We start from the raw sequence: 68,337 nt of genomic DNA, 5'->3' as shown, positions 1-68,337 counted from the left end.
CCCAGTGCATCCATCAGCAAACTTTGCTGCTTCTGGGGACAGGAAGGCACCTCTGATCTCTGCACTATTAAGCTGTCTTTACACTCTTTCAATACTTCCAGCACCCGAATCTCGCAGGCCAGCATGGCAGCATCTAGCAGTGCCTGATAACCACCTGCGTGTGGCAACACTCGAGTCTCCTGAACATAAGCTCCTGAAATCTGAGCAGATTTTCCACTGAAAGGCTCCAAGAAGCTGTCCCCAACTATCAGGGGACTGTTTGAAGACTCCAGAACGCCTCCAAGAGGCACCACCATTCCTGAAAGAAAATTACACTATTACACTACTTTTTCTCAACAACAAATTATCACGCTAAAGGCGCTATATAAATATAAAACATCCAAGGCACTTCACAGGAGTGTTGTAAAACAAAATATAACAGCTAGCCGTATAAGGAGGCATTAGGTCAGATAGCAAAGAGGTGTGTTTTAAGGAGAGTTTTAAAGGAGGCAAGTGAGGTGGAGAGTTGGAGAGGTGCGGAGAGACAATTCCAGAGCTCAGAGCCTAGGCAGCTGCATCATCATATGGGGTGCGATTAAAATCGGTGAGGTGCGAGACCAGAATTAGATGGGCCCAGATATCTCAGAGAGCTGTGAGGCTGGAGGAGCTTACAGAGATATGGAGGGGCAAGTCATGACAGATTTGAGAAGGCTGAGGATTTTAAAATCAAGAGGTTTCTTGACTGGGAACCGATGACCCAACGGAGGTCAGTGAGTTCAGGGGGTGATAAGGAGACTGGAGAGTTAAGACATGAGCAGCAGAGTTTTGGATGGCCTCAAGTTTACGGATGGACAATGTGAGAGACCAACCAGGAGTGCATTGGAATAGTCAAGTCTAGAGGTAACGAAGGCATGAATGGGGTTTTCAGCAGCTGATGAGCTGAGACAGTCAGAAAGCAAAACTGTCTATGGCCAGGATTTTAAGCTCCCTCACCAGCAGGTTTTCAGGTGGTGGGAGCCTGAAATTGAAAGGACGGGACTATATAGAGGAGGGTACTGACGCAGACGTGAGAGGAGAAACCATTTTTGGAAATGTTCTGTCGATGATTAGAACATAGCAAAGGCGGTTCCACTGAGCTGGAAGATGAAAAAGAGGCACTGGAGGAAGATGGTCCAATAATCAATGTCAAAGGTTACAGAGGCGTCAAGATAGTTCATCTTGATCAAGGATAATGCACCATGGTTATAGTCACTGGGAATGTCATTTGTGACTTAGAAAGAGCCATTTTTGTGATTATGATATTTTCTATCCACCAATATGTTTTCGAAATTCCTAGATATTAATTAATCTCTTCAGTATATTCTTAATCTCATTCAATACGCATCTCCTTGTTCACCCAAACTCCACCTCAATTCTCCTGACATAAACCCTACTAAGGTTTATTATACCCTGTATTTTGGAATGAGGTTGCAGTACTTTATTTACTCATTATTATTCACATCTCATTAGATCATCACTGTTACCTGTACCGGAGTCCAGGCCAATGCCTATGATGGGTACCACCTGGCCAGTCTTCTCGTGGACCGTAGGAGCTCCAATTTCAATCGGTGCTAACATGTTTGTGGCTGGGCTAATATACGTTCCTCCCAATGGATAGACCAGCCCTGTCTGCAGATGAATGGTCACAGCCAAGATGGGCACCTCAATTCCTGTCTTTGCATCTTCAATTGGTCCTCCCAGTTTCAACTCACTCTGATGATGCAGGCTTCTTAGCTGAAGCGTCACTGGGAGGCCAGTTTCTGGACACTGTGGGTGTGGCACGTATGGAATCAAATGCTCCCCACTTTGGCAGACTATTCCTAGGATTTGAAAATAAGAAGTAAAACGAGATGTACTTGGTATGCAGAGCTCTAAAATCTCATCATTATTTCAATAATACTTCAGCACCAACTATTCAAACAGCAATAATAAATGTCACACGTTTTTGGTTTTTTTGCCCTTAAAGCAGAATGAGGCGCTCAAAGCAACCCAGGAATTTCTTGTGTTGTTGCTGGCTTTTAATGACCAATATTGACAAATTTCTGCGTTCTTCACCTACTAATTCTCACTGGTTATTTCGCTCAGGTGTTTAAATCCTGTGTGTGTTTTAACTCATTTACCCGATGGTTTATGCATTGAAGTATGATGGTTGAAGTTGGCTTTTTGCTTCAGGGAACTGACCTGTTGTCGAGTCCGTGACCGGGAGAAGCCGGGATCTCATGGAGTCATAACACACGTTGCCAGCAACAGGGAGCACCCGCCCGGTTTGAGGGTGAAGGAAGAAGCCTTGGAGCACAGGCATGGTGCACTTGTTGGCCAGAAGCATAACAGCATCAGTACTTGGCGTAAGCAGTCCCGTTAACTGATTCACCTGGAGGAGATCGCAGGCTCTGATGGTTCCATCAGCTCCTGTCATGTGAGGGTAAAGTTAGTTTTAAAAATACAATTTTCTGACATTTCATAATTGAGGTATCTTTCATTACCTGCTGCCCGGGGAGGGGAGTGTGGAGAGCAGGAGGTGAGGGGAGGGTGGGATTGGAGGGGGCCACTGTGCTTCAGGAATTATGAGCGTTGTAGACTCATCATAGTCTTCAACAAAATTTAAAGGAGTAATTCTGTTTCATTGGTGCCATGATCTGCTTTTTAACAAGATAGTTTTTCTCCTTAATATTAACTCATAACTATTGGAATGTCATTTCATCCAGTTCATGAACTTTCCTTTGTGTAAGAACCATTCTTCACCAAAGGGGTGTCAGACAGGAGTCAGGAGTGTGATGGAATACTCCCCACCTGCCTGGACGAAGCACAGCTGCAACAACACTCAAGAAGCTCAACACCACCCAGGACAAAGCAGACACCTTGATCAACACCCTCTCCACCAACTTAAACACCTCTCCCTCCACCAGCGCACAGTGGCTACGGTGTGTATCTGGGTGCCCTACAGAAATACGCCAAGGTTGTTGAGTTTCAATGAGCTATACCAGCAACTGTTCAGATGTGCATATTGAGATTTTAACCTATCATAATTCATCCAGCAACAAGTAACCTTTCAGTAGGTATAACTGGGAAGTCATAGCAACATAGAAGTTTTCTTACCAATTAGTTCCTCCTTGGTGAGACCTTTTGAAGGTGCCTTGCTTACAAGTTGGGCACCTGTTCCCTCCCCCAGCAGAGCCCAGGCATTTAATCTCTGACACTCGCTTGTGAGGGTGTCTGACATTTGTAATAGCAATGCCTCGATCTGACCAACAACTCTGAAAAAGAACAAAGTAAAGTGGAACTGAAAAATAAATACATTTTTGATGTCTTTTTCACGTTCTTTGGGTGCTCGTGCTGGAAAATGGAATGGTTCCATTTCAGATGTCCCACGTAGGACTTCTCTAGATACAATGAAATATTCCCAGCTTTAGAGTAAAGCTTCAAAAACTCTGCCCTAAACAATCTCAGAACAGCACCAACTTAAGTTATTCATTTCTTACAAACATTCTTTGGTCTGTCTGTGTGCCATTGCCAATTAGTGCTGAATTAAATAAACAGGTACACACGCACACACACACGCACACACGCACGCACACACACGCACGAGGAACTCAATTGAAACTGCTCATCCTCCTTCCACCCAGGACTCTTGTAGAGACACCTTCAAGCTTTCAGTCTGGGTTGCTTTTGAACTCAGGTCCCAGAGGTGAAAGACCAATGTTTAACCCGGAGCACCAGCTGCCCCTTGAATATTTTTAATTTTTTTACAGAAAATAAATTGTTGCTCTCTGTTTATTTTTAAATCATTGTGGAACAGAAAAGTTGTTCAACCTCCAGCAGATTAATCTAAAATTAGAAAAATACAGCAGATTCTAATTGGTTGCAGTCACATCACCATCGTCCACACACATATCATCTGTCACACAGATAACTCTCCCCATCTTCAGCAGACACATTTTCTTCTATCTTCCTCACTCCTTGGGTGGAATTGTCCCAGATTTGCACTAAGTGCGGTAGCGGGTGGGTAAAACCTTGAATTTGGACTTCCAACTCATCCTGGAGAATCAGCAGAAGGCATGGGAATATCACGCAGAGCTGTTGGAAGCCCTCAACAGACTGGCATGCGAGTCAGAGGAGTGCGTCCACCTACTCTTTGATAAAGTGGTGCCCAAATTTGCACATATGGAGGCCTCCATGGGGGCAATGGCAGATGCCATGGAGACCCTGGTCCAGCAGAAGGAGGGACACGGGTGAGTTCCTGCAGTGGCAAGTCGAGAGGGAAACGAGGCACCTCGACGCCCCTCCAGGTGCTCCTACCCCTCAAGGAGTCAGGCCGGGGGCCCCAGGCATCTGAAGGGAGGAGGAGTGACAGCTGTATACCCCTGGGCCACCCACTCAGGAATCTGAGAGGCTGCCCTCTCTCTCTGAGTCCCCTTTGCCTATGAGCCCCTCAGCCTCGTCCTCTCTCAGTGCAGGAGGAGCAGTTGGCCCATGAGTGATTCTGGAGGGTGAAGCGTGAGAGTGGCAGAGCCTTTCAAAGCCTCGTGCAAGCACTCTTCTCCCACACGCGGAGCCTTCACAAACCATACATCAATGTCCTGAGCATTTTGAATGCTGCCTGCTGTGGTTTGTTTTCATTTGCCCATCTGAGCTGACCTGCATCTCCACTCACCCAATGATCACATCCCTATGCAGCACCTGATCTCGCCCACTCTTGTTTCACTTTTGATTTAGATAGCATGGTCTAGATTCGCTTTTTTCAGAAGCTCCCCCGTCTTTTCCCCTCCCCCAGGCACCCATTTCCTTTCCCCCATCAAAGTTGACCCCCTGGCACCACCTCCCCTATGTGATCTACCAACCTCAACCCTTTTCCTTTGGGGATGTCCAGGTGAACGTGCACACTCCCGTCCTCCAGAAAATCCCACCCCCATCCACATTCACCTCCCTGACCTCCTTCTTCCCACCCCCAGGGTCCGTGTCTGCCTCTGAGTCCCCACCAACTACCCTCGCCGTCCCTTCTACTGCTACCATCGAACCCTCACCCTCACACCTCACTCTGCCCTCAGTCATTCTCACCACTCCCTCATACGATGCCCACCCTCAGTTCGCTCCCCAGGAGGGAGTCATGGACCCATCAGACACCGCCCTTGCACATTCACCTGGACATCTCCCCTCCAGACCTCTTCTGCCCCCGCAACCCCTTGCCTCCCGGAACCTCTTCCCCCCCCGGACTCCTTCCTCCCTCCAGATCCCTTGACCTCCAGATGCCCTTGCCCCCTCTGGACCCCTTCCCCACCCCCAGAACCCCTTTCCCCCACTTAGTCCTTCTGCATCCTTCCCCAGACTCCCCCCCCTCCACTTAGTCCCTCCCCCTTCTTGACCCTCAGACATCCTTACCTCTTCCACCACCCTTAGCCTTTCCCCCCTCCTGACTCCTTGCTCCAGCCTTATCTCTTCCTCCAGCCTTATTCTTTCCCTTCTCCCTCAGACATCCTCATTTCTTCCTCCAACTTTACTCCTCCCCCCTTCCCGACTCGTTCCTCTACCCTTACTCCCTCCCCTCTCTGCGCTACTTCCTCCCCCCAGACTCCCTCCCCTCTCCGCACACCTTCCTACCCCGGACTCCTTCCCCCCTCTGCACTCCTTCCACCCTCTGAACTCCTTCCCTTACACCTCCCCCCCTCCCCCACCTTATACCTAACTCCCTAGTTGCCATCTTCTCTCCATTACACCCCCCTCCCAACCTCACCCTTCTGACACCTTAATTCCCTCCCTGCCAACCTTGCACTCCCTGACACCTTCATTTCCCCCTCCCAACCTCACCCCCCAACATGTTCATTTTCCCTTCCCAACCTCAGCCTCCCCCCACCCCCCGACACCCCTCCCTCTCCCAGTCGACCTAGACCTCCCTCCCCCACCCCTTCAACCATCAACCGTTGAGAGCATCAACGGTGACTTTCCAACTTCTATGCGCCACTTCACAGCAGAGACATGTCTATGAGAATCCACCCAGCATGCCATGGATGTTTCTCCCATTGCTGTTGGGCTCCAGCATCTTCTGCTCCTCGGATGTCCACAACGCGAGCAAGGCCATGGCGCCAAGTCCCAACTGCTGCACCTCACAGTTGTCAAGATGTGTTCTGCGCCGGTGTGTATCCCTGCCCACATGGATGGACGCTCCAGCAGTGGGAGTGAATGAGTCCAACGGGCTGGCTTTATAATGATATGCTGACGTATTACAATGAGGTTCCCGATGTCCGATGGCAAGGAACGCAGCCCGCCATCAATGGGCTGAGGGGACCATCGTAAGCTGGTTCCACAACGTCATGAAACTGATTTTTGGCCTTCGTGCCATTTTGTCCACTCACGCCACCGAACACGCCTGACGCCAACACCCCTTGTCACTCCTATCAGCATATTGCTGTCACTGTCTCATTCACTCACACAAACAATTGCACATATTTCAGATGGAGATAGCAGAGTCCTTTTATATTAATTCGCTCAGGGATGTGGGCAAGGCCAGCAGTTATTGCTCATTCCCAATTTCTATTGAGAAGATGGTGGTGAGTCGCCTTCTTGAACCTCGTGTGGTTCACACACAAGTGCTGTCGGGGAGGGAGTTCCAGGATTTGATCCAGTGCTGTTGAAGGAAGAGGGATGTCCAAATCAGTATGTGTGACTTAGTGGGGAACATGATCTAATGTGCCTGCTGCCCTTGTTCTTCTGGATAGTAGTGTTTGTGGGTTTACAAGATGCTGTTATCTTATTTATCATAAGCTAGCACAAACTGAGGATACCATCCATCATACTTTACATCCAAATATATGTTTTTTTCCCTTGGCTAAGAATACATTTCTTACATGTGAACTAGGAGCAGGAGTAGGCCACTTGGCCCTTCAATTCATTCAATAAGATCATGGCTGATCTGATTATACCTTTCTGCCTACCCCCAATAACCTTTCACCCTCTTGTTTATCAAGAATCTGTCTATTTCTGCCTTAAAAATATTCAAAGACTCTGCTCCCATTGCCTTTTGAGGAAGAGAGTTCCAAAGACCCTCAGAGAGAAAAAAATTCTCCTCACATCTGTGTTAAATGAACGACCCCTTATTTTGAAACCATGCCTCCTAGTTCTAGACTCTCCGACAAGAGGAAAAATCCTCTTCACATCAGTTCTGTCAAGACTCCTAAGGATTTAAAGGTTTTGATCAAGTCACCTCTTACTTATCTAAACTCCAAGCCTGACCTTTCCCCATAAGACAACATGCCCATTCCTGGTATTAGTCTAGTAAACCTTCTCTGAACTGCTTCTAACACATTTACATCTTTCCTTAAATAAGGAGACCAATAGTGTACACAGTACTCCAGATGTGGTCTCAGCAGTACCCTGCACGACTGAAGCATAACCTCACTACTTTTGTATTCAATTCCCCTCACAATAAATGATAACATTCTATTAGCTTTCATAAATACTTGCTGTATCTGCATTCTAGCCTTTTGTGATTCATGTACTCGGACACCCAGATCCCTCTGAACCTCAGAACTCTGCAATCTCTCAACATTTAACTAATAGGATTTTTAAATTCTTCCTGCCAAAGTGGACAATTTCACATTTTGCCACATGATACTCCATTTGCCAGGTCTTTTCCCACTCACTTAACCTATCTATGTCACCTTGTAGCCTCCTTATGTCTCTTCACAACATACTTTCCTACCTATCTTTATGTTGTCAGCAAATTTAGCAACCCTGTCATCTGTCCCTTCATCCAAGTCATTTATATGAATTGTAAGAAACTGATATGCCAGCACTGATCCCTGTGGCACACCACTAATTACATCCCGCCAACCAGGAAAAAACCCTTCTATGCCTACGCTCTGCTTCCTGTTAGCTAGCCAATCTTCTATCCATGCCAATATGTTACACCCTATACCATGAGCTTTTATTTTCTGCAATAACCTTTGCTGTGGTGCCTTATCAAATGCCTTCTGGAAATCTAAATGCAGTATGTCCACCGGTTCCCTTTCATCCACAGCACATGTGACTCTTTCAAAGAACTCCAATAAATTGGTTAATCATGATTTCCCTTACACAAAACTATGTTGACTCTGCCTGATTGCCTTAAACTTTTCTAAGTGCCCTTCTATAACATCTTTAATAATAGCTTCTAACATTTTTCCAATGTCAGATGATAGGCTAACTGGCCTTTAGTTTTCTGCTTTCTGTCTCCCTCCCTTTTTGAATAAAGGAGTTACATTTGCTGTTTTCCAATCTAATGGAACTTTCCCTGAATCAAGGGAATTTTGGAAAATTAAAAGCAATGCATCAACTATCTCACTAGCCACTTCTTTCAAGACCCCAGGATGAAGTCCATCAGGACCTTGGGATTTATCAGCCCGCAGCTCTAACAATTTACTCAATACCACTTATCTGGTGACTGTAATTTTCTTGAGTTCCTCCCCCCTTCCATTTCCTGATTTACAGCTATTTCCGGGATGTTACTTCTATCCTCTATAGTGAAGACTGATGCAAAATACCTGTTCAATTCATCTTCCATCTTCTTACTTTCCATTATTGATTCCTCAGACTCACTTTCTATAGGACCAACACTCACTTTGTTAAATCTTTTCTTATTTAAATGTCTATAGAAACTTTTACTATCCGTCTTTATATTTCCAGCTGGCTTTCTCTCGCGCTTTCATTTTTCCCTTCTGATTAATCTTTTTGTCATTCTTTGTTGTTCTTTATATTCTGTCCAATCTTTTGATACCGCCCATCTTGGCGCAATTCTATACTTTTTCTTTAAGTCTGATATTGTCTCTAACTTTTTTAGTTAACCACGGATGTTGGGCTGTCCCCTTGGTAGTTTTCTTTCTCATTGGAATGTATATCAGTTTTGAAATGATTTGTATTTAGCAGCTGCTGCCTGATCTGAGTATTTCAAGCATTTACTGTTTTTGATTCAGATTTCCATCATCTGCAATATTTTGCTTATGTGCTGTGGTTCAATGGGATTGTTGTTCTAAAACCTGATCCTTACCTCCAGAACACTCTTACATGTCCGATATCTATCTTCTCCATGTTTCACTCTTTCTCCTTCAGGTCTTGGAGGTCACTGTCCCTCAAAATGACCCCTCCTTCTATATTGCTAACCCCTCTCCTCTCATGTCTCACCTCTCTTTGATATGAATTTTAAAAGGTCTCTCTTATTCCAAGCCTACATCTACTATTTCCTCCATCATTACAATCTCCCTAGACCAGGTTTCCAAGCAATGATGGGAATTGATCTATTTTAAAATGGGTTACCAGTGGTGTTACAATCCAGGAATCTCAGCCACTGTTGCTGAGTAACACAAAAAGCGATATGGCAGCAAAGTATCCCTGAATCCTCAACTCTACTGCAAGGGGTCTATTCCTTCCAGTGGCAGCTGGTGAGACCAGGACAATTCTCTTGCATCATCATAATGCTTCCTGTTGCTGCAAGAGTAAGGCCCAGAGTGAGCATCAAGGAGGGGGCATGAAGGATAAAGTAGCAGAAGGGGGGGATAGGAAGGTAGTTTGAGATCTCAGTCAGGCAGGGAAATGGAACGCACCTTTGAATTTAACAGAAGATGATGGGACATTGGTAACTTGCATCATAAAATGTGTGACATTTTCAACCACAGTTTCAGAGCATCCATGACCTGCAAAATTCCCACACAAGCCAAATTTCAATTTAGTGAGAGATGGCTGCTCCATGATTGAGTTTACACAGGAAAGATATGTCAATTTGAAAAGGTACATTGCTGATTCGCCAGAATCATACCAGGGTTAAATTGAAAACAGATAGCATAAACTTGGCTTGTAGCCCCTTGACTTCAGAGGGTTGCGGGGGTGAGTTAATTGAGGCATTTAAAATGATTAAGGGATTCATTAAGGTGGGTACAGAACTGGAACCTTCTGCCATCACAGGAGGTGAGGAAGGAGGCAGGTGGGCCTGATCATCGTGTGGGTTAGTGTCAGGACCGATAACATACGCCCACGTCCATTGGAAGTGAGCACAGCTGGGAAGGCCAATGGTCGACCTTCCCACCTCGCCTCCACTTAAGTCCCTGAAGTGGCCAATTAACAACCACTTAAGGGGCTCTACCCACCTCCGCTGCAATCTTCCCAGCTCCAGGCCAGCATGCATGACTGGTAAAACTCTGCGGGCCACAGGTCAGCCAACGAGGAAGGGGGAGGTCCCATGATCTGCACTAATCTGTGCATGATCGAGCGCATGAACATGGGGCAGGGAGCTGGCTGCTGACAGCCACCTCCCTGCCCTGGCTGCCAACCCCCATGGTTCCACTCTCCCCATGACCCCCACCCCACGAGACCTTCCCAAAAGCACTTACCTTTTTCCTGGATGGCTCTGTGATCCTGGGACTCTGGGATCTGATGTTTCGGCAGCAGTCATGGCTTCCTCCGTGGTGGTGCCAAGCGCAAGAGCTGCTGGCCTCTGATTGACTGGCAGCTCTTGGCAGGCGGGAGGATGTCCTCCAGGCTCCTCAGTCTGGGGCAAGTTCCACCACTGTCCACTTAACTGTTTGATGGGCAGAAGATACAGTGGACCTTCCTCTTCAGAGTCAGTGTAGGGGTCTCACCATATGGGAGAGACACCTGCCAAGAATGGAAGATTCCACCCGGAGAACTATGTCCTCTAGTGGGGGAATCAAGAGCAAGGAGGCATAATCTTAAAACTGGAGCTAGATCGTTCAGTGTCTTGATGTGTGGTTGGGGCCTGGATGGGGGTGAGGGGGTTTGGAGATTTCTTTTCTCCCAAAGTAAGCTGCTCGATTCTATCATTTCTCAAAATCATTACTCTTTATTTATAGCAAGCATTTACACATTTGGATCTCTATACAAGGTTGGAGCTTCTCCTTCTAGATCTCGCTTACTTCTCAGTCTTGTGATCTGACATTATTATTACATCACCATCATGTAGGCTTCTGATGTTAACCCTTTACTCTACATTCAGCCTTCCCACACAGAGGAAAGTGGAAATTTGGAATTTGTTCCCCTAAAAAGGCCATGGAAGTCTTCAGGACTGAGTGAGATTGGTTTTGTTGGGGAAGGGCATTAAGAGATATGTAACAAAGGCACTTCAATGGAGCTGAGGTACAGATCAACCCTGATTTGCACCTTAGGGTGTTTTACTACTATAGGAAATATATAAATGCAAGTTGTTATTGATCTAGTTGAATGGTGGAACAGGTCTGAGGGATGGTGTGGTCCACTCCTGTTCCTCTGTTCCTACTAGATATAAGTGACTTAGCACACAGTGAAAAAAAAACACTCCTGGAAATGCCAAGTTGAATTATCATAGATTAAAACGTTGACATATGGTGTACTTAAAAAAGAAAATTACAATAAATGCTTTTAACCCAACCACCCCTCCGGCTCTTTTCTTTTACAGTGGTACAAGATAACTACCGCTGATGGTCTCTGGTGCTCAGCAGTGTCTTTTCATCCTCATTGTTGTCGATGTATTGCTCCAGTAACCGGACAGCCTCTCTCAGGGCTGTGTTGAAGGTGATTTGATGTTCTTCTCGGAAGCTCCAGTCACTGTGGAGTAGTTGCTGCTGTTTGTTGAGAATCTCTTCAAGCTCTACCCCAATATGCTTTCGCCTCTCAATCTCTAACCTTATCTGAAAAAAACAACGAGGCATGGATCCGTCAGTAATGTCTTCAATTCTGACTCATTGAGGGGAACTGAAGATAAGAGTAAGGACGTTAGGCTTCAGTTGTGCAGGGCATTGGTGAGACTACATCTCGAATACTGTGTGCAGTTTTGGTCTCCTCACTTAAGGAAGGATGTAAATGCATTGGAGGCAGTTCAGAGGAGGTTTGAAGGTTTACTAGATTGACACCTGGAATGAGTGGACGGTCTTCTGAGGCTAGGTTTGACAGGCTGGGCTTGTTTCCCCTGGAGTTTAGAAGAGTGAGGGGTGACTTGATTGAAATATAAAAGATCATGAATGGTCCTAACAAGGTGGGCACGGAAATGATGTTTATGGATGAATCCAGAACTAGGGAGCACTGTTTTGAAATTAGGGGTCATCCTTATAGGACAGAGATGAGGAGAATTTTTTTTCTCTCAGAGGGTTGTGCAAGTTTGGAACTCCCTGCCTCAGAAGGATAGTGGAGGCGGGATCATTGAATATCTTTAAGGCGGAGGTAGATAGATTCTTATTAGGCAAAAGAATCAAGGGTTATTGGGGACAGATAGGACCGTGGAATTAGAAATACAAACAGATCATCCATGATCTTATTGAATGGCAGTGCAGGCTCAAGAGACCATAAGATGTAGGAGCAGAAGTAGGCCATTTGGCCCATCGAGTCTGCTTCACCATTCAATGAGCTCATGGCTGATCTAATAATCCTCAACTCCACTTTCCTGCCTTTTCCCCATAACCCTTGATCTCTTACTGATTAAAAGTCTGTCTATCTCAGCCTTGAATATACTTAATGACCCAGCCTCTACAGCCCTCTGCGGTAAAAAATTCCACAGATTGACTACCCTCCGAGAGAAGAAATTCCTCCTCATCTCTGTTTTAAATAAGTGACCCCTTTCTCTGAGATTATGCCCTCTGGTCCTAGACTCCCCCACAAGGGGAAACAACCTCTCAGCATCTACCCTGTCAAGCCCCTAAGAGTCTTATATATTTTAATAAGGTCACCTTCTTCTAAACTCCAATGAGTTCAGGCCCAATCTACTCAACCTCTTCTCAAATGAAAATCCCTCCATACCCTGGATCAATCCAATGCCAGTATTTCTTTCCTTCGATAAAGGGACCAAAACTGTTCACAGTATTCTAGGTGTGGTCTAACTAGTGCCTTGTATAGTTTTAGCAAGGCTTCCCTATTTTTATATTACATTCCCTTTGAAATAAAGGCCAACATTCCATTTGCCTTCCCTGTTACCTGTTGAACTTGTATGTTAGCTATTAGGGATTCATACACAAGGATTCCCAAATCTCTCTGTGCTGCAGCTTTCTGCAGTCTTTCTCCATTTAAATAATATTCAGCTCCTCTATGCTTCCTGCCAATGTGCATAATCTCACATTTTCCCACATTATATTCCATCTGCCAAGTTTTTGCCCACTCACTTAACCTGTCTATATCCCTCTGTAGACTCCTTATGTCACCCTCACCACTTGCCTTCTCACCTATTTTTGTGTCATCTGCAAACTTGGTGATAGTACATTCACTTCCCTCATCTAAGTCATTAATATATATTGTGAATAATCGAGGCCCCAGCACTGATCCACTCCACTAGTTACAGGCTGCCATCCTGAAATTGCCCCCTTATCTCAACTCTCTGTCTTATATTAGTTAGCCAATCCTCTATCCATGCTAATATACTACCTCCAACATCATGGCTCTTATCTTTTTAAGTAGCCTTATGTGTGGCATCTTATCAAATGCCTTTTGGAAATCCAAAGATATTATATCTACTGGGGTTCCCCTTTATCTATCCTGCCTGTTACCTCTCAAAGAATCCTAATAAATTTGTTGGGCATGATTTCCCCTTCATGAAACCATGCTGACTCTGCTTGATTAGGTTATGTATTTCTAAATGCTCTGTTATTACATCCTTTATAATAGATTCCAACATTTTCCCAATGACAGAGGTTAAGCTAACTGGCCTATAGTTACTTGTTTTTTTGTCTCCCTCCCTTTTTGAATAAGGATGTTACGTTGGCTATTCTCCAATCCTCTGGGACTTTTCCAGAATTTAAGGATTCTTGGAAGATTACTACCAGTGCATTCACCACCTCTGTAGCTACTTCCTTTAATATCCTAGGAAGCAACCCATCAGGTCCAGAGCATTTATCGGCCTTTAGCCGCATTGTTTCCCTAGTACTTTTTCTCTAGTGATAGTTATTATATTTATTTCCTAGCCCCTTTTGCCCCTTGATTAATTAGTATTTTTGGAATGCAATTAGTATCTTCTACTGTGAAGACTGAAACAAAGTATTAATTCAACCCTGCTGCCATTTCCTGGTTCCCCATTAATATTTCCACAGCCTCATTCTCTAAGGGGCCTATGTTCTCTTCTGTTTTATATATTTAAAGAAGCTCTTACTGTCCATTTTTATATTACTTCCTAGTTTACTCTCAAAGTTTATTTTCTCCCTCTTTATTTTTTTTTTGGTCATCTTTTGTTGCTTTTTTAAAAACTTTCTCAATCCTTTGGCTTACCACTAATCTTTGCCACACTGTATGTTTTTTCTTTCAATTTGAGACTATCCTTAATTTTCTTGGTTAACCATGGTTAGTTTATCTCCTTCCTTGAATCCTTCTTCCTCACTGGGATATATCTTTGTTGAGAGTCTACTGAACTATTTTCTTAAACATCTGCCATTGTTCATCAACCATCTTTTCTGCTAAACTGCTTTCCCAGTCCACTCCAGCCAACTCTCCCCTCATTCCATTGTAATTACCCTTATTTAAGTTATTTCCCAAGTTTCTCACTCTCAAACTGAATGCTAAATCCTACCATGTTATGGGCACTGTTTCCTAGGGGATCTTTTACTCTGAGATCATTTATTAAACCTGCCCCATTACACATTACCAGATCCAAAACAGCCTCATCCCTGCTTGGATTCACAACATATTGTTGTAAGAATCTGTCCCGAATACACTCTATGAATTCTTGCTCGTGGCTACCTCTGCCAATTTGATTTTCCCAATCTACATGACAATTAAAGTCACCCATGATTAATGTACTCCCTTTTTTACATGCCCTCATTATCTCCTGATTTATTCTCTGTTCTACAGTGTAGCTACTGTCAGAGGGCCTTTGGACTACTCCCACCAGTGTCTTCTTCCCCTTGTTATTTCTTACCTCCACCCATATGGATTTTACATCTTCTGATGCAAGATCCTTTCTTGCTATCGTACTTATTCCATCTCGTACTAACAAGGCTACCCCACCACCCTTTCCTTCCTGCCTGTTCTTTCAAAAAGTCACATACCCCTGAATATTTAGTTCTCTACTTTGATCTCCTTGTAACCATGTCTTTGTAATTGCTGTAAGATCAGACCCATTAACCTCTATTTGTGTCGTTAATTTATTTATTTTGTTCCGAATACTATAAGCATTTAAGTAAAGGGCCATTAATCTTACCTTTTTACCATTTTTTCCTCTTTTGACCCTATTTGCTGCTTTTTTTTTATGTTTGTACACTCTGTCCCTTCCTGTCACACTCTGGGTATCATTACCTAAATAGCTGCCCTGCAAGGCTGCCATATCCTTTTGTTTTGTTGGCCTACGTATCCCCTCTCCAGAACCCTCCCCACTCTGCCTCCCCTCTATTTAGCTTAAAGCCATTTCTATTCAATTCACCAGGACCCTAGTCCCAGCACGGTCCAAGTGAAGCCCATCCCACCAGAACAGATCCCTTCTACCCGAGTACTGGTGCCAGTGCCCCATGAACTGAAACCCATTCCTCCCACACCAATCTCTGAGCCACATATATAACTCCTTAACTTTATTTACCACATGCCCAAGGCTCAGGCAATAATCCCAAGATTATTACCTTGGAGGTTCTGCTTTTTAATTTAGCTCCTAAGTGTTCAAATTCTTCAGCAAAACCTCCTTTCTAGTCCTATCAATGTCGTTGGTACCAACATGGATGAAGACAACTGGATCCCTCCCCTCCCATTCCAAGTTCCTCTCCAGCCCTGAGGAGATGACCTTAACCCTGGCACTGGGCAGAAAACACAGCCTTCGGGACTCACGCTCATGGCTGCAGAAAACAGCATCTATCCCCCTAATTATACTATCCCCTACCTCTACCATGTTCCAATTTTGTCCCTCCACTGCCGTGGTCAGTTCACTCATCCTCCTTGCAGTTCCCGCTCTCATCTACGTACACTTGCAAGAACCTTGTAACTGTTGGATAGTTGCTGGAGCTGAGGTTCCTCGAATACTACCCCTTGGGTCCCCAAACCTGCTTCACCTGCAATTACACCCTCCTGTTCCTGATCACAGACCAAATTTGAATTACCTAATCTGAGAGGTATGACCACCTCGTAGAGCAAAGCGTCCAGGTAGCTTTCCCCCTTCCTGATGTGGTGCAATGTCTGCAGCTTGGATTCTTGCTCCTTAACTCAGATCCAAACTTTCTTGAGCTGCAAACACTTGGTTCAGATATGTTTACTGTGGATCACCTTGATGTTCAGCAGCTCCCACATGCTGCAGCAGCAACACATCACCTGTCGTACCATTGCTATCATTTTTTTACTCAATTAATTAATTATTCCAGTATCCCCACTCTTTATGCTTTATTATAATTTTTTTTTTATACACACCAGTATTGATCTTATACTTAACAAGTTATCTTTAAGAAAAAGAGAGGAAAAAGGCTAGAGATCTAAAAACAAACTAAACACCTTACTTTAATTTAAAAACTAGAAATACTCACCAATTGGCTGCTCCCTCTCACACTCTTTAATGTTTGCACTCTCTTCCCTCACTCTCTCACTGTTAAAGGCCCTGCTCCTCTCGCCCTTGCTCCCTGTGGACCACACTGTTTCCCTCACATTCTCTCACTGTAAATGGCCATGCTGTTTTTCTCTCTCACTCTCTTGCTGTAAACAACCACGCTGTTTCTCTCACACTCTCTCACTGTAAATGACCACACTGTTTCTCTCACACTCTCTCACTGTAAATGACCACACTGTTTCTCTCACACTATCTCGCTATAAATGGCCCCGCTGTTTCTCTCTCACTCTGTCACTGTAAATGACCCCGCTGTTTCTCTCACACTCTCTCACTGTAAATGACCATGCTGTCTCTCTCACACTCTCACCGTAAATGGCCACACTGTTTCTCTCACACTCTCTTGCTGTAAATGACCATGCTGCCTCTCTCACACTCTCTCACTGTAAATGACCACGCTGTTTCTCTCACACTCTCTCACTGTAAATGATCATGCTGTTTCTCTCAGTGAATGGCCTACTTTTGCTCCTATTTCATGTGTTCATTCAGGCATGTGAATTCAAGATACAGATTTTCAATTTTTAGAGAGTTTTCAGCTGGGTCCTTATTCCATAGTGAGTGGCAATCCATTCTGTAAGTCAACAACACTGTGGGTGTAGCTACCCAACAGGGACTACAGCGGTTCATGCTGGCAGCTTATCACCCCTTTCTCAAGGGCAATTAGGGATAGGCAATAAATGCTGGCCTAGCCAGCGACGCCCAAAGCAAGAAAAAAAATCCAGAATCATAGTTAGTTGAAGGTTTCCTCAATAATCATCAGCAATTTTAAAAGTGGATATATTATTTGTCTAAAGGGGTCTGGGGTATTGTTCCTTCTGCCAAGTTTCAGTTGGACATTTTTAAAAATATCTTATACCAGAATTTATTATATTCATATGCAAAACCAGAATCCACTGAGCAGAACGGAAAACCACAATCATAAATATTCACCTGGCTTGTTCCAAAAGTTTAAGACTCATCTTCTGGTTTTAATGCTTAAAAGTCCAGGTGCAAATAAAAAATTTTAAAAGTACATCGACCTGTAGAATATGAAACCTAGGAACTTAAAGTTTGTGGCAGGAGTTTAAGAGTCTAGAGAAATCCTGAATAGAGCTTGTGCACCGGATGAGAGCTAGAGGTCTGAAGGACAACTCAGGACCTGGACGAAGTCCCGTAAGATCTTACCTCCATGTTCAATAAACATAAGTTTTCCACCCCTTTCAGATCTATTCATCTCAAACCTATTTGTGCCCTCAACTTAGGGCCTTGCCTCCATTTTTGCATGTGCAATATTTTTTGATGGTGCCCATTTTGAACTTTTATTGCAGATATTGTGATTAATATGCCTAAGAAATGATAGACAAGGCATTTGATACTAACTTCCAATTGCCACATACATTATTAATGCAAAGACAGTGTTGAAAATCAACATATTCACCTTATGGCACATTTTTTCATAGATTTCCATGTCTTTCTTGTTGATAACCAAACGCCTTCCAGCAAAGTTCATTCTCTCCATCCAAAGTTCCCTGAGTGAATCTGTCTCCTTAGCTATTTTTTGATACAATATCTTCACCTATATGGAAAAGATTTGGAATACATTTTTATACATTGCTTATTAATGGACTCTAAGTATACCTCATTTGAAGATTACATTTGGTCCTGGTTCCTTATGTGCAGAGACCGAGTGGATGTATTATATTTTACTAGGTTGAAAACTTAACTTTTAAAAAGCAAAACTATGGTTCTATTGGGCTTGTCACGCTCTAGCATCAGCAGGAGCGACTTTATTTGAATCTGGAATATCAAAGAGTCAAGTTAGTGCATCACAGATGTGACAAACCTCAGTGGCAAACTATACTCTTATTGAGCAACAAAAAACTGCTTAAGAGATAATTCCCGGTGATGGAAAAGGCAATGGAAATGTATTTGAGGGATTCATTTAGTTAAAAGCTCTTTCGGAGGCTACACCAAGGTACGTAGCTCTTTTTAATGTCTTACCTCGTTCTTATGTTGACTTAATCTGACTGACACAGCAAGTGACTGCTTCAACAATATTTGATAGAATGTGTTCGTGTTAAAGAATTCCAGATCAATTTGTTGCTCATAATCCCAAAATTCATCATTTTTCAGGATAGAATCTAAAATAAAATCATTTTATTTATCTTTTTTTAAAGAAAATTTCAAGACATTAGAAATGCAGCAGCCAGTTTGTGCACAGAAAGCTCCCACAAATAGCAATATGATAAGGACCAGGTAATCTGATTTTATGATGTTGATTGAAGGATAAATATTGGCCAAGCCACCATGGAGAACTCCCCTGCTCTCCTTTGAAATAGCACTATAGGATCTTTTACGTTCACCTGAGGGGGGCAGACAGTGGCTCAGTTCAAAGTCTCATCCGGGAATATGGGTGTACCTACACCACAGGGACTGCAATGATTCAAGAAGGCAGCTCATCACCACCTTCTCAAGGGCAACTATGGAGGGGCAATAAATGCTAGCCCAGCCAACGAAGCCCACATCTTGTGAATCAATAAAAAAAGACAGCACCTCCAACACTGCTGCACTCCCTCTGTCTTGCACTGGATGTCAAACTTGAGATCAAAAGACAACTTCATCCTGTTGCTGTTTGCGGGATCTTGCTGTGCACCATTTGGATGCTAGGCATCCTGCCTAATGATTATTCTACTTTCCACCAACTCATTATAGGTTAAATGCTTCAGAACATTGAGAAATGTAAGCCAGCATTCTATAAATGCAAGTGTTTCTCTTATAATTAAGCTCATGAACTTTTCTAAATTGAACCTCTCGGTCCAACATGGGATGTTGTGCAATCCTTGCAGCTAAATGTTGCTCCAAAGAATAGGTAGCGTTCTATCAATCATCTGGGATAAAGACTTGATAGACAAGCTACATTACAGTGTAGTTATACTGTTGTCATACCTGATTGTGTTCGACTTGGAATAAAATGCCTAAACACTCACCTTCTCCGCCTTCTCCATCCTCTTCATTTTCCTCAGTCTGTTCCTTGAAGCGCAGGCTCCGATGGAATTTTTTTACAGCAATGACAGCAGCTCCTTTAGACGAGTAATCATCAAAGTTGTAGGCCTTGTGTAGAGTCCGGTAAATTGGAGCAATAGGTGCTTTCTCAGGCCAATTGCAGTTTCTAAAGAGAAGCTGAAGATTTGAACGTAAATGAATTTTTCCACCCAGTACAAATTCACCTTGTATGGTATGGCCATCCGTTATATTCCATGCCATATTCAGTCTGATGTCTTCAATAGAATTGAATATCAGATGGGACATACAACTGGCGACTGATACAACTGCATCATTTAATGCCACAACCCAAAACAAATTTCCCCCCTTTTAACTCACACTGAGATACTTCTCCACATAGGCAAGCGACCCTCCAATATCTCACCCTGGTGGCCATTATTTGTACGTCAGCTGAGACTCCAGTAGAGGTTGCTGGAAAGCAGCGATGTGATAGGAACCTTGGTTCACTTTTCTACTCATGGTCCCAGGAATTGCAACACCCCATTCCTTCCCCCACTAATGATTTGGATAAGATCAGGTAATTTGGCACCAATCTGGGATTAAAGTAAAATACTTTCATTTATCTTACGCCTTTCGTGACTACAGGACACCTCAAAACACTTGAAGTACTTTGGAAGTGTAGTTGCTATTGCAATGTGGGAAACACAGCAGCCAATTTGTGCACAGAAAGCTCCCACAAACAGCAATGTGTTAAGGACCAGGTAATCTGATTTTCTGATGTTGGTTGAAGGATAAATATTGGCCAAGCCACAATGGAGAACTCCCCTGCTCTTCTTTGAAATAGCATATGGGATCTTTTACATTCACCTGAGGGGGGCAGACAATGACTCAGTTTAAAGTCTCACCCAAAAGGCAGCACCTCCAACAATGCTGCACTCCCTCTGCCTTTACTGGATTGTTGTGCTCAAATTCTGGAGTGAACTTGAATCCAAAACTCTCTGAGCCACAGCTGACACACTAACATCAAGGATATCAAGGGATAAGTGTAGGACCTTCTTGCTCCATGCATCTCGGTATCAAATCACATAGTGCACTTACCCAGTGGAAATGAGCTTTCACTAAAATTAAGCATGAACTGCTCTTATACAATGTGTTTTTGTAAATTATCATTTAATTTAGTCATAAGGAAATATAGGGAGTGGTTGGACCCATTTATGCACAGTTACAGTAAATGTGGAGGATTCAGTCTGTTGCTTTCTTTAGTCCCAATGGTCCTGTTTTGAGCAGAAAGCATTTTCTTAAATTTGGGCCATACAAAATGTAACTAAATTCCTCTTACAGTGCATGTTCAGATTCTACTTCAGAATATATTATGCAACAATACCATGACACCATGCATATCAATGTTAGAGACATCTAGTGGTAAGTAGCCTAAAAATACAATTGTACTCCAGCCATGTTCTGGGCAAACCGGCTGAGAAATAACACCCCCCAAATATTGGAATAAGTTAAAACTGGACTCCTTGCTTACCAGCAATCCTGCGCAGACACCGGCCACTATTACTGATGTTATCAGCAAGCTGGAAATGAGGAGCCAGTCTGGTTTGAGCCACAAATCTTGGGCCCTGCCGATACCCGTACGGATAACGTTTCTGGGTGTGGTGGGGAAGAAGGGACCCTCCTCATAGCACTGACCCCCGACGGGCATCACTTGGATATACTGGAAAAGAAATTGACGTGAATATATTTCTCATCAAAAAGTTGACGTAATCAGTATTGTTGCCAAGTTCACCAGGAAGGGAATGATAACTTTGGAGTCATGTTGGTTAATGGCTGAAAAGCTAACTCAGAAATGTGGACTACTTGTGACGACCTTGTGTCATTAAGGGTTTAAGAGACACACCATCAGAGCAGTAAATGGGACACACACCATCTTCTTGTTGGGATTGCTGTTCAGTTGGAAGACGTGTACCCCAGGTTGACTGAAGCGATATGAGAACAGCCAGGATGTGCTCGAGTTGAGTCCTATCTCCTCAGCAAGGCCACGGAACGCTCCCCAGTCAAACTCATTGTTAGTGTTGTAAAGATTTTCACTAAAAAGAAAGAACAATTCAGTTTATCTCTTGTCAATTTTCCTTATTAATTTTCTGCCCCACCCACCCAAAGACACTGGGATGTTACTAATGCCTCTTTTCCTCATGTACCCTGTCCAAATGGATGGTGGTCCTTGAAACCTTGACATCCAGTGTTGATGGGCTATTCAATCTTGATGTATTCGGTCCACAAATGTGGCAACAAGACATTTATCTCAACCAGTGTTGGCTCATATTCACAAACAAGCAGTTCTATAGACATTTACCCAACCTGTTTCTAGATTCCTTTAATCCTGTTTCCTTTATCCGCCTATTGAATCTAATTTTAAATGTTAGCATAGTTTCTGCCTCAACCACTAAATCAGGAAGTGAATTTCATAACGTTACAACTCTGTATAAAGCGTTTCCTCAGGCTCCATGTTCTAAATTTCTTAATTTAATCTTGTACTCTCATTTTTGTTCCACGGTCTGTTTCTAACCACCCTAACGTGTCCCATCATTTCATAATAAAAACACTTTTTTCATATTACCCCATAACTTGTGTTGTTCTAATGATAAAAACCCCAAATTTTCAAAGTGTTGTTCTTATCTGTATCTCCTTACACTAGGTTATGCAGAAAATTAACCATAAATGTTTGTGTTCAGTATTAAATCAATTATAAACCCATAACCATCCACATAGGAAGCCAATTACACTGGAGGCAGGTTTTTCCTGTCCGTGAGTGGGGGCAGAGCCCGTTCACCATTGCATCAAATGACTCGGGGATATGTCGGGCGTGCATCCCAACGTCACCCTGCATCATTTAGACTTTCAGTTTGGCTAGCGCGCAGCTGAATCGGCAGCCCACCCGCTGAACTGTCAACGGCCTATGAAGGTCATTAAAAAACGAATTAACTTGATTGGTGGACCTGCCCGTCCAACCTTAGGGTCGGCGGGCAGGCTGGGAGCCCAGGCGGGCCTCAGAGAAAGCACGAAACATCACCCACGGGCGGGATGAGGTTTCATGAGGGCTTTTAACATTTATTTAAACATTTGATAAACATTTAAGGACACGTCCCAACTGGGAACGCCGATCGGAATGTCGGCCACCCGCGTCCGTTCCCACACTTCCCCAACGATGGGAGGAAAATGTTCCCCTAAGAATACACAATCAACATCATGCAGTTAGAGTTAAATGACTGCATTTTCCTTCCTTCAATTGCATGTTTCTGTTGTGAGAATATACTCAATGTGTGTGCAGTCACTTCACTATATACAGCTAATCAAAAGCCAGTTAGACCAGGGCACTGTCCTTTCATGTTTAGATGACTCCATCTGACTCCAGCTCAGTTTGTTGGGTGGGTTTCTTATTCTACTGGCTGCAAGAGCTCTTATCTGAAATGCCCTTGGATGGTTTTTATCCCATTCCCATGGGTATAAATCCACAGCCTGTTATTAAACACAAAGTGATGATATTGTTCAGAAAAGTCACAAAATTGGTTTGTGCAAAAATTTACATATATGTAGAGAGTGATTGGTGCTAAGGGTGCAGAAGAGGAAGCATTAACCTATATCTAACTGTGCCATACCTGACCCAAGAATGGTCAATGCCAATATTGGGGTCAATATCATAGGACTCATGGAATTTTATAGGTCAGAAGGAGGCCATTTGACTCATTATGCTTGTACTAGTTCTCTGAAATAGGTATCCACTTAGTCACATTCCCTTTTTCTCTTGCCAGACCCTATTATGTCATTCCTCTAGATCTGAAGGCCATAAAACATTGTAAGACAATGACTCTGGATATTAAAACAAATAATATTCTCATATACAATATATATATGTTCTCAGGTAATAATTTTCATGAAATCAAGTGCATTTGTGAAAGACCATAATGAGATGTAACACAATACATACATATCATACACTGGATAATCTCCACTGGACACAATAAATATGATGATGCTCCCAATGTTGATGCAGGTGGTGGGGTTGAAGATCCCTGAAAACGAGGTGCCATTTATAGAAGAATCAGCAAACTGGCGGATTCTTGACCAATGAGCTTCAAGATCATCAGAACTTAGAGATTTCACAGGCAAGGTCACGTTGTCTAAAAAATAGACACACACAGTCTGAGAATAAACTCAAAACGGAATCTCACACCAACTAAGAAGGGGTGTGCTTCAGAAAATTTCATTATTTGTGATACAACACAGATTAGCTCAAGTTAAATGGGAGATACCAGTAGAGTTTAATGAGGTTACAGCAGGAGATGTACAAATAGAGTCAAGACAGTAATGGGAAACAAGTAATGTTTAAGTAATGTATCAGTACCTGGAGACTCATTTAACAATGGATGCTGATCCAAGTTCATTTCCAGCAAGCTCTTTAACTTCTTGGGATCTGGATCATATACTCCTAGGAAACCTTTTTCTATAAAACATGATTAAGTACTGATATAATTTCCTATCTCCCTGTGTGTCTTGACTCATAAGCTTGTTAAATGCATGATTGACAAAGTTAAGCATCACCAATACATTTAGGCCTTAAGTATATTTGTAATCAGTAAAGGACTGAAGGGCTGTTTCTCATTTAAACAGTGATCAAATCATCAGTGAGAAAACAGGAAAGTGACTGAATGAAATGGAAGGAAGCATCATAAAGCATGTAAAACATTGGGGTAGCTCTTGGATAGTGCCAGACTGCCTGGGCACAGGAAACGATCCCTGAATTGCAGAAATTGTAGGCCCAAAGCCTGATCAAAATTGGGCCTCTGGCCTCATTTAAATTAAATGTCCACAGTAAAGCGGGTATCCATCTGTAGCAGTGGAAGATCCTGAGGGTTGGCCATCTGGGAGAAGCTGAGTGAGGGCTGACAATGGTTTTGGGAGTGCTATAGATTCAGGAGAAGCACTCCTTTTCCTCCAGGCTCTACATTCAGTTAAGATATTTTAAAGGAACTTACTTTTTTGGTAGCAGCCTCCAGTGGTCTTTTAAGGATCAGCGGTTTGGTTATATGTCAATCTTATTACAGATAGCCTAATTTTGGAAAGAGGTCCCAAAGCAAGCATTAGGTCCCTTGTATATGTTAATAAGGGGCGAACTGTCTGTTTTAGGCATCCATGAGGGATGCCTGAAAAATTGTGCAACTCAATATGATGTTGGATCTCTTTCAACCACTTTTATAGTTGAAAGAGCTCATAAAATTGGCCATTTTCCCACTCAGAAAATATGCGCAGCATGGTCCAGTTTCTAAGCCATCGTGGACGACACAAAGATTGGCCAGGTGGTTAACAGTGAGGTTGAATGTCTTGGGCTACAGGAAGATATAGACAGGATGGTCAAATGGGCAGATAAGTGGCAGATGGAATTTAATCCTGAAACGTGTGAGGTGATATAATTTGGAAAAAGTAATTTGACAAGGAAGTATTCAATGAATGGCATGACACTAGGAAGTTCTGAGGAACTTGGCGTGTGTGTCCATAGATCTCTAAAGGTGGAGGGGTATGTTAGCGGGGTGTTGAAAAAGGCATATGGGACACTTGCTTTTATCAATCGAGGCATAGATTACAAAAGTGGGGAGGTCCTGTTGGAGTTGTATAGAACCTTGGTGAGGCCACAGCTGGAGTACTGTGTGCAGTTCTGGTCGCCACATTATAGGAAGGATGTGATTGCACTGGAGGGGGTACAGAGGAGATTCACCAGGATGTTGCCTGGGATGAAACATTTAAGTTATGAAGAGAGGTTGGATAGATTTGGGTTGTTTTCATTGGAGCAGAGAAGACTGGAGGGGCAACCTGATTGAGGTGTGCAAGATTATGAGGGGAATGGACAGGGTGGATAGGGAGCAGCTATTCCCCTTAGTTGTAGGGTCAGTCATGAGGGGACACAAGTTCAAGGTGAGGGGCAGGAGGTTTAGGGGGATGTGAGGAAAAACCTTTTTACCCAGAGGGTGGAATGCTCTGCCTGGGAGGGTGGTGGAGGCAGGTTGCCTCACATCCTTTACAAAGTACCTGGATGAGCACTTGGCATGTCATAACATTCAAGACTATGGGCCAAGTGCTGGTAAATGGGATTACGTAGGTAGGTCAGGTGTTTCTCACGTGTCGGTGCAGATTCGATGGGCCGAAGAGCCTCTTCTGCACTCTGTGATTCTGCGTCTAACTTCTGCCCTGCCACTCTTTCATAACAAACTTCTCTTTTGTAAGTTTTTAAAAAATTAACTTTAGTAGAGGAGTGTTACCTGAACACAGGCCATGTGTTCTCAACCCAACACAAAATAGATACAAACCCTAAGTTCAGCTCATTATCATTATATTAAACATTAATTTCCTCCCTCAGTAATAAAGACAACAGCATTTTTGCTCACTAAAGCTCAGAGCTTTGTTCATGTGTTTGTGTCCATGGGAATAAATGGACCGTTTAGTGTACAATAAAGAGAATCAGATTTATTCACATCTTCATCTTGGAAGCCAAGATTTGAAAGAGTTACGGTGGCTTTTCTTCTACAATGAGCTGCAAGAACACACAATAAAATCTCACCAGATGTTTCCACTAAATGCACTGGCTGAGTGAAGCCATATTGTGGGGGGCTCTGGCTTTCCTCAATAGCATTTCTGCTGTTCAGAACTCTTCCAACATGGCTCAAAGGCACATCAACCTGCAGAGACAAATTTAGTTTAGTATTAAAGTAACTGAGCTTCAGTTCACCACAAAACCCTTCTTCAACCGGTAAGCCTTGTACTGAAATAGTTCCAAGTTTTTAAACTCTCACCATACTCACATTGCTGACAGGGCTAAGGAGGGCAAATTTAGCTCAATGCCAATTCTCCTATTATATGCAGTGGGGCTGGTAACTGCAGCAGGTGGGAACATCAGAACTGAACTCAACCCTACCCTTGATTAATGTCCATTTAGGTTGACCATGTAGCAGGATTTCAATCGATGGAGATTAAACACGATTTTAACTCCGCCCAAGTGAACGCGTTTTGAGTAAATAAAATCTCACCCTTTGAAATAAATGGAGTTAAAATCTTGCGTGTTCTACAGCAGGTGAGGCAATGTGCTGGACCAGATTGCTGCCAAGGAAGTGAAGAGGACAATCTTCGCTGGTTGACTTTTCCCCTCCCTTGTACAGAGGCGCTGAAACTAATTTTAGCCCCTGCAACTCCCCATTGGTTAACTCAACATGGACCACAGCAAAAACTGGTCATCTTCCTGCTCTAACTTAGTGAGTGTAGTTACCAGATGAGCCATGAAGGAAACTGTTTTCTTTTCAGTTGCCCCTGTTATTACCTTCAAGCCATTTCTGTCAGTAATGCGAAAGTGTGCTCCTCCTTTGTGGGCTATCTGCAGCCTGCTCCACTGTAACCATCTGCACTTCCGATTGCACACAGAGTCCAAACTTTCTGTCCGACAAAGGCAAAGGCCAAGAACTTCGTCAAAACCCTGGTAATCCACGGGGGAAGCGCAAACCTGCAACGCAACCAAAAATGCAGTTACCAACATCCTCAGAACGATTGAAACAGCATGGCATCTGTTATACAAACAGCCCGACTGGAAGTGTTCAATAATGAAATATTTTTGGAGCCATGATTCAGATGTAGGAACTGTCCAGGTCACATGTAACACTGTGCAAAATAGAAGCAAAATGCAGATGCCAGAAATCTGAAATGAAAACAGAAAATGCTGGAAATACTCGGCAGGTCCGGCAGCATCTGTGGAAAGAGAAACAGGGTTTTAATGGACGGAATTTTACAGCCCTGTCATGACGGGGGCAGGGCTGGAAAATCCGATGAGCCGTTCAAAACTCCACTGACTTTGGCGGGGCCATAAAATTCCGGCCAATGTTTCAAGTCGAACATGACTCTTCTTCAGAACATTAAAAGTTAACTCTGCTTCCCTCTCTCATTTCATTGTCCAAAACAGACTCTATACAGTGCTTTAAACAGCAGCTCACCATGACTTAAAACCATCTCCATGTGGTGCTATTAATGTTATGTAAACATGCTGTGCTTGAGTGTCCCATGCCTTAAGATACAAGCTACACTGCCAATGGGAGCTTTTATCTTCCTTATGATTTTGCTGGAATTTTTTAACATATTTTAACATACAAGAGGGTTGCATTAATGGATGTGCTGCGGATAACGTAAAGAAAGTTAAACATGAAAAAAGTGGAGACAACATTGACACCAGGGGGCGGTAATCACTGGACTGCCCTCATTGGCTCAGTCAGACCAAGCATTGAAAGAAGGTTACAAGGTCAGCTCCCAAAGACCCCATTAGACCCAAACTGCTGGGTAATTCCACCAATTATTATCGTAAAATCCAGCTGGCAGCCTTCTTGCTTCCTAATCACCTGCCCCGACCTGTCTGAAATTTTACATGGGCTGGGGGAGGTGTTGTTACAAGCAAAGCTCGTGGGGGTTGAATTTTGCAGAGCATTGTGGTCTCCCACCCTGGCCAAAAAGTTGGGGTGGGGTGGGGTGGGGTGGGGTGGGGTGGGGGAAGGGACCCACCCACCATTGCAACAGCCATCAAGACACAGATGCAATTTATTTGGTATTTAGCTGTTAACAAATTGGCTTCCGCATTTCCTTATGGTAGAACAGTGATGACATTTCTAAAACTGTGAAATGCTTTGTGATATCCTGTGACTATGAAAGGAGCTAAACGAAAGGTCTTTTTTTGATACACACCTTCAGAGAACAATATTCCTTCCACTCATCAATGGCAAGACAGGTTCCATCCTGATTTCTGCTGGTCCCCTCTCGGCAGATATCATACTGTTGTCTGACACACGCTCTTGTTCCTTTAGATACCACTCGATGTCTCAAAGCACATGTACAATGAGAATCACTGGGCTAAGAAAGATTTGATAATTAAATTATATGCACATAAAACATACTATCTCTGTATAACAACGCTAACTTTAATATGGGAAGGTGTCTCAGAGCTCTTCAGAGAGGGTAACACACAAACATACGAATTAGGAGCAGGAGTAGGGCCACTCGAGCCTGCTCTGCCATTCAATAAGATCATGGCTGATCTGATTTTAACCTTAACCTCACATTCCTTCCTACCCTCGATAACCTTTCATCCACTTGCTGATCAAGAATCCATCTTCCTCTGCCTTAAAAATATTCGAGGACTCTGCCTCAACCACCTTTTGAGGAAGAGAATTCCAAAGTCCAACAACCCTATGGGAGAAAACTTTTCTCCTCATCTCTGTCCTAAATGGGCGACCCCTCATTTTGAAACAGCCCCCCCCGAATTCTAGATTCTCCCACAAGAGGAGCAGAGACTGAGCCAGGGTGGGAGGGGTGGAAGAAAAACCAGTGAAACTTGGGAGATGACCAGTACTGGCTTGAACTTGTCTTGTGTATCTTAAAATAGAACTCCAGTTCAGACCAGTACCAATTATTTCCAAGTTTTACTGCTTCTTTTTCCCCTATTGGGGCGTCAAAAAGACTGGTTTTAACAAGATTTTAAAGGAGAAGAGATAAGGAGAGAAGGATTGGGGCAAGGCAGCTGATGGCTCCTCAGTCAATGATGGAGTGCTTGGATAAGGCGGGTGTATAAAAGACCAGAGCCAAAGGAGCAATAGATGCAAGGGTGCGTCATCGGCAAGTATATGATGGGGCAGGGGTGAGCCAGAGTGTCCTACTCGTGTATCTCTTTTATAAATTTAAAATATTCCCATAGTCATCCTGTGGCCTGAATCTTTGCTTCTGCCAGCATGGCTGAAGCCTCTGAAGGCCTTAGTCAGGCCTAGGGTTAAAACTAACTGCTCGCCTCCCTTTCGCGCACAACCTGCACCATCTCCACTGCCTGACCTGATGTCACTGGGGTGTGACACTTTAAATTAGACACCCCCACCCCCAGCCTCAATTCCTTTGTGGCAGGTGGCCTCTCTATGCTTGAATTCAGTGAAGTATAAAAGGGGGTGGGGAGGGGGTGGGCTATTGCACATGGGCAACATGGTGTAAACTGGGAATGGGGTGGGTGATGGGAGTTAAAATCGGACATTAATGTTCTAAATGAAGCTTGATAGCTTGACCTCGCCACGTAAATGGCACTAGTTGGAAACGGCTAAATGTTCGCAACATCAAACTGCAGCGCCTGCAATGCCAAATGGTTTAGAATAAGCACACTGATATTCTCACCTGGAAGATCTCCCCATTCTGAAGGCAAATGCAGATATCCTGTCCTTCTTCAGGCTGCACAGCCTGGGGACCGCAGGAGAAGCAGGCTATCTGTCCTGTTAAATGGTCGAAGTAGTTTGTGGGACATTTCAGGCAGTTGTCAGCACTCACTGCCCTTTCACTTGGATTGTAAGTACCTTTCAGACAAGGGATTGGCTTGGGGCTCGCTTTAAGGCAGTAGTGACCTGCAAACAATTGTGAAGGAAGTGAATTCTTTCAACGAATTATCCATTCTTTGTGCGTCTCGTTCTGTAGCAGACCCTAGTCTGTTCCAAGCAAACTGCATCTAAAGTGGCTCCTTAAAGAACTCATTCTATCCATAAGGGTTTTAGATATGGTGGAGGAAGTGGGTTGGGGGGGGTGGGGTGGGAAGGAACCAATATAGAGAGGAGTAAGAAGTAGCAGGTCAGCAGAAATTAAAGTCACCCATGAGGATGTTCACAAATTGTGAAGTCACTAAATCTGCGTGTCTCAGCACTCTCAACTCTGAGTCAGTAGGTTGGTGATTCTAGTCCCACTCCAGAGACGTCAGCACATAATCCATGCTGACACTCCAGTGCAGTACTGCAGGAGGTGGCGTTCAGGTGAGATGTTAAACTGAGGCCCTGTCTGCCCTCTCAGGTAGACGTAACAGATCCCGTGAAATTATTTCGAAGAGGAGCAGGGGAGTTTTCACGTGTTCTGGCCAATATTTATCCCTTGATTAACACCACTAAAAGCAGATTACCTGATTATGATCACATTGCTGTCTGTGGGAGTTGCTCCATGAAAATTGGCTACCGCATTTCCTTCATTACAACAGTAGCTGCATTTCAAAAGTACTTAATTGGCTGGAAAGTGCTTTGGGACATCCTGAGATCAAGAAAGGTGCTCTATAAATGGAAAGTGCTTTGGGACATCCTGAGATCAAGAAAGGTGCTCTATAAATGGAAAGTGCTTTGGGACATCCTGAGATCAAGAAAGGTGCTCTATAAATGGAAAGTGCTTTGGGACATCCTGAGATCAAGAAAGGTGCTATATAAATGGAAAGTGCTTTGGGACATCCTGAGATCAAGAAAGGTGCTCTATAAATGGAAAGTGCTTTGGGACATCCTGAGATCAAGAAAGGTGCTCTATAAATGGAAAGTGCTTTGGGACATCCTGAGATCAAGAAAGGTGCTCTATAAATGGAAAGTGCTTTGGGACATCCTGAGATCAAGAAAGGTGCTCTATAAATGGAAAGTGCTTTGGGACATCCTGAGATCAAGAAAGGTGCTCTATAAATGGAAAGTGCTTTGGGACATCCTGAGATCAAGAAAGGTGCTCTATAAATGGAAAGTGCTTTGGGACATCCTGAGATCAAGAAAGGTGCTATATAAATGCTAGCCTTACTTCCTGCAAATGATTAATTTCTGCAATTAATTGCGTAGTCAATTTGCAGGAAAGAATCCCTCAGGAGACAGTGGAAATACCAAATCCACAAGGCAACAGGAAAGATTACCAGACGGACAATATGGTTGAGGATCATGAGGGATTGAGCTAGGTAGGGTATTTTTCAAACTTTGGGGCCAGTAGAATGGGGAGTAACTGTAACTCTCTGTTCTGTATAGTCCCTAGCTCATCACTGAAATGACAGGAACTAAAGTTGCACAATTACCTTAAATCTATAAATAGCTCAAATGTGTAAGTATAATCAAAGTGGCTACATTTGCATTGTGACCTGACCCGAGGCCAGGTGTTCAGTTGAAAGAACAATATTGCTCTCCAAGCACACATACCTTTTGGACAGACGTAAGATCTGATTGCTGCAATCCCTTGGTCAGCGACGTCAGATGGTGGGTCAGTGGTCGTGGCTCCTTGAAGACAGACTACCCCTGCCTGGCATTCTAGACAGACCTGGCGATCAGTGTGGTTCCCATAGTAACCAGCAGGGCATGGCTCACAAGTGCTGTTGAAGGTGCTTCTGTTGGATCCAACGTACTCCCTGTATCCCAGTGGACATTTCACTGGCTTAATAGCACCAATGACTGATAAAAATAAGTTAGAGGTAGGTTTGTGTTATGTAGCCCTAGGTTAAACTGCCATTCCATTTTTCACCAGTCGTTTACATGGGCCTATTCTTCCAGAAGGAAAATCCAGTCCAAACTTGTACACCTTTAAAATGAACTCGAGTTTGGACCAGTACCAGATATTTCCAAGTTTTAGTGGTTTTTCCTCCTGGGCTACTGAAGCCATTTTGATAAGATATGGAATGAATAGACCTTTTCAGAGGCTACCATTCTATTCTCTTGGAGTCATAGAATCATAAAAGCAGAGGAGGAGTCTATTTTGTCCATCGAGCCCGTGCTGGCTTTCTGTAGAGCAACCCAGTCAGTCCCATTCCACCACTCTATCCATGTAGCCCTGTAAGTTTATTTTCCTCAAGTGTCTACCCAACTTCCTTTTAAAAACATTGATCGTCTCCGCTTCCTCCACCCTTGTGAGTAGCGACTTCCAGGTCATTACCAGTCGCTGCATAAAAATGTTTCTCTTCGCATCCCTCTGTATCTCTTTCCCAACACCGCAAATCTGTGTCCCCTAGACCTTTTACTGTCAGGTCAAGAGAACAGCCTTTTAACTGATCATGGACTCCAGGCGAGCATTTAATCTCCTGAGTTTCTTTTTAAGTTTAATTTAAAATAGCTCATAAAGTGAAATAGGCTTAATGTCTGACAATAGTTATTTTAATATTCTTACCCCATCTGGAGCCTTCACGACTGACAACAATGTCCTGAGGACAATAATGGCCAACTGGGCACTCAACTGGGGCCCCTGACCCCTCTGGGCAGTAATAACCAGCAGGACAGGGTAAACGAGGCATGGATGCGGTGCAGTAGTAACCTTAAACACAGAACAGAGTTTGGAAATTCTTTTCCCATCATGACCTTCAGAATTATTTCATAGGAATACATTGCTTAAGGTTACGTGTGTGAACTCCTCAGACCAAAGGCATGTGTCAATGTAAACATCACAGGACAAGAGGAGGGGATGGGGGAAAAGCTGGGGTAAATTTTCATCTTCTGTGGAATAGAAAAGGGGGGTAGGGGCAGGTGGAGCAAAATTAAAGGTCAGGGGTTTTTCTCTGCCTGTCTTCTCGCCCTTTTCAACGGCACAAAACCCATCACATCCCCACCTCTCTTCAGTTATGAAGAAGAGTCATATTGGACCCGAAACATTAACTTTGTTTTTCTCTTCACTGATGCTGCCAGACCTGCAGGGATTTTCAAGCACTTTCTGTTGTTATCTCAGATCTCCAGCATCTGCAGTGTTTGATTTTATTTTAGAGGAGATATATTGATCTCGGAGGTTGTGCAGCAAAAGGTTAAATTACAAGGGGAGATTTCACAATCTTTTTTATTCATTCGCGAGATGTGGGTTTCGCTGGCTGGGCCAGCATTTGTTGCCCATCCCTAGTTTCCCTGGAGAAGGTGGTGGTGAGCTGCCTTCTTCAACTGCTGCAGCCCATGTGGTGTAGGTACACCCACAGTGTTGATAGGGAGCGTGTTCCAGGATTTTAACCCAGCGACAGTGAAAGAATAGCAATATATTTCCAATTTAGGATGGATGGTGAGGTTCTTGGGTTTGGAAGGTGCTGTCGAAGGATCCTTGGTGAATTCCTGCAGTGCATCTTGTAGATGGCACACACTCCTGCTACTGTACGTTGGTGTGGAGGGAGTGAATGTTTGTGGATGTGGTGCCAATCAAGTGCGCTGCTTTATCCTGGATGGTGTCAAGCTTCTTGAGTGTTGTGGGAACTGCACTCATCCAGACAAGTGGGGAGTATTCCATCACAGTCCTGACATGTGCCTTGTAGATAGTGGGCAGGCTTTGGGGAGTCAGGAGGTGAGTTACTCGTTTCAGGGGTAAATGATATCCTCCTGTTTCCATGGCTAATTATTAACTTGGTATAAGAGGTCAAAAATGTAGTTCAAACTATAGGCACAGTCAGTCCAAAATTGTAAAAATAATTGTTAAATATTGAGTTACTAAATGTTTTGTTTCTACTTTGCATAAACTTGGCTTGTGATTTCCTTGAATATATGTGTTTTGAGGGGTAATTTGTTCAAGGTATTTAAAATGTTGGAAGTATTTGATAGCGTAGATATGGAGCTGGAAGACATTTTAAGCATTGCTTAAAACTCTGTAAATAAAATTCCTGCACACTTAGAAACCAGCGTCATCTCTGCATTGCCCTGAGGGAAATCAAAGATACCAAATATACAACAGAAACTATTTTGTCTGGGGGGGAATCGAGAACAAGGGGCAATGATCTTATCATTTGGGCTAAAGCCTCTACCTTTGACCTCTTCAGCAGAGCTAGAGCTCTTTCTGTATGCCATCTCCAGCTCTGCCCTTTCCACTATCACCAACTCAAGCTCAGTGGAGTTGAGTGACACTCTATTAACCCCACTAAATCGTTCATTGTCACTGGATCAAAGCCCTGGAACTTCCTATCTAACAGCACTGTGGGGACACCTTCACCACATCGACTTCAGCAGTTGAAGTGGAAGTGCATTACCACCTTCCTAAAGACAATGAGGGATGGGCAATAAATGCCAATGATGCCCAGATGCTGAAGAATGACGAAAAGGAAAACCCTCTCTCCATCCATGATGCCGATTTCTGTGCTGGCACTCAATATGCGATAAGTGAGTGAGATGCCATTGAACAGGAGCATTTTCATAGATGCGTTTTCCCAGGTTTGATGTGCCGAATAATTTGTGTCTGCAGATTGCAGATGAGTCTAAGCAGTTAACAGTTCTTAATGCTTTTAGCACATTCCATAACAGAAACATGTAAAAGTAATTAAAGGCCTTAACTATCACTGAGGCATATCTTAAACATAAAATGTATAAATTTACCTGATGTGTTGCCAAAGGTGTCAGGAGGACAGGTTTCTTCAGGGCAGAAATGCATGACGCACGTTAGAGAATCAGTATAGCAGTAATAGCCAGGTTCACAAGGCTGGCCGTGTTTTTGCCCACTTGCATCTTGGTTGCTTCCTGCAGGATAACATATGGGCAGTGCTGGACCTACAGGGCAGTAATGACCTGGTGGACAGATTTCTCCAATTCCAGCGTGACAGCCTGCAACTGCAGAAACAACAACACAATCTCAATATAAATGGTTTCCTTCTGCAACTAATGTTTTTTAACGCTTTGTTCAGTGGTATGCAAAGTTCTGATATGTTTCCGTATTACCCATTCAGGGAATGGCTCCCTCATTTTTTCCAAGTGCACATTGAATAACAGAGGAAAGAAATAAATTTGTATAGCACCTTTCACGACCTCAGGATGTCCTAAAGCACTTCATTGCCAACAAAGTACTTTTGAAGTAGTCACTGATATAATGTAGAAAATGCAACAACCAATTTGCACACAGCAGCATCCCAAAAACAACAAAGTGATACTGACCAGTGATGTTGGTTTAGGGATTGATATTGTCCAGGACATCAAGCAGATCTCCCCTCCCTCTCTTCTTCAAAGTAGTGCCAGGGAAATCTTTGCACCCACCTGCAAGGACACATAGGGCCATCTGAAAGACAGCACAGTGCTGAGGGAGCACTGCACTGGGAGTGTTAGTCTAGATTTGTGCTCAAGCTTCTGGAGCAGGACTTGAAGCCACAAATCAGAGGTGAGAGCGTTACCTACTGAGTCACAGCTGACACGATAAGTGTCAGGAAAAATTTTGAGTCAGGCCTTGAGAGTTTCAACCTTGACTTTGCTGTTGTGCAAAGCTCACCCAATTGCTTTCTGGTAGTCACTGGTCCGCTTAATACTAGGCAATGCAGACTAGAAGGTTTCAGTCATGTGTCCTTGTCTTTTCTGAGTCATTTGGTCTCAGCAATTGCTGAGAGAAAGAAAGGAAACAAAAAGGGGAAAAAAGGAAGGAATAATTGATTTGCATTTTTACCTTAACAAATGTTCCAGCAATATCTGAAAAGGCTTCAAACATGTACAGTAAATTTGAAATGTAGAGATTGTAGGCAAAGAACTGTCAGCTAGGAGGAGTAATCAGCTGCTCCTAAACTTAGTTATTGATGTTATATTCCTGATGGCCAGTTGGTGAGGGATGAAACAGTAGCTAATCTTTACTCAATTTAGATTTATTCACAGAGTGAAACATTACAAGTATATATCTCATCACTCAGCCACACCACAATGTCAGTATTTCTTTATATGTGCTTGAGTAACAACCCAATCAATGCCCTCCAACTACATATAGTTAACCACAATTGATATACAATTAAGACCTCTGCAAGAGTGCACATGTGTATGAGTGAATCATATTTATGATAGTCTTAGCCTCACAACCCTCTGAGATCTCTGTGTTCCTCTAGGTAGGCCACTTGAGCATCCCCAGTTTTAGTCACTCCATCATTGGTGGATGTGATGTTTTTGTTTAATGTTTATGCTTTTTTGTGAAAGGACATTTTAGTTAAAAAGAAGTGCAATATAAAATGTGACAGTAGGGTGTGCTAAGTGCTGGATGTATTGCCCTCTGGTGGAGAATAAGGAATAAAGGAACCTTCTATTTCTTTACACAGGAAGCTGGGGTTTCGAAGCAGATAGCTGTGCATGTGTGTGTGTGTGTGTGTGTGTGTGTGTGTGTGAGTGTGTGTGTGTTCATAATTGCTAAGAAGCGACAAAACACTTCAGTGGCCATGCCTTCAGCTGCTTGGCCCAAGCTCTGGAATTCTCTCCCTAAGCCACCCTACCTCTCCTTCCTGCTTTACAATGCGCCTTAAAACCTACCTCTTTGACAAAGCTTTTTTCTAGCTCCTTATGTGGCTTGGTGTCAATTTTTTCTTTAAGATGCCTTGAGATGTTACATTATATTAAAGGCACTATATAAATGCAAGTTGTTGTGGTCGTGGTCAACTCCCCTGTCGACTGTTAATCCTAAATTTGTGCTAATGCTGACATTGACCTGTTTCAAATGCATGAGTGTCGAACTGATACTGATCAGAAATTCGAGGCTTCACTATCAAGTTTCAGATGTGAAGAATGGTCTCTCGGGCAGAGGTATCAGAGGGGCTACCACCTGTGGAACCAAACTCCTGGAGGAAATCAGGAGAAGAAGCTGGATTCAAAATTGAAAAAAAAACATAAAAATAATTAGCCATCAACAAATAATATTTCCACATCACCAGACAGAGGCAGGAATTGTGCACATTAAAATTACACAGTGGGATGGAAGGGCATAAAATCCTTGAAATTAAGCTAACCTAACATCTTTTTGATACAGTGTGAGAGAATCTCCATCTAAACTGATTAGCTGTTCACTTGTTACTATCCCATATGTCATTATTAATGCCTTTTGTTGAATAACTTTTTGTTTTAAGATATGGGTTTATACATTAGAAATTTCCATTTAGTCATTTGAAATTATAAAAAGGACATTGAGGCACTGGGGAGAAGGTTTACAAGGCTGACACCAGAAATGAGTGGGTATACATGTCAGGGAAAGATTGACAGACTGGGTCTCTTTTTGCTTGAGAAAGTCTAAGGTGACCTAATCGAGGCCTTTAAAAACTGAAAAGTTTTTGACAGAGTGGATATGGAGAGAGTGTTTCCTCTTATGGGGAAGAGCGCAACTAAAGGCTGTCAGTATAAGATAGTCACCAGGAACTCAGAAGGGAATTCAGAAGAAACTTCTTAGCATAAAGAGTGGGGAGAATGTGGAACTCGCTACCACAAGGAGAGGCTGAAGCGAATAATACAGATGCATTTAGGGGGAGGCTAGAAGCACATGAGGGAGAAGGAAATGGAGAGTCACAAACTTAGGTGAGGAAAGATGGGAGGAGATCCAAGTGGAGCATAAACACAGACATGGACTGGTTGGGGCAAATGGCCCGTTTCTGGAATCCCTGTGTAAAATTCTACTCTTAATCCAGAGACTATGTTCTGTGTATAAGACTCAGAAATAAAATCTCAGTGTCAATATACAGGTGGTCACATGGCATTAGAATCCTTGCAGAGCCCTATCAGTGTGGCAGAAGGAATGGTACAGAGTGACTGAGGTTTTCCTTTTCTCTGAAGAATGTAAGATCATCTCCTTTGTGTTACTCTGGTATTTAAGCATCTCATCTCACTTGGTGCAAGTTTGTTGGGTGGTGTTGGGGGGTGGGGATTCATTTCAAAGATGCAATAATATCCTGCAGAGCAGTTGCCATCTGGTTCAGCTGGTTTTTCATCTGCATGGAACTTTCCGACTCCATGTAATTCCCAGCGAGTTTCAAAAATTTTAACATAAACAACATTTAAATAATTTCTGGGCTGCTTCTAAAGTGTAAATGGCACTGTCAGCGATACTTACTGCTCCCCGCATCATTAACGTAATGCAGTCAGCACCCATCTTACTGCCTGCCTCTCTGACTCTTTCAAGCCCCAGCTCTCCCTTCTCTCCTCAGTCTTTCCCACAAAAAAAACAACTTAGGCTCAAAAATCAAGACTCGATTGCAGTCACCCAATCACTGTCTCCTGATTTAAAAAACATTTTCTCCTCAAGCGTAGGTTTTAGCCCTTTGCTAAAAGTCTCTCAAGTTGCAACAGGCTCTTTGTGAACTATGTATCTGAACTTGTAAGTTAGCACAGAGATTGACTGGTACTGGTAAAGTCATGCCCTCCAAGCCACACACCATCCTGACTTGGAAATATATTGTCATCCCTTCATCGTCGCTGGGTCAAAATCCTACAATTCGCTCCCTAACCGCACTGTGGGGGTAGCGACACCACATGGACTGCAGCGGTTAAAGAAGGCAGCTCACCATCTTCTCCAAGTAATTAGGCAATATTTGCTGGCCTTTCCAGTGATGCTCACATCCCATGAATGAATATAAAGAAATAATTTGCTTTTGTTTATTTTTTTTTACTCATTCGCGGAATGTGGGCATCGCTGCCTGGGCCAGCATTTATTGCCCATCCCTAGTTACCCTTGAGAAGGTGATGGTGAGCTGCCTTCTTGAACTGCTGCAGTCCATGTGGTGTAGGTGCAACCACAGTGCTGTTAGGGAGGGAGTTCCAGATGGTAGAGGTCGTGAATTTGAAAGGTGCTGCCTAAGGAGCTTTGGTGAATTCCTGCAGTGCACCTTGTAGATGGTACCATTGCTACTACTGTGCGCCAGTTGTGGAGGGAGTGAATGTTTGTGGATGTGGTGCCAATCAAGCGGCTTTGTCCTGGATGGTGTCAAGCTTCTTGAGTGTTGTGGGAGCTGCACTCATCCAGGCAAGTGGGGACTATTCCATCACACTCCTGACTTGTGCCCTTGTAGATGGTGGACAGGCTTTGGGGAGTCAGGAGGTGAGTTACTTGTTGCAGGATTCCTAGCCTCTGACCTGCTCTTGTAGCCATAGTATTTATATGGCTAGTCCAGTTTAATTTCTAGTCAATGATAACCCCCAGGAAGTTGATAATGGGTAATTCAGTGATGGCAATGCCATTGAACATCAAGGGATGATGGTTAGATTCTCTCTTGTTGGAGATGGTCATTGCCTGGCATTGAGTGGCGAGAATGTTACTTGTCACTTGTCAGCCCAAACCTGGATATTGTCCAGGTCTTGCTGCATTTGGTCATGGACTGCTTCAGTATCTGAGGAGTCGTGAATGGAGCTGAACATTGTGCAACCATCAGCGAACATGCTGAATTGGAAGATTAAAAAAAAGCATTGTTGCTCTTCTCCACCTAATTCAAAAGTTGCTTTAGAAAGTGTTACAGTACCCCCTGATAGCTGCAGCCAGCCCTGAAATCCAATTGGCTTGAGCCAATCTGGAGTGCCTGAAAGGTTTTTAATTCTTGTGGGTTAAGTACCTATTATGGAGGCCTTGGGTATAAGTGAATGTTCCCACTACTTGTATTGATATACCTCAAATTGTGACCGGTGACAGATCTTAAACTTCTGATTTAGAATTTCCCCTCCAAAGAACCAATAGCTCTGAAGAGAAGAATGAAAGGAGGTGGGTGGGGTGGGGGAGGGGGTGGTGGTGGGGGAGGGGGTAGGGCAGGGGAGGGGGTGGTGGTGGGGGATGGGTGGAGGGGGTGGGGGACGGCATAGTGGTGGGGGGGGGTGGTGGAGGGGGGTGGTGTGGGGAAGGAGGGAAAGAAAGAAAGACAGAACGAGTTACAAAACTCAAGCTGTACAAAGCCATATATCATCAAAAATGGAACTCAACTGGGGTGAATTTTCAGTTTTTAGTTTCATCGCAAGGCATAAAACAAGGCGATATTGTTGCCCCATTACACTCCGCCCCCATTACATTTCCACTGACGTCAACAGAAACGGAAATCTAACAGTGCATAAAACAGGCAGCTGACCCACTATCGCTCACTTTCCGCTTGGGGGTCAAAGGGTAAACTCCGCCCTATGTATTTATAGTCTGGCTAAAAATGACTGCGTTGTCTCTTAAATATGAAAAAGAAAGACTGTTCGGAGAATAAAATTGAGACCCTTGCTCAAAAAACAAGAATAATCACAGATGTGCTGGCACCTCAGACAGGCCCAGTGACACCTGCAGGTCATATCAGCCCAGGAGTGAAATAATGACAAAAAAAAGTAGTACAAAAGCAAAATATTGCAGATGCTGGAAATCTGAAATAAAAATGGAAAATGCTGGAAGTACTCAGCAGGACAGGCAGCATCTGTGGAGAAAAACAGAACTGATGTTTCAAGTCGATGACCTTTCATCAGAACTAAGGAAAGACAGAAATGTAATTGTCACATCTCAAGCTGAAAGAACCACACTTGAAGTCAGGGAGTTAACTGCAAGAACAGCATCATTTAATCTGCCATGCTGGCTATCTCCCTATCATTTGCTATCTGACCTTCAACCCCCAGGTCAGGTGACCCCACATGTATTACAGAGTGCAACTTAGGGTATCTCATCAGATTCCGTACAGTATCTAATACCCATCCATGCACACATGACAGTAATAAGTTTTGAGCACCTGAAAGAGGGCCGGGGTGTGTTGGGGGTGGGGTGGTGGTTGCAAGAAAGAGCAAAAGGGAAGGTCTGTGATAGTTTGGAGGGCAGGAGAGATCAAATGACAAAAGTTTATGTGGTACAGGAACCAAAGGGAGTGGTAGTGAGCATTGCAAAGAAAGGGAAGATATGTCCAGATATGGTGTGAATGATTGGATTGGAGTTGTCTGAATGCAAAGCAAAGGATTAAAGAAAGAAACAAGAAAAAGATGAAGCAGCAAAAACATAAGAAACAAAATAGAAGCAGGCGTTATGATCTAAAATTGCTGAACTCAACATTGAGCCCAGAAGGCTATAGAGTGCTGAATTGGAAGATTTAAATAATGTATTGTTGCTCTTCAGCTAATTACACAGAATTTACCGCACCTGTGATAATCTGCAAACAAAAGAGAGAAAATAACAATATAAAGGTGATCTGGTACACCAGCCTAAATTTTTTGGGATTTAAATTTTAAAAATACATAAGAAACATAAGAACAGAAATAGGTCACTCAGCCCCTTGGACCCATTCCACCACTCAGGTAGATTAAGGCAGACCTGTATCCCAAATTATTCCACCCACCTTGGTTCCATAGCTGTTGGTATCCTTAACTAACATAAATTCTGTGAGAACCTGTTGTACATGTCAGAGTGTTAGATTTGACACTTGCATTGCATGTCTTATAGTTCCTTATCTGTTCCTTACCATATCCTTATTGGTGGTTCTAAGTTTCTGATTTTCTAATTATCCAATTAAATCCCTGCCAGCAGCTTCTTTCTGCTTCCGAGGAAAACAGTAGAATCCCTCAGACAGATGAGGCATTCACTCATTTGGGTCTGATTGTTAAAAATGCCTGGCTCACAAGGCACTAGGTGAATACTAGTGCAGACCAATGGGCCCAATTTGTGCTGGAGAACGTGGAGACCAACTGCCACCCAGACAGTAGAAGCCAATGTCCCAAGAACATATTAGGAACAGCAGTCCTGCATGAAGAGACAAAACAGAGAAGAACAGGCAGGCTAATCTCATTCTCAAAGCAACAATAAAAACTTGCACTCATATAATGCCTTTAATGTAGTAAAAGATGCCATGGTATTTCAGGAGCATCAACAAACACAATTTGACACCAAGCTACATAAAGAGAGATTAGGGCAGGTAACCAAAAACTTTGTCAAAGTGGTAGATCTTAAGGAGCACCTTAAAGGGAAAAAAGGTAAAGAGATTTAGGGAGGGATTCCAGGAGTCGTAAGTAAAGCAAGAATGCCAAGAACTCGCTGAATGACTGCTGACAGGTCACCCGATAATACAAAGAGGGAAAAGAGAGGAAGAAAGAGAGCGAGAAAGAGAGGTGTGGAAGGAAAGAAAGGAGCAAGAAGGAGAGAGAGAAAGGGAGAAAAGGAAAGATAGAAAGAACTTGCATTCACACAGCACTTTTCACTACGTCAGGACCACACATAGCATTTCAGAGGCAATGAACTACTTTAAAGTATAATTACTGTTGTAATATTGAGAAATGTGGGAGTTAATTCGTGCACAGCAAATTTTCACAAACAGCACTGAGATAAATGACTAGATAATTAGTTTTGTGTTGGCTGAGGAATAAGTGTTCCACTATTTTGTCTCTTGAGGGAACATTCCTTACGAAATCCTTCTTATCTTTAAAGGTGCACAGGCAAAGCTCCATTCTGATGTCTTAATGTTGCAACCCTGATCCTTGTTTCTCACTTCAGCTCCTCAACACAGTGTGCCAAAAGTAAATGAGCTCCTCTCATTCCATCTATCTCTGCGACTGTAGTAGCATTGATAAAGCAGATATAGATAAAAAAGCTCGAGACGGAGAGAATTCAGAGGCCAGAGGAGAAAAAACAGATGATAAATTTCCTCCCTCATTTTGGACTAGGTGCACTGCACCAAACAATATTTGCTAGTAGCTAATTATTCATTGCGGGTTAGTTACAAACCCATCAAGGAATGAAACCTAAAAAAAACAAAATTAATCCTGAGCTTGGTCTTTAACAAGCCCTAATATTCACCTTGCAATTCCCAATGGTGTTGAGTAGCACATCATCTTATATCAGCTCCTTAAATCTTCTCCTCTGAACATGAATGGGCTGGGACAAGTGGTGTACCATTCCATGCCGCTGAAACAGGGGGAATAAGGATTGAATCAAACATGACCAAGTCCTTGAGCATGATGGATGATGTAGGATTAAGAGTGCGCTCAAGATAGGGGGAAGGGTTCAACTAGCATTGGGGAGGCACACTAAATGGACTGAAATCTAACCCAATTCTTTATAAAACCGTTTACAAGTTCACCACACCCAGTGCAAGAAAGAAGTTCCCTCCCCTCCCCTCCCCTAATATTTTCTTTCTTTTTCTCCCCCTTTTCCACTCCCATAGGCTGTTGACATACGGTTCCAGAAGCAATCAGCCTCCGGTTTCTCCCACAAGTGACCATTTCTATACTCCAGATAGTGAGTGTTAGAAGGTTATCTGACTGTGGCTGCAGCATCAGCTCAACTTGACCTCACCCAATATTCACACTCTCGCACTTCAAGCAGGGCCTAGCATACATTGATCAAGAGCAGGAACCCAGGCTGATCATTCCATTCCTATCTCATGGACGTTGAGGGTTGATGAAATCTGGTCAGGAAAGGGTTGAATTGATAGGGATAATTCCTGGCAGCTGTGATTGTTTTAAAATTTCTGTTCTTTCGTGGGATGTGGGTGTCGCTGGTTAGGCCAGCATTTGTTCCTTATCCCGATTTGCCCTTTAAGCAGGTGACTAGAGCACTATGTGTCTAGATGTCTGGTGCCATAGGAATGCTGTCTGTGGAATTCAACAGTTTAAAGTTGCCTAAGATACAGAATGATGTAATCTGCTTGACTGCGTTTGAATTCTTTCCTTAAAAGGGTAGCTGTCATCTTAAGTATGTTGTGCCCACAGGCTCAGACCACAAGTCACTCTCAATAGAGCTGAGATCAACTCAATTGTGCATACATACTCACTTAAGTGTTTCAATTTCAAATGAAACAGGGATCCTTGGTAATAAATTAAGAGTTTTTAAACAACAACAATTTGTTATACATAAAGGACCTTTAATATAATAAAAGGTCGCAAGGAACTTCACAGAAAGTTGTCAAACAAAATTTGACACTGAGCCACGAAAGTTATATTGCAGCAGAGAGCCAAAAACTTGGTCAAACAGGTAGGTTTTAAGGAGTGCCTCAAAGAGAAGAGAGAAATTGAGAGGCGGAGAGGCTTAGGGAGGGAATTCTAGAGCTTGGAGACTTGGCAGCTGAAGGCACGGCCACCAATAATATTCTCTTTTTACAGGGTAAACAAGAGGATTAGTATTGAATACAAATGGGTTGGTGACTGTCAAAGAGCAGAAAAAAGAGTTCTGTGCAAACAAGTTACCGCACCTTTTACTAGTTTTACGTCTAGTGGCGGAGCAATTAAAACTGGGGATTGCAGATTTGGAGCAGCGCAGATATCTCAGAGGATTGTGGGGCTGAAGGAGATTACAGAGTGGGGGGGGGGGCGGTGGAATGGGGAGAAGGGCAAGGAGGGATTCAAAAATATGAAAATTTTAAAATTGAGGTGCTGCTTAGCCAGGACCAATGTAAGTCAGCGAGCACAGGAGCGATGGTGAACAAGATTTAATGTGGGCAGGGACTGTGCCTGCAGAGCAATTTCCTGTTGCCTTTTCCAATTGGTTCATCAAGTAGAATGACTCACGGCTGCACTCAAAAGGCTGACTTGATCATTCTGGACAATTAGTGCCTGGCAGGCAAACTCCATAATTCATGGGAGTGCTGGCTTGAGTTGTGATTGCTCTGCTAGCACAGAACCAGCCTAAACATGTGAGAGAGAAAGAGAGAGAGAGAGAAAGAGAAACAAAAGAGAAACATGTCAACAGTTGTAAATCTCATTACTGGCTGAAGCATTGCAGAGTAAAGGAAAAAGGCAATTCTATACCTTTATGGGTCAATTTACAAGTTTGTATAATTATATCTTTTGCACCTCATCATGTAAAACTAGTTGACTACAGCTCCTCACACCCCGCTTCCTGTAAGGACCCCATCCCATTCTCTTAGTTCCTTCGCCTCCGTCGCATCTGTTCTGATGATGCTACCTTCAAAAACAGTTCCTCTGACATGTCCTCCTTCTTCCTTAACCGAGGTTTTCCACCCACTGTCGTTGACAGGGCCCTCAACCGTGTCCGGCCCATCTCCCGCGCATCCGCCCTCACGCCTTCTCCTCCCTCCCAGAAACATGATAGGGTCCCCCTTGTCCTCACTTATCACCCCACCAGCCTCCGCATTCAAAGGATCATCCTCCGCCATTTCCGCCAACTCCAGCATGATGCCACTACCAAACACATCTTCCCTTCACCCCTACTGTCGGCATTCCGTAGGGATCGTTCCCTCCGGGACACCCTGGTCCACTCCTCCATCACCCCCTACTCCCCAACCCCCACCTATGGCACCACCCTATGCCCACGCAAAATATGTAACACCTGCCCCTTCACTTCCTCTCTCCTTACCGTCCAAGGGCCCAAACACTCCTTTCAAGTGAAGCAACATTTCACTTGCATTTCCCCCAACTTAGTCTACTGCATTCATTGCTCCCAATGCGGTCTCCTCTACATTGGAGAGACCAAACGTAAACTGGGCAACCGCTTTGCAGAACACCTGCGGTCTGTCTGCAAGAATGACCCAAACCTCCCTGTCACTTGCCATTTCAACACTCCACCCTGCTCTCTTGCCCACATGTCTGTCCTTGGCTTGCTGCATTGTTCCAGTGAAGCCCAACGCAAACTGGAGGAACAACACCTCATCTTCCGACTAGACACTTTACAGCCTTCCGGACTGAATATTGAATTCAACAACTTTAGGTCTTGACCTCCCTCCTCCATCCCCACCCCCCTTCTGTTTCTTCCCCCTTCCTTTTGTTTTTTTCCAATAACTTATATAGATTTTTCTTTTTCCCTCCTATTTCCATTATTTTTAAATATTTTTAAATTTTTTATGCTCCCCCCACCCCCACTAGAGCTATACCTTGAGTGCCCTGCCATCCATTCTTAATTAGCACATTCGTTTAGATAATATCACCAACTTTGACACCTATGTGTTCTTTTGTTCTGCCGTCTGTGACATCTTTTGATGATCTGCTTCTATCACTGCTTTTGCCTACAACCACACCACCCCCCTCCACTTCTCTCCCCCAACCCAACCACCACACACACACACACACACACACACACCCCCCCCCCCCCACCCCCTCCACCCACCACCTTAAACCAGCTTATATTTCAACCCTTCCTGAGTTCCGTCGAAGGGTCATGAGGACTCAAAACGTCAACTCTTTTCTTCTCCGCCGATGCTGCCAGAGCTGCTGAGTTTTTCCAGGTAATTGTGTTTTTGTTTTGGATTTCTAGCATCCGCAGTTTTTTGTTTTTATGACTTACTTTGAAGCGCTGCGTAAATAAATGCAAACTTTTAGAATTTAGTAAGATCCTGTGAAAAAGAACACATGAACAACCCAATTAAATCGATTTTCTTGGTGTTGGCTTGAGCACTCCACTCTTCTTTGAATTGTGCTATGGGCCCCTTAACATCCACCTGAAACATTGGAACAGGCAGATGGATCATTGGTTTAACGTCTCATCTGAAGGGTAGCATCTCTGACAATGCGGTGCACTGAAATGCAGACCATCAAGTTCTGGGATGGGGCACAGTGAGAATTCTATACATGCATTTGTTGTTAATGCCGCACAGTTTCAATCCCAACAAGGGCAGGTGACCCCAAACAATAAAAGTAAATAATACATCCTACTTAAGGAAATTACAACTATGGTTCAAATTTTCCAGTCAGGGTCGAAATCCAGGGGGGCCAGAACTTTAGGCAGGTTGTACGGGGGCGCACCTGACCCGACGGTGCTTGAGTTTGTGTGAGAAGGCGTTGGGCGAGCGTCCCAATGTCATTGCGCACTCACACAGTATTTCAATCAGCGGGCACGTGCAGCATTTGGGAGCGCGCCCGCTGACAATTAAGCGGACAATTAAGCCCATTAAGGAAGCGAATGAAATTGAGTTTACACGTTTTTACGGTTGGCGGACAGGCCAATCGGCCAGGCGGCCTTTACCTTTTCGCTGAAACCTCGATTCAGGGCGGGAGGGGAATGTCTGGGGTGAAATATAATAAGAAAGGATATCTGGGGACTGATGGTTTTTGAGTTCTGCTGTCAGGTGCTTGAATGTGCTGAATAGACACAGTTTGGTGCACTTTTTTCTTGTCACTTAACCTGTCCAGGTGGGCTCCGCAGCAGCTGTCTGCCTTCAGGGAGCTCGCTAGAAGTGCCCACCCGCACCCTCACTTTTCTCGGTACCCGCTCCCTCCCACTGCCAGCGCTGAGGTAAGATTCAGGCCCCTATTGTGGACCCTGATCAGACAAAAAAAAAATACCCACTTACCTTCCTTTGATTTTCCTTGGAAATCTTTTGATGGAGGCTCCTTCAGGACTGGCTCAATGCAATAAATCTCAGAGGGAGCAGCAGAAAGAACCAATGCCCCTTTTTTAATGGCACTAGCTGCTGTATTCTGGTAACTAAAGAGTTTAAATTTCCCAAAGCTTCTATGGAAAGCTACGGGGAGAAGGTAAGTGTGTAAGGGGGTATGGTAGGTGAAGTAAAGGAATAAGGTGGGTGGGGGGGGGGTGGGGGGTGGGTGAAGGGGGTAGGTTGGGTGAGGGGATAAGTGAGTAGGGTGCGTAACATGGTAGGGTGGGTAAGGTAAGTGGGTGAGGGGGTACAGTGGGTAAGGTGGCAGCTGGCTAGGCTGGTGAGGTTGGATCAGGTTGGGTTATGGTGGGGGGAGGTGGAATCAGCAGACAGGGAGGGAGCTGGATGGTAAGGTCAGGTCGGAGGGTAGTCAGGGGGTCAGGGGCGCAGACGAGGTGGAGTGTCATTGGTGAAGTCGGGTCAGGGTGTCAGGGCAAGTTCAAGTCAGGTTGGGTCGGTGGGGAGACAGGAGGGCGGGAGGGTCAGGTTAGGGAGTCGAGTGATGAGGTCAGGTCAGGTTGGGTCGAGCTGGGGGCACAATCAGTGTGGTTGGGGAATATTTGGGTGGTGGAGGCTGGTCAGACCGGGTCAGGGGAAGTCGAGTAGTCAGGGGGGTAGTTGGGGGTTCATGGTGGTAGTTAGGTGGGGTTTGAAGTGAGACTGATTAGAGGGTCAGTTGTATAGCTACCCAGGAGTTGACTAGGATTTTCCTGTCTAACATCTCCTGGGTAACTATTCAGGTAAGTACTGTCCGAAGTCTCTGACTCTAACGCAGAGCTGGAGAATTATTTGACTCAAATTTGACTCAAAGATTGATTGGAGAAAATGGGTTTTGATTCATGGGGAACTGGCACCAGTACGGGGAGACCAGAAATCTGCTGAGTCTAGGTTAATGACGAGCCTAAGGACTTGGTCATGTCTCAGATGCTGGAGCTGCAAAGGCAAAGGCAAGCTCGGGAACATCAAGAAGTGATGACCGCTGCACTCCTCAGATTGCAAGACAGGTTGGAGGAGTCCGTCCGCCTTCAGTGAGGTGATAGCGCTGGCATGAAAATGCACTGAGGTCAACACTAGCAGGATGGCAGCCACCATGGAGAGCAGGACATCGGTTCTGCACCGCTGCATGGCTGAACACCATCACTGTACCCACAGGTGGCCTCCAACAGCGTGTATGCGAGAGAGGTACGGGACAGATTGATCGCACTCCAGGTATTCCTTCTCCTCAAGGAGGCAGCCAGGGGCCCTCAGGCACCCATAGGAAGCAGGATCAGTAGATGCACATCCCAGGGCCATCCACCAAGGTGACTCCAGGAGTGTCCGGCCCATCCGAATCCCCTCTTCCTGTGACCCCAGCAGCTCCAGCTGTACAGGACGAGGAGTGTGCATTTGTGGGTGGAGGTTTGTGATATTCCACAGAGGTTACCTGTGGTGTCCTGAAAGGAGACACCGGCATAAAGATTGAGCTCCACAGCCAGTTTCACAGTGGATGCCCTCCATGTCCCAGTGGCACCAAATCCTGCAGTAACTGGCAGATGTGACCAACCAGGTCCTTAGACATGCGCAGTCTTTGGCGACACTGGTTTTCGGTCATCTGCAGGAACGAAGGGCGGCATTTACAGACCCTGGGTCTAGCTAGGCCCCAACCAGCAATGGCTCACTGTGGCTCTTCAGCAGTATGTGTGTGTGTGTGTGTGTGTGGGATCCTCAGCTGCCCCTCCTTCCAGGAGGTGCTGCTTCTCCCCCTGCACAGCCAGCTGCCCCCGTCGCTCTCTTCTTCTTCACCTCTGCTCTCTGTGCATCACTAGGCATATGGCTAGTTCACCAGGGTCCATGCTCCTGATGTACTCCTCCTGCAGGACGAAAGAGAGAGACATGTGCATTAGCATGGATGTTCTAAGAACCTCTCTTGGTTAAGCCTGAAGGCCCCTTAACACATCCTGGAGAGTGCAGGCCAACACTTAGATGGCCAGAGTTTAGTATGCTCTACAGCTGCCCGAGGCCCCACCCACATCTGCCTCACTCCACCTGACTGATTGGCGGCAGCTTCACCCATTGGACTGTGCTGTCAGCTCAGGTGCAGACATTCTCCTAACCCGCACTGCAAGACTGCTCTGTTAGCTTGAACCATGTGGGAGACTGGTCCAAACCGGGATGCTAACCTTGCAAGGGGCTGTGAGCACCTCCAGCAGTGACTGCTCCATAGCCAGCTTTAGTGAGAAGACTGTATAACATGCGCAGTCATGCAACTCTTCTGCAGTTTACTAAAATACTCATTAGTTTACAGTTTGTGCCTGAAGGGTGAAAAGCTCTGGAGCACTTGGTGGCAATTTAATGCCTCTGCGTTACTCGAGAGGGTAAATAAGCTAGAAGCCCAACACCAAGTCACTGTCACTTGTGGTTGCGTCTGAACTGTCTCAGCTGTGGAGGAGTAGTCACTTTATACAAGGTTTCACTAACGCATGGCTGCTTCCCTCCCCCACCCCCGCACATGCTTGTGCATTACCATCAACCACAGTGCAACCTTTGCTCCTCTCAACAGTCACCTCAACTCTTGCCTCGGCACTACACTGTCAGCCAGCTGGGAAGAAAACGACTTGCCTGTGCCCTCGCCTGAATGTGCAGTGACCTTCTCACCAGACTGTTTGCTCACACTGTCAAACTCCAGCGGGCACAGTAAATTCCACCCAAATCCTCTAGGGAAAGGATGTACCATCCAAATGAACTAAGGAAGTTAAAGACAAGACAAGAGAGAAGACAAAAACAAGAGAGCAAGGTAACAATAAGAGAAACGATAATCAGAGCATGTCATGAATGGACAGGGTGTACAAACTTAAGAGTGTACCTGCAGATAAGGCCGGAGATTGCAAAAAGACAGAATTAAAAGCTCTGCATCTGAATGCACATAGCATTCATAACAAAACAGATGAACTACAGTCAAATCAAAATAAATATTTATGATCTGATAGCCATTACAGAGACAAGGCTGCAGGATGACAAAGACTTGGACCTGAATTTTCAAGGGTACATGACATCTTGGAAGGACAGGAAGCTCGGAAATGATGGAGGGGTAGTACTGTTACTTAAGGACGACATTGGTAGAACAGAGAAAGATGACCTTAACTCTAAAGATCAAGATGTAGAATCAGTTTGATAGAGATAAGAAATAGCAAAGGTAAGAAGTCGCTTGTGGGAGTAGTTTATAGACCCCCTAAAAGTAGGACAGAGTATACAGGAAGGAATAATGGAGGCTTGAGAGAAAGGTATAGCGATAATCATGGGTTATTTTAATCCAAATATAGATTGGGCTAATCAGATTGCCAAAGGTCTCCTGGAAGATGAGTTCATAGTGTGTTTCCAGGACAATTTCTTAGAGTAGCAAGTACTACAGTCAACCAGAAAGCAGGCTATAATAGATCTGGTAATTTGCAATGAGGCAAGATTAATTAATGACCTGATAGTAAAGGTGCCCCTAAGTAGCAATGATCATAACATGATTGAATTTTGTATTCAGTTTGAGGAAGAGAAGGGTGGATCTAAGCCCAGTGTTTTGAACTTAAATAAGGGCAATTTTGAGGGTATGAAGACAGAGCTGGCTAAAGTGAACTGGGAAATTAGGTGAAAGAACAAGTCAGTGGAGATGCAGTGACATTTAAGAATATATTCTATAACACTCAGCAAAGATACATTCCAATGAGAAAGAAAGACTGTAGGAGAAGGATGCACCATCCGTGGGCTAACTAAGGAAGTTAAAGATAGTATCAAATTGAAAGAAGAAAGGTACAATTCCACAAGATTAGTGGTAAGTTAGAAGATTGGACAGAATTTAAAAAACAGCTAAGAATGACTAAAATATTAATAAGGAGGGAGAAATTAGATAATGAGAGAAAGCTAGCTAGAAATATAAAAACAGATAGTAAGGGTTTCTACAGGTATTTAAGAAAGAAAAATGTAAGTAAACTGAACGTTGGTCCTCTACATAGTGAGTATGGGTAATTAATAATGGAAAATAAGGAAATGGTGGATGAATTGAACAGATATATTTTGCATCTGTCTTCACTATAGAGGATACAAATAACATCCCAGGAATAAGTGTACAACAAGAGGTGAAAGGGATGGAGGAACTTAATACAATTACAATCACCAGGGAATGAATGCTGAGAAAATTATTAGAACTAAAGGCTGACAAGTCCCCAGGCCCTGATGGACTTCATCCTAGGGACTTAAAAGAAGTAGCTGTTGAAATAGTGGGTGCATTGATTTTAATTTTCTAAAATTCCTTGGATTCTTGGAGGAGAGTGCGAGAGGAGGACCTGTTTCTACCTGTCAGAGCCAAAGTGTGACATCAAGGAAAACAGGTAGGTGCTTGGTGGGTATCTTTTCCGTGTGTCTTTTGATTGGCCAAGTAGTTTAAATCAGGAGACCTAATTATAGCTGAAGAGTACAGTTAAGAAATACACTTTTAAAATATTTAACATCCAAATTACTGAATTAAATAGAATAGAGATGGCTGGCCAGGCGGTGTGTTGCAGCTGTAGTATGGTGGGAGCTTTTGGATGCTGGTGTGATCCATGGTGACCACATCTGCAGCAAGTGTTGGCTGCTCAAGGAGCTTTGGCTCAGAGTTGATGATCTGGAGTCCAAGCTGTGGACACTGTGACACATCAGGGAGGGGGAGGTTTACCTGGACATTGTGGGCAAAAACTTGGCAGATGGAGTTTAATGTAGGGAAATGTGAAGCCATGCACTTTGGTCGGAAGCTTTGTTATGCCAGATTTTCTGGAGAAGAGGAAATTGAGAGCAGTTGTCACCCAGATATTTAAAACATTGGTAGAAGCTGATTGATGAATATCTGGTTAAAATGGGAATTGAAGTTATAGGGATTGTTATTAACTCATCCACTAAAGAGCACCATGCCTCCAGCTATCTGACAACAGAAGAATGTCATGTGTGGAATGCTGCTGGTTAGGGTTGCCTAACATATGATGGGTGTTTTGCTGTCTTTCTCTGGTTGCTTTGAAACCATGAAAGAACGTCAAGGTTCATTGTTCCCGCCTACTTTAAGGGCGGAGTCTTTAGCTCGGTGTGTGGGCGTGCACCTGAACCGCTCAAGCGTAAAATGGCACATCATGAAGTCAGGCGAGTGTCCCGATGTCATCTTGCGCTCACGCAATATTTCGGTCGGCGGGCGCATGTAAAAGTTGGAAAAGCACCTGCCAACAATTAAGAGGGCAATTAAGCCCATTAAAGTTCCAATTGTCCCCGATTTTTCAGGGTCCGTCCAACCTTACGGTTGACTTTGCATGTTTGATGAAATCTCATCCAAGGGCAGGATGAGATTCCTGTTATTAAATAAAAACGTATGGACAGAATTTCCATCATTTATACATTCAGGTGATTGATTCTGATGCATGGACATTTTTTTTCCGGATTTTAAAATCTTTCTCCATTGCTTTTTAATTCTTCGGCTCCCTGAGGCAGCACTCTGTCTTCAGGGAGCTTCATCCCGTGCCAGCACGTGCCCTCTACCTGCCCCCACCCAGCAGCGCTGAGCATTGCGGTGCGCGTTTTACGCTGGCTGGCCGGTCGCGAGTGGCAGTCCATTTTCCGGCTGATCACAGGCCCACCCATCATGCCCGCACGCCAACCTGAAAATCCGGCCCTAAGTATATTACATCCATGGACATGGCCAACAGCACAGACCACATGTGACTCAATTACTCTTTCTTCTGATTTATAGGTGTGGATTTTATTTGTATTGCAATCAATTAGCAGAGCGTGACAGTCAACCACTGAATAGTGCTCACTGGCTTCAGGCCACGGCCACAGTCGGATGAACTGGAAGTCACGGTATGTCATGGGACATGGGGTGATCTTGTTCCTAATTACAGACTAAGGAGTGCGACACCTGAACATATATTATTTTGGCGGCTTTACTTTTACCATTGTCGATTATAGATCTTGGCTGTATTATTGGCATCCACACAATACAAAACTCACATGATTGCCCCAACCGACAGAGGGAGATAGAAGCAAGTGCTGCATCTGATGACATCCTGAATAAACACACCTCCTGGACAGTGCTGACACTGTGATATCTCCTGTAACCTGTTGTTACATTGGTTAGCCTAGCTTCAAAATGATTACTGAGCCATTGGTAAGTCTAAACAATAACTGGTTTATTATATACAACTGAACTATGTACAGCCACCCATGACTGCTGAAGCCATGAACATTCTCTCCCTCTACTCATCGTCATGCGTTCTCTTGCATCATCATGGGAGATGCTATTTACACAGTCCCACATGTTAACCCTTACAAACCCCATGACTACACAGTTACTAAATGTTTTTGATGGATTTGGGCACCAAGCAATTCCTGTACCAGTTGGTATGCAGAGGAAATAGAATTATCATTACTCTTTGGATAACTTTTTATCACATTTCTATCCATGGAGCCTTTTCACATTGTCCATTTAAGGGAACTATTTTCTGGAACTTCTCAATGACATTTTACTAAATTGCAAATTAGATGAATTTCTTTCAGAAGATAACATTTCACAATACAGTATCCAGGTAAGACATGACGTGCTGTGAGTGTAACATGTTTTGGGGGAACAGATGATTTTGGACCTCTGCTGGGAGAAATTTATTCATGCAGTACCGCCTACAGCATCACTAACCAGACTCCTGATGATTCACAGAGGCAGGCAGTGTTGTGGGCCTGTGCTGTGTTCTTCACTGATATAAATGAAGCCACTGCACAGGTTGTGCAGGTAAATGTCCATTCACCACCTGGGTATGGCCCAGGAAAGATATGATTAGTTTTTGGCCATTATGTGGTTCCGGACACAGATATGGATCCTGAAATTCACCCAATGTTAAAAAACAGTGTGAGTTGTTTTACTTAGAAAGTTGTTGATACAATCAGATCAGAGGTCAAATTTCATGTCACAGCTGTTTAAAGAAGTAATGAGCAGTTTGGGATAAACAATTTAAGTCAAATTTTAGAATGTTGTGTTTTGTCTCAGCTAACAATTTGTTGCAGCTGTCAAAACGTGAGCAGAGTTTTCAGAGCAGGCTGTTGGATGTGGATTGGTCTGAAGCCTCCTTAATGAGATGGAAGCTCTAAATTCAATGGCTTCTTTTTTCAGCTTTGTAGTTACAACACAGCCTCAAGGAAGAGCTGCGTAATTGTAATAATTTTGAGTTAAAACAGTGTGGCAGAGGTATGTGCTCTACTGAGTGCCCTCTTCACTTATTCAGGTATGTTCTTGAAGTAATCTTCATCCTCTCAGTCTGATCCTTCAAAACACAATGTTGCATTCCTTGTATTCCTCTTCAGGAGCACTCAATTTACCCTTTTCCTGTAATTAAGAAACTTGGAAAACAAAATTGTGATAAGTTAGGGACTATATACCATCTCAGTATTAGATACTTGAGTGCATCTGAGATGCTGAATTTATATACTGTTCACTTTTGCACTACACTACAAAATGAATCTGCAATAATTTGAAAGAAGATTTTAAATAACTCTGCAGAAGATGAATTTATTGCTAAAGAAACATAAATTATTGGATTATTTGAATTTTGCAGCTTTGAACTAAATTGAGTTACAATGCTGTTTGTTATCTTGAGTTCTGTAAGAAGTTGCAGGGTGACAGGGATGTGGTTGAGAATTGCCATTTGGACGATGCATCCCAGCTGGGCTGCGGAATGGACTTGGATTAGCCACCCAGATGTGTCAGTAAAACCCAGCTGAAAATACAGGCCAGTATTTCACGGTCGGCAGGTAGGTGCGGTCGGCAGGCTGAGGAATGGCTGGGGAACAGCCCACCACACGTGATCGGCCCCCGACCGCGACTTCACACTGACAGGCCAATTAAGGAAGGGGCGGACGGGGGCGGGTGCCTGTCGGGCGCCGGGTCCAATGATGATCCGGCCGCTGGTTTAAAAACGGCCCAGGCAACCCCTGGAAGGCTGCCACAGAAAAACGTCTCCTCTGCGTCTTCAACATTTAAGAAATATTGCAACTAAGAAGGTTATGGAGGAGTTAATTACATTTTTCACAAGATATGATTTACCGAAGGAAATACAATCAGATCAGAGGTCAAATTTCATGTCTCAGCTGTTTAAAGAAGTAATGAGCAGTTTGGGATAAAACAGTTTAAGTCAAGACTCCGCAGATGCTGTCAGACCTGCTGAGTTTTTCTAGGTTTTTTTATTTTTGTTTTGGATTTCCAGCATCTGCAGTTTTTTGCTTTTATGGTAAGAGCATAAGGTCTTGATTATGCACAGGATTGGGATACAGGAATTCCATTTTTGTTATTCGCTATTAGAGATGCTCCTAATGCATTGACTGGTTTTAGCCCTTTTGAACTAGTTTATGGTCATGAGGTAAGGGGACCACTGAAATTGATTCATGAGAAATTGGTGGGTCAAAATTCAGAAGCTACTCTCCTGGACTACTTATCAAATTTCAGGGAAAGATTGAACACAGCATATGAGTTGGCTAGGGAACGTTTAAAGATCTTACAGCAAGTGACGAAGGTGAAAGCAGATAAGAAGGTTAAAATTCGCAGCTTTGTTTCTGGAGAGAAATTATTAGTTTTGTTACCAGTACTAGGGGATTCATTAAATGCAAGGTTTAGTGGGCCTTACAGAATTGAAAAGAAATTGAGTGAAGTAAATTATTTAATAAATACTCCAGATAGAAGAAGGAAGCAGAGGGTGTGTCATGTAAATATGCTTAAAAAATACTTTGAAAGGAAAGAGGAACAAAAAGAGGTGGTGGATGATGAAAAAGAGTTGGAAGTGCAGGACTCTGAAATTGATTTTCCTCTAATCAAATTAGATAATGAGGGGGTGCTTGAAAATTTAAATGCAATATTGAGTTACCTTCCAAGCAAGTGTCAAAGTGATTTGGAAAAGCTATTGCAGTCATACAAACCTATTTGTGAAAATAAGTTCGGAAAGACACAATTAGCTTTATATGATGTACGTATAGAAATATCATCTTCAGTGAAGCAACAACCTTATAGTTTAAATCTGGAAAATTATCACAAGTACAAAAAGAAATTGATTTCATGCTTCAAAATGATATCCTTGAGTCTCGTTGTAGTAACTGGAGTTCGCCTATTGTACTGGTACAGAAACCGGATGAAACACAAAGACTGTGTGGACTATCGAAAAGGGAATGCGGTGACAAAAGCAGAATCATATCCCATACCACGGTTGGAGGTCTGTATTGAGAAAGTGGAACAATCGAAATTTATCACAAAGATTGACTTGCTAAAAGATTATTGGCAGATAGCATTGTCAGAGAGAGCAAAGGAACTATCAGCTTTCGTAATGCCAAGTGGACTATATCCGTTTAAAGTCATGCCATTTGTTATGAAGAATGCACCTGTGACATTTCAAAGACAGACAAAGTAATTGCAGATCTAAGCAATTGTGTGGTTTATATTGATGATCTAATTGTTTTCAGTCAGACGTAGGAGGAGCACCTACAGCATCTGGAAGAATTATTTACTCGACTACAAGAAGCTAATTTGTTGATGCAAGTGGCTAAAAGCGAATTTGCAAAAGTGCAAGTTACGTTATCTAGGCCATACCATTGGACATGGTAAGGTGGCTCTGAAAGATGCGAAAGTCAAGGCCATCGTGGATTTCCCAATGCCTACAACAAAACGAGAAGATTTGAGATTCCTGAGCATGAGTGGGTTTTACTGGAAATTTGTACCAAATTTTAGCCGAGCGGTTGCTCCACTGACTGAACTATTAAAAAAGAACAAGAAGCTTCAATGGACACTGGAGTCATTTGATAGTTTGAAAACTGTATTAACTATGACACCAGCTTTGGCAGTAACCAATTATGCCAAACAATTCAAGTTGGCCAGTGACACAAGCGGTATAGGCACTGGGGCTGTACTGTTACAAGAAGATGACACTGGAATTGTAAAAACGATAGGGTATTTTTCACAGCAACTGAATGTACAACAGAGAAGATATTCAATGATCGAAAACAGACTTTGAGTTTGGTGTTAGCATTGCAGCATTTTAAAATTTATGTTGCAAACAATTCATCAGAAACAATTGTTTATACAGACCCTAATCCTTTGAAGCTTTTGGACAAATTTCGAGACACTAGTGCAAGGATTTTCAAATGGAATCTATTATTACAACCATTTAATCTACATATTATAAATGTTGTTGGAAGAGGAAATCTCGCCAATACATTATTAAGAATTGAAGCTGAAAGAAAACAGGACATTAAAAAAACCTGGACACTGAACTGGAGTGATTTCTGTTGATACCAAGGACTTGTGTGTATATATATATATATATATATATATATATATATATGTATATGTAGTTATGTTAATGCATACATCTGGTAATGTAATAGTGTAATAAGTATAGGAGATGGTGTGAGATGAATTATTAAAATGAAGCCGTCTTTTAGAATTATGATGGTTCATTTTCTGATAAGGAGGGGGATGTCACGAAGCTATTAATGTATAAAACATTTTGGAAAATATTCTTCTTTTAAAATAGATGTTTAGTCTGCGGGTATGTCTTAATTGGATTAAGCCAGCTAGTCTGGGTGCTTTGATATGTACTTGTTTTGCTACGCAAGACGGGTAGTGTGCATTTGCATTTTTTGAATAGAGCATTGAAAAAGTGGGGTGAAAATTGATGCCCTTCTAGCAGCTCCCAAGCAATATGTTTATATTACTAATAAAATTTGGGGTTTCATTGTTAAAAGGTAAAGTTCAAAGACACTGGTGAGACAATGAGAATTTGAATACAATCAGTGGTGGTAGGTATAACTTCAGTAGTTTTTGGGTGTGCAGCCAGAGGCAATGTAAGATCAAAAAGCCTCCAACTGGCTCCACAGTGGAAAGAATCTCATTTTGAATTCATAAGGTGAAATTGCTTTGCTTGGTGTTTGGTTAAGTCTATGGGTTGCTGTTACCTTAATGGAGATTAGTTTGGGAATTATTTAAAAGTTATGATAGTAGTAATTTGCAGCCATATATATATATATATTTTAACCTGTGTAAATTAATAAAATGTTTCACTTAGTTTAATGTAAAACCTCGAGAACTAGTGGTCTGATTCCTGAGTTTAGAGTCGCATCTCAAACATAACACTTAAATTATTGGTTATGACAGTTGTTTATTTTTTAAAATAACTCTGCTTTATCAACTGCATCGGTCATAACATATGATTGGTTTATATGTCTGCTGGAGTGGACATAAACACCAGTAATAGTAATGTCATTATGCTTTCAATGTGACAATAACATTAAATTTGCTTTGGTTTTGATGGCCTGCGTATGCTTCACCATTTTTCCTTCTGGTGCAGGGTTTGCCAGTCGGGAATGCTGGACATGAGTGGGTGGATACTTTATTGCACAGGCATTGAGTGAACTTTGGGTGCCTAAGAAAGGGTCATTTCAGACATCTGGGATGGAGGTGGCAGCTCTGGCATGAGCTCTGGAAGCAGGTCTTTGGTAGCCTAGTTGAAGGAGCATCAGTTCAAAGTGTCTCTGGTGTCCCTGCCTCCCAGATGGTTACTGAGGTCTGCTTCCATGCACTCAGCATTCTCCTCACCATGTTCCTCTTCTGACTCACCACTGGATTCATCATCTGCAGGCTATGCAGCTGCATCAAGATCTTTCTCCAGTGGAATCCCCCTTGCCAGTGCCAGATTGTGGAGAGTGCAGCACGCACCCACTATCAGTGACACCCTCTCTGGGGGGCTATTGTAGTGCATTCTCTGAATGGTCCAGGCATTGGTAACGCACCTTGAGAAGGCCTATGGTCCTCTCTACCACCGCCCTTGTCGAGGCATGACTCCTATTGTAACACTGCTCTGATTCTGTTCTTGGGTAGCAGAGAGGGGTCATGAGACATCTCTTCAATGGATAGCCCTTGTCAGCCAGCAGGCAGCCATCCATCCAGTCGGGTTGGAGAACTGAAGAGCCTCGGCACCTGGGAGTGTCTCAGGACGTAAGCATCATGGGAGCTGCCAGGGTGTCTTGCACAGACTTGCAGAATCTGCATCCTATGGTCACACACTAACTGCATGTTCACGGGGTATAATCCCTTCCTGTTGATGAAGGCACCTGGCTGACCCGCTGGCACCTTGATGGCCACATGTGTGCAGTCGATTGCACCCTTGATGCGGGGGAAACCCAGCAATCACTGCGAAGCCGCTGGCTCGCTCAGCCTGGCTGGCCTCGTCTGTGCGGTAATGAATTAAGGTCAGTACCGGCCTGAACAGAGCTTCTGTTGCCAGCTTGACGCAACTATGGAGGATCCACAAAGATCCCCCACTGAGCCCTGGAAAGAGCCGGAGTCAAAGAAGTTGAGGCCACTGTGGCCTTCAGAGCCACTGGCATGGGGTGTCCACCCACACAGTCAGAGCTGATCTCAGGCCCAACCATCTGACAAATGGAGGTCACTGTCTCCCTTGAGAGATGGAGCCTCCTTTGGCATTGCACCTCAGCCATTTGAGGTAGCTGCATTGCCACCTGTAAACCCTGGCAGCAGGATGGTGACATCTTCTGTGGCCGCTTCCGCCTTGGACTTCCTGCTGGCCCTGCACCCTTGTGCCTATGGCTCTCCTCCCACAGAAGCCTCCCCTGGAGGCTGCATTGGGACACTTGGCCTCCTCTCTTTTCTGCCCCTCTCTTCCTCCTCAGAGGAGATGCCACCAGAAGAGATCACAATCCCCGTGACCGGGGTAAGAGAAGGCTGTCAGATACTTGGAAGTGTCCACACGGTTTGAATGCTCTGGGGTCTTGCAGGCACCAATAAGTCCTGAAATGAAGCCCCAAAAGGAGAAGCAGCAGCCAAGTACCAATAAGCAACTAGCACCAAACCTATCTCCAAAACTCCTCACTACTCACACTGGCAATGCTGCTGACCCTTTTTTATCCTGCCCTTGGATGAGGCTTTTGAAATTGTTGGCTGCCCACATGCCCATTTTGCCCTTGCAATGAGCGTGAAATCGCACGGACAATGTAAAATCCAGCTTAATTGCCTTTTTAATGACCTTAACTGACCTCGTAATTTATGGCGGACGCGTCTCCGACTCCTGCTCGCGCCCACTGAGCGAAATATCGCGCGAGTGCACGATGTTGTCGGGACACTAACCTGATGTCATCTTGCACTATTTTACACTTGAACGTGTCGGGCGCATGCCCGCACACCACATGAAAAACCCTGGCAATAAGGAATAGCATTTCCAATTACGTTAATCTTACAGTTTATATATCCAGAGCACAGATAAATTGAAACAGTGATAAATACTGGGAAATAGATAATAACATCTGTATGACAATTTCCAACATTATTAAATTGAACCAATTCCAAGTAGCTGATGTGAAAATTTTTTTAAACCTTCATAGATTAATAGAATTCCAATCAAGTTGTGGGCTATAAAACACTGGTTCAACCTCAGCTAGAGTACTGTGACCGGTTCTGGGCATCACACTTTAGGAAGGACCTAAAGACCTAAGGGTGCAGAAAAGATTCATGAGAATGGTTCTGGGGATGAGGAAGTTCACTTATGTGGATAGACGGGAGAAGCTGGGGTTGTGCTCCTTGGAGAAGATTTGGTTGAGGTGTTCAAATTCACGAGGAGGTCGTCTGGATAGAGCGATAGGAAAAAAACTCTTTGCATCGGCGGAAGGGTCAAGAACCAGAGGACACTGTTTTAAGGTGATTGACCAAAGAAGCCATGGTGACATGAGGAAAGGCTTTTTTAAGCAGCGAGTGGTCAGGATCTGGAATGCGCTGCCTGAGAGTGTGTGGTGGAGGCAGATTGAATCCTGGCTTTCAGAAGGGAAATGGATAATTATCTGAAGAGAAAAAATTTGCAGGGCTAAGGGGACAAGGTGGGAGCATGGGACAAGGTGAGTTGTTCCTGTGGAGAGCCAGCACAGACACAACGGGCTGAATGGCCTCCCCTGTGCTGTAACTATCCTATGATTCTCTGAATGGTCTTTGTTATTAGATCTAAAAATATTATTTAATTGGTAATAGTTACATTTTAAAGTACCAGCTCCTTTCTTAGCTCCCTTGTCCGTTGGACGTGATGGTATCCCACAGTATTCTGGCTGTTGGCCCTTAACCCAGGTTCCTCAATAGATTGAAGTATTGGGATGTACTACAACTGTAAATACCATTGCCGTCTAAATGGCTGGTCCCAAAATATATAAAATAAGACAGGATGGTATCTCAAATTTAAAACACTTAGGGCTGAATTCTCCGGTTGGCGAGCGGGGGCGGGGCCCACTTGCCGACGTGTAAAATGATGAGCAGCGATGTTGCGCATGTCCCGACATCACCGCGGGTCATTTAGATTTTCAGTTCGGCAGGTGCACAGCTGACTCGGCTGCGCGACCACCGACCTGACAACAGCCTATTAAGGCCTGTTTCAAACTAATTTGAACAATTAAATGAGCTGCCCATCTAACTTTAAGGTTGGACAGGCAGGCGAAGAGCCCAGGCGGCCTTCGCATTTTTTCATGGGCACCTCATCCACAGGCGGGACGAGGTTTCATGAAGTGTAAAAAATTCAATAAAATTTAAAAAAAAAATTGATATGTCCCAGCTCATGTGACACTGTCACATGAAGGGACATTTTTTAAAAGTTTTCAGAATCACAGAGTGCAGAAGAGGCCCTTTGGCCCATCGAGTCTGCACCGACATGTGAGAAACACCTGACCTACCTACCTAATCCCATTTACCAGCACTTGGCCCATATCCTTGAATGTTATGACGTGCCAAGTGCTCATCCAGGTACTTTTTAAAGGATGTGAGGCAACCCGCCTCCACCACCCTCCCAAGCAGTGCATTCCAGACCATCACCACCCTCTGGGTAAAAAAGTTTTTCCTCACATCCCCCCTAAGCCTTCTGCCCCTCACCTTGAACTTATGTCTCCTCGTGACTGACTGTTCTAAGAAATTATGAGGATCAGGTTCGCAGGCGGGTAGTTTGATGCGGAAACAAAGAACAGGAGACTAGCTTGCTAGGATAATATTCTTGTTTCCTACCTAGCCTACATAGGATAGAAACCAGGTCCGATACTCACAACGGGTCTGGCATAATTGGCTATATACTTACTCCACGAATTACTGGAACTGGGAGCCGTCAGTTCTGCGGAGGTGCCGCCTGTGACCCACGCTCGGCGATTAGCTTAACCCGGAGCAGACTCCCCGAACTGGGGACTTTCCAGGCTTATATATGCGCTACTTGCCGAGTTCACTGAGTCCGCGTTGGGCACTCGTCCAACACATTGTTTAGTACTGGGCATTGTTCCCATGCGGTTTCGGCTCCGACTCCCTTCAGTAGATAACAGGAAGTCTCTTAGCAACGTCTTGTGTTCAAGGTCAACTGGTGCCTGGATCCAATCTTGCATGTATTGGGACACCATGTTAACCCCTTATATTACATTCCACTGATTGGCCCAATACATGTAACGATTATACAAATACATAATAATAAGCAATACATTGTTATAACATGTACATGTTTTGTTCCAGTTGCTGCCGCACACGGCAAACATACGTACAGGTCAGTATATTACAACAGGTCAGAATCACTAAAACTCCGATTAAAATGAACAACGGAGGAAATAGGGAACGTCGTGCCGTAGTTGACAGCCCATTGAACAGATCCCACCAGTGATGGGCGGATTCCACCTCTACTACATGAGCAGCGTGTACTACCTTTTGGCCATGTATAAAGGTGGACACAGTCACCCGGGTAACATTGATTTGATGTTGTCGCAATATCTGCTTTAGCTCTTCCGAGCGATCGAGGGCCTGTTTAAAACGCTCTAGCGAGATACTCCAAGGGTGCAGCCATACCTGCCACTGCATAGTGGTGAGGTGTTGCGTTCCGCTGTAATTGGTCAATAGGTAAGTATGGTTCTGCCACCGCCATCGATAGATGCCAGTAAGGCAACCTGAAAAAGGGGTCGTCGGGAGTAAGGCATGGGCATGACTAGTGGCCACACAGAGCGTATGGGGACCAATCTGCCACATCATATCTCGGGGTGCCTCAATCATCCATTCACACAAAGCCGTGTCTTCTGTAAGGCACGGGTCTCGATATCGATCCATCAACAGACAGGCCTTTCCTTGATCCGCCTGCTCACACGCGGACAAGTCATAGGTAAGATTGGTGTCCGGACTGAACCAATTCCCTTTTGTTTTGAGAAAGTAATATCCATCAGATGTAATGACCGGCAATACGTAATATCGGCACACCGTCACAAAATCAGTTACATTCAAGGTTACAAAATGTCCTTTACACAGCGTTGCATTACACCATGTTTTGTCCGGATAGGTGTTCATCCATAATTTCTCAGATACGTTCCACACCCCTCGCCAGGCCTGAACATTAGGCGAAGTGACTATTCGTAAAAATCGTTCTTTTTGCAAATGTGCATGCAGCATTTGGATACCGCAAATTGTCCAGTTCATCTGTACAGTAAAATTTTGGAACAGCCGTTGAGTCGAATCCCACACGTCCAATTCCCATTTTAAGGAATGCAGCAAAATTCGTGCAGTCTCTTCCTGCGTCATCATGGCCGACGGCATCCATCGGCCAATAGTGTACAGGCCTTGTGCAGTTGCTTGCCCCGTACTGGATAATTTAGTACGGGTCACTTCAGAGTCTATAGCATTGGATATCCCCATTACTGTCCCTGCCCCTCCTAACAAGGTATCGTACCATGCCCGTCGTCGCCGTTTAGGGTTACATTCGGGTATGACTGGCAGTCGGAAGGTGGTTGATGTTTTGGGATGCCAGACTCTCCCCTGATTAACCAGTCCATTGGGCCTCTGCCAGTGATTGGCGTCCCATTGGTAATCCTCATTTCGTCGTTGGCGGTAATAATAGTCCATTCAATACCACCCTCATGACACTGTCCTTCGGAACACATATTCACCCGGGTGTGAATGGTCAGTGCGCAGCCCGGGGCCACTGTTGTGTTTGCATCCTCAAAGCTGCCCTTGCATCGATACAACGTGCAATTGCTGGTGATAGTCATAATGTCACATCGTTGTCCGGAGGGGCACGTAAAATTGTCCTGCCTTCGCTCTTGGTCACTGGCTTCCCAGCTGACGATCTGTCCCAGAGCACCAGCATTGTGTTTCGTTTCTTCCGACCCGGGTCTTGACATACTCCGACCCAGGATTCCAACAGTCCATAGCACATTCAGGGCCCACCACCATGCCATGATCCGGATCTATGGTGACGAGAAGACGTGGGCTCATGTTTCTCGGAGGTAGCATTGGTTTGCCGGCACATTATGCCAGGCTGAGTCCCCTGGATACATTATTGTCACCAAACTATCCTTCCCTTGGGCGATTATTTCTGCCGGTTTTGGAGGGCCATTTGGCTGGCGTACCCAAACTTTAGCCCCCTTTACATCAGTGGATCCGAAACCTCCCGTTCCCCGTTCGGTTATTTTCGTAGGGGCCCCCGTCTCCTCCACAGTGGACATGTCACAAGGTTTAATTACCAATTGGGCGATCTTATCCCCCTTATTAACCACGTAGGGCTCGGTGGTGATGTTGACTAGGATAACCCCAATCTCTCCCTGATAGTCTGCGTCAATAACTCCACCCATGACATCGATCCCTTTCAGTGATAACCCAGATCGTGGGAGAATGTGTCCATAAGTCCCGGAAGGGCAAACTAATCCCAAGCCGGTTTTAACTGCCGTTGGCACTTGGGGCACCAACGTCCGGGTAGTCAAGGCCCGCAAATCAAGCCCCGCTGATGCCGGGGTGGCCCGGACTGGCAGTTCCGCTTCCGCATCGAATTTCCACATTTTAATGGGACGCGCCTCGGGCGTGTCACATACCTTTATCATCCTATTTAAGGGTGTAACTCCATTCCCCAATGGACGATTATTAATTTGTTTTACAACTCGGATGAGGTTCTTTTTCCAATTTGTCAAATCATTCGCCCCCCCCGCCTTCCGAAGAGAGGACTTCAAGATCCCATTCATCCGTTCAATCAGTCCTGCTGCTTGCGGATGATACGGCACATGGTATATCCATTCGACATGATTATCGTTGCACCATTGCTTTATCCGCCCTCCCGTAAAGTGCGAACCGTTGTCGCTCTGGACCTGCATAGGCATCCCATAGAATTGTTCTATCATATCTAAACATCGCAGGGTTGCCTGCTGATTATTATGGCGACAAGGATGGGTCACCAGGACCCCAGACATGGTGTCCACTGCTGTGCAAATGTGCCTGCATCCCTGGGACGTGGGCAATGGGCCCACGAAGTCCATCTGCCAGCTTTGGCCGGGGCCTTCTCCTCGGTGAATGTGCCCCATCATATGCTGAGGCACTCCCTGTCTTTGGTGTTGGCATTGCTCACACTGATTCACTGCGGTTTTTACATCGTCTACCAGCAGGTCTATACCCCGATCCCGGGCCCATTGTAGAGTCCCTTGTACCCCCCAATGCCCAGCCTTTTGGTGTGCCCATCTGGCTAGGTCCACCGAGGTGTCCCTCTGTATTACCATAGCTCGAACTATGCCGTCAACATATCGGTTATGGAGGGCTTCTGCGTCATTTCGGGACGTGTGGGCGTCCACGTGTGTGATAAATATCCTTAAATGCTGGGCCTTCTCCCAAATTTCCTCCCACAGCGGCCTACCCCATACTTCCCGACTTTGGATCATCCACTGATTGGCCTGCCATGTGGGCATCCACTGAGTCATCCCGTTAACTACTGACCATGAATCGGAAAATAGGTGTACCCCAATAATTCCGGCCTGCATGATTACCATATGCACCGCCTTGAGCTCGGCCCACTGGCTGCTCTTACCCTCTCCCAATTCTTCCAATGTAATCCCTTGCTTTGGATTATACGCAGCGGCCTTCCACCTACGCCGTCCTGACTTCCATTGAGCCGAGCCGTCCACGAACCAAGCAGTGGCTTGCTCTTCCGACGTCAGCTCATCGTACCTTTTCCCAAGTTTCACAGGTGATTCTGTGTATTCAATCACCTCGAATCTCACTTCCCCTCCCTCAGGGGCCTCCGCCACTTGCTCATGTAAGACTGACACCCCCTTCTGCCCAGTCTTCACCCTTTCTGACACATACCATTTCCATTTGATGATACTACTTTCTTGGGCCGTCCCTATCCTATGTGTAGTGGGATCACTCATTACCCACGGGAGAATGGGTATAGCCGTTCTCATAATTACTTCGTGTCCCGCTGTCAGGGCCTCGGTTTCCACCAAGCTCCAGTAGCAGGACAACAGTTGTTTCTCAAAGGGGGTGTACCTCCCCCCCGCCGGGGGTAGTTTACGAGACCAAAACCCCAACGGCTTCCTTACGCGTCCTTGTTTTTGCCATAGACTCCAATTTGCATAGTCTCCCTGTGCCGAAACCTGCAATTCGACCGGTCCTGACTGTATTTTTCCTAGGGATACAGCCTGCTGTATCGCTTGTTTGGCCATCTCGAAGGCGAGTTGATGGTTGTTAGTCCATTCAAACTCTGCCTTCTTCCTGGTAATTTGGTATAATGGTCTCAGTATCTGTCCCAAATGTGGTATATGTTGCCTCCAAAAGCCAAATAGTCCGATAAATTGCTGTACGTCCTTTTGCGTGTGAGGAACTGCGAAGGCCTGAATTTTATCCCTGGCCTTCTCGGTAACTTCTCGTTCCCCTTTATTCCAAATTATCCCCAGGAACTTCACAGTCTGGGAAGGCCCTTGTATCTTTGCCGGGTTGATTTCCCATCCGTACCCCTTCATGTGTTGGACTAATGCGTCCAACAGTGTTTGTATCTGGGCCTGCCCACTACCTTGTATCATTATATCGTCAATGTAGTGGGAGACCATTACATGGTCCGGCACTTCGAACCTTGCCAAATGTTCCGCCACTATCCTATGACATATAGTGGGGCTGTGCAGATAGCCTTGAGGCAACCGTGTGAATGTGAACTGTCTACCTTCCCACGTGAAGGCAAACTGTTCCTGTCTATCTTCGGGGATTGGGATAGTAAAAAAGGCATTAGCTAAATCGATCACTCCGTACCAAGTACCAGGGTGATGTTGTATTCGTCCTATAATGGTAACGGCGTCAGGTACCGCCGCCGTCAGGGCAGGGGTATGGCGGTTCAATTGCCGATAGTCCACCGTCATCCGCCAGGATCCATCAGCCTTACGGACCGGCCACAACGGGTTATTCCAAGCAGTCGAACACGTTTTTAGTACCCCCGCTTCTAAATATTCCTTAATGGTGGCGGAGATCTCTTTGTGCCCACCAGGAATTCTATACTGTCGCAGGCTGATCACCTTTTCGGCTATTGGGATGGGAAAGGGGTCCATTTTCACTTTTCCCACCAATACCGTGCGACAATGGATTAAGGTTCCAAATTCAAATTTGCCGTGTCGCAGGTATAAGGTTAGCCCTGCCAACACGTCCATTCCTAGGATCCACTCGCGGACCGGTGTTATGATTACCGAATGGGTCCTGATCGGCATTGCCCCTATCCCTAAGGGTAATTGCACCATTTTTCCTTCTATTAAGTTTCCTCCCAATCCCACTAATGTGACTGGGGTTCCTTTAAACTTATGGGGAGTTCCATGGATTAGGGTGGCCTCCGCCCCAGTGTCCACTAGAGCCATAACCGTCTGAACAGATTTGCGCCAATAAATGGTCACCGCCACATGTGGTCTGATGTCATCGGCCGACCATTGGCTCGTTTGTGGGCAAATCTTCGGGGCTTGGCCCAATCCCTATTGGTCTTCCCACTCGTCCTCTTCTGACAACGCCGGGTACAGGCGTTTAGCACCCCTTCCTCTCTTATTCTTCCCCTTCTTATTCGCATTGCGAGTGCGCCGGTCTACCTTGCAACATTCCCTGTAAGGGGTTGTCACCTCTCCTTCCTCCTCCTCGGAGGACTCCCATTGCGGTCGGGTGGGGGTTTTCCCTCTATCTGAAGCAACGTTCCCC

At 44.3% G+C, this 68,337-nt stretch overlaps 1 protein-coding gene across 3 annotated transcripts; it reads right to left on the bottom strand.

Annotated features, from left to right (window-relative positions):
• Window positions 1-10,820: 10,820 nt before the first annotated feature.
• LOC121269651 lies at window positions 10,821-35,733 on the bottom strand. Of its 3 annotated transcripts, none has more exons than XM_041174419.1 (16): window positions 35,717-35,733; window positions 34,666-34,896; window positions 32,501-32,644; window positions 31,543-31,791; window positions 29,747-29,970; window positions 28,280-28,444; window positions 26,877-27,056; window positions 26,124-26,241; window positions 23,916-24,014; window positions 23,499-23,691; window positions 21,438-21,600; window positions 21,039-21,227; window positions 19,492-19,684; window positions 18,506-18,645; window positions 17,943-18,080; window positions 10,821-11,663 (listed from the first exon to the last, which is right to left on the bottom strand). In XM_041174419.1, the coding sequence occupies exons 2-16, from the start codon at window positions 34,718-34,720 to the stop codon at window positions 11,445-11,447; spliced, it is 2,469 nt and encodes an 822-aa protein (XP_041030353.1). In that variant the 5' UTR covers window positions 34,721-34,896; window positions 35,717-35,733; the 3' UTR covers window positions 10,821-11,444. The 3 variants fall into 3 exon arrangements, with proteins under 3 accessions (XP_041030353.1, XP_041030352.1, XP_041030354.1); XM_041174418.1 differs by lacking the exon at window positions 35,717-35,733 and adding an exon at window positions 35,218-35,524; XM_041174420.1 differs by lacking the exons at window positions 23,916-24,014; window positions 35,717-35,733 and adding an exon at window positions 35,218-35,524.
• Between the last annotated feature and the right edge of the window lie 32,604 nt (window positions 35,734-68,337).

Source organism: Carcharodon carcharias, chromosome 25 (genome assembly GCF_017639515.1).
Source record: "Carcharodon carcharias isolate sCarCar2 chromosome 25, sCarCar2.pri, whole genome shotgun sequence".
Classification (NCBI taxonomy): Eukaryota; Metazoa; Chordata; class Chondrichthyes; order Lamniformes; family Lamnidae; genus Carcharodon; species Carcharodon carcharias.
The sequence above is the reverse complement of the archived record's forward strand: the minus strand, read 5'-3'. Positions and strand labels throughout refer to the sequence as shown.

Coding starts and splice junctions, on each gene's coding strand:
- LOC121269651 (XM_041174419.1), bottom strand. CDS start 34,720: ATGCATTTCTGCCCTGAAGAAACCTGTCCTCCTGACACCTTTGGCAAC. Junction 31,792..32,500: donor TCGTGAAGGCTCCAGATGGG/GTAAGAATATTA, acceptor TATTTTTATCAG/TCATTGGTGCTATTAAGCCA. Junction 18,081..18,505: donor TAAGTCAACATAAGAACGAG/GTAAGACATTAA, acceptor TTTTCCATATAG/GTGAAGATATTGTATCAAAA.